Below are 72,089 nucleotides of genomic sequence, written 5' to 3'. Positions count from 1 at the left end.
ATCCTGCCTCTAATAATCTACATTAGAGGAATAATTCAAAGACTAATAAACTGTGGATAAGGATGTTCATTTTTGTGATATCTGTAATAGCAAAAACTGGAAACAACTTAAATCAAAAAATGATTATTTAAATAAATTATGGCTCAGCAATGCAATAGCATAACCTAGTTGTGGAATGACTTAGATCTCCGAGTACCAGCATGGAAGTGTGCCTATGATATATTGTTGAGTGAAAAAAGTAAGTACCAGAACCATATAAATAGTGCAAAGCAATATTTGGTTTAAAAAAATCTGTTTATGTATTCATAGAAAATGTCTAGAAGGAGAGACATGAAACTATTTATAGTGGTTACCTCTGGGGCATGGAATTGGAATGGATTTTAATATGAATTTCTTCAGTCTACCTTACACACCTTTGCATTGTTGCATTTTAACCACCAATAATATTTAAAAAATAATACAGAAAAATGATCACTAAATAACTTTTATACATGAAAATTTGATCACTAACCTTTAACTTCCCGCTTCTCTCATTATTTACCATATTCACTTAACAAACCTCACGTCTAGTTAAATACACTCCTTGCTCATTCCATACTTGTAACCATATAGATGAACATGGCTAGAAAAAAACAGCCAACCATGGTGAATGGCCTCACTTTAATTTAATAATCACTAACATCAAGTGTGCATTTTAGTAGTACCAAGAAATCAAAATGCATTTCCCTTAATCCAGTTAATACCCCAGAAAGCTATTTTTCCCTCTTTAGATCTTTAACTCTATTTCTCCAGTCCTCACTACCAGCTAAGAATCTTGTTTCCTATTTGACTGGGAAAAAAGCAATCAGGAAGGAATTTCCAGCAGCTGCAACTAATCTGTCCCATGTTCCTTCCCTTCTGTTGGATGAATTACGTACTAAGATCAATTATCTTCATACACATTGCACTCAATTCTTTCTCATCCATGAGAGGATATAACTTTAGGAATTCTCTTCCTGGTACATCATTATTTATCCATTTCTACTGAGTTATTTCCAGTAGCATACTAATGTTCTATAATCCTTCACATCTTTAAAAAAACAAAATAAAAATAAGAAGTTTCTGGCTCTATATCCCCTTCTAACAAGACCTCATTTCCCTGCTCTACTTTTACAGCAAATATTTCAATGTTTCATTCCCTGTACTCCTTCTCTATTTCCCTAGTTCCATTTTCTCTTGAATTCACTGCATTCAGACATTTACACCTACCACCTCACTCATGATTACTCTTATCAGGGTTGGCTATGAATGATGAATCCTCAGTTATCATCTGACTTGGCCTATAGTAACATACTCTTGATTTTGTTTCCAGATCATTCTCTGAGTTTCTTCCTACCTTACTGGCTATTTCTTCCCATTACCCTTCATGATTTCCTTCTCCATTATCTCATCTTGCCAATGTAGGGAGCCTTAGGGGTTAGTCCTTGCTCCTCTTCTCAGTCTTCACTGACACCCACGGTAATCTCCTTTAGTGCCATTGATTTAAAGTCCACTTCCATGTTGGTGACTTCCAGGTATTTAACACTAGCCAAGACCCTTTCCTGAGCTCCATATTAAACACGTCAATTAACAATTCAGTATTTCAATTTCTCAGTCCTCAAACTCACCATTACACCTTCTCCTTACCTATTTTTTTATTATTTTAATAAATGGCAACTAGACCTAAGTAATTAAGCTAAATACTTGTCATGTCGCATAGCCGGTCTGTCTACGTATGTGATTTTCTCTATTATGAAATGTTCAAAACTTACCATTTCACACTATCTCCACCATGAGCATTCTGGTTCACACCATCATTACTTATCTGGATCATTGCAGTAACTTCTAACTTATCTCTGCTCTTTCTCACCTACTGACTATTCTCAACACAGCTCACACTTTAAATATAAGTCAGATCATGTTATTTCTTTATAACCTTCAAATGGCTTCCCATCTTGCAGCAAAAGTGAAGGTTTTTACAGTGATCTAGAGGGCCCTATATGATATATTTTCCTTTTTATTACTTTTCTGACCACATCACCTACTATTCCCTCCCTCATTCGGTTCATGACCTGCTACTTATTGAACACACTAGACAAATTCCCTCCTGAGCTTGGTGCTTTCTTTTTTTTCTTCCTAGAACACTCTCCTATTGCACAGACATATAAATGGTTGTTTTCTTATTCATTCCAGTTCAATTTTATCTTCTTATTTCAAATTTGTTCTGATTGACAACTTTTTTGGCAACCATATTTAACATTATAAAATTGTCCCTCACCCTAGCACTTCCTAGTCCTCTTCTCTGCTCTTTCTCTAAAACACTTACCACCATTAGAAATACAAGATTAATTTTCATATTTCTATATGGACCATAATCCACAAAAGAAAAATCCCTCATAATATCAGGACTCTGTTTCATATATCATTCTATGCTAAGCATCTGGAACATGCTTGGGAAGTATATTTTCAATAACTACTTCTTGAATGAATGGATGAATGGAGCAGTTCTATCAGACTTAAGACAAATTTTTTTGAAATGCATTAAAGGACAAAGTAGGTGATATAGAAACCAACCTAAAGAAAAATATAACCCCACTTGCTGAAATATGCAATAAAATAATCTTAGTTATAAAAAGTTCTATTCACCTATTAAAATCAATCACTTAAAGCCCAAAAGCATTAATATTCTCAATGACAAGTAGACTAATTTTATTATTAAAACTAGATATTTTTCTGAGGATTTCGTATTTATTTTTAGGTCATTATTTGGTGGTTGCAACATGAATTTGTACAAATTTATAAAACCAAATATTTCAATATAATCAATTTTAATATAATTTTGTGTCATTGGCATGAACACAAAAATTTGTAGAAACATTGATGAAAATATACTTTTATAGTAAATATTCCTATCAAACTGCAATACTATAACTTAAAAAAATACTTTTTTTGATATCTAGATATATGAGCCTATAGAAAAACAAAGGGTTCCCTTTGTCAAAAACTTTTGTATGACTCTGCAGGTTACATAACCTACCAGAAAATCACAAAGAAAACTATTATGTGAAAGACATGGAGAAATTCAATATTGATATATTTAACTGAGTTTAACCCATGATTTCATAAAATAAATTTGATAAATACAATTTTATTTAAACATCAAATCCTTTTCTCAAAAAATACAAATTAACATACTACAGAATTCAAAGTCCATAAGGCACACATAGATATGTTGTTGATTTGTTGGTACATTGAGCATTTTGTAATCATTATTTTTCCTTAAATGGGTGTGGCTTTCAAGAAATAGATGGTTATACAGTGGCTAACTGAACAAAATAATTTAAAAAAAAGAAATAGATGGTAGAGGAAATTGTTTAAGATGTGAAAATATCAATATCATAGGGAATGATAATCTTTGTAATATTCAGCATTTTATCATGGAGACTGAATTTTTCAACATCACATTATTTAAATGCATAAATTCCTAAATAACTTCTAAAAACAATTTAATATATCATTTCTGAATGGATGTGTATCAAATTAAATTCATGCTCACATATATACATATCAATTTATTCTGTATCTGAATAAGATATAAGATCTAAATAAGCAAAATAAGTCAAAATAAGATCTACTAAAAACTAATTTCACAAGCATATTTTTATAAACAAATAATGTATATGTCAAATATAATCAGCTGATTAATATCACAGATGGTGGAGCAGATAACAGATGTTTAAGTACTAAGTGAGATATTTGGAAAAAAGAGCTACTACTAACTTGTTACATACAATTGTAGAAATGAAGAAAATTCAAATTATTGTTATAAAACTGTGTTAGCATAGAAGCAAACAATTGCTCCTCGTCATATAAATGGAAGTGAATATTGTGAAGATTGTTTTCTCAAAGAAGTACCCCCAGGCAGGCCAAGGACCCATTCAAACTTCACTGCTCTATTGATCCTGCTGGGCGATGGAGTGGTTTCATTTCTGAGGATAATTTTGCCATAAAAGTTTTGAAATTCTAAAGTAATGGTGTTGCTTTGCTTATGCAACTTTAAGCCATTTTTAAGGCAATTCCAAAAAAAGGAAGATATTTAAAAAATGGTCTGAACAATGATGTTTTAACCATGTTTAAGGATATTTAAATTCCATTAAGTTCCTCAACCAAAAATCTCATGATTTTAGAATCATACTTCTTACATATATGTAAAATATCTGTATATATTTGCAGCCACTTCTCTTTTTTAAAACCTAAAGCTGATTTTGTAAATCTCCAGGCACTTTAAATGATTCCCTATTACCTATCACAGAAATATTCCAATGTGTCAATAGAAACGATTCTCAAACAAAGGCATTGTAAGCTAAGTCACAGGAAATTCAGAGGTTCTCTATCATATTTAAAAATACAGTTTATCCTTGGATTTGAAATGCACTGGTCCACTTACAGATATTTTTACTGTACAGTACTGCAAATATATTTTCTCTTCCTTATGATTTTCTTAATAACATTTTCTTTTTCCAAGCTTACTTTATTGGAAGAATATAGTATATAATACTTATAACATTCAAAATATGTGTTAGTCAACTGTGTTAATTGTCAGACTTCTGGTTGACAAAAGGCTATGAGTAGTTACGTTTTGGGGGAGTTGAAAGTTATACACAGAATTTTGACTTTGTGGAGGGTCAGCACCCCCTAACCCCCACTTTGTTCAAGGGTCAGCTGTATTGTTTTCATTTTGATAGCATCTCACACACTCAATAATATGTGGATTATCTGAATGACCTGTCCTACAAATAAGAACTGACAAAGGAATTCATTGTTTGAGTTTGTTTTTAAAATCACATTGACACCACATTGAAATATTTTAATTTTCAGATTAACAGAGAGAATAATGGTGACTCGATATAAAAAAGATCCATTTATCTGAAAAAAACTAAAACACGTACTTAAAAAGATCTATGCATCTTCATATTCATTACAGCACTATTTACTATAGATATGGAAATAACCTAAGTTTCTATTGATGAATGAATGGCTAGAGAAAATCTCTTTCTCATATATCCACACACACATATACACAGACATATACACACAATGGAATATTATTCACTCATAAAAAGGAATGGAATCTTTCCATTTGTGATAACATGGATGGATCTTGAGGGCATTACACTAAGTGAAGTAATTCAGACAGAGAAAGACAAATACCACATGATTTAATTTATAAATATTGCCTAGAAAGAACAAACAGTTCCACCGGGTAGTGTATAGAAGCAAAGATTTTAAAGCGGTTTAAATCAGTAGGTGACATGATGAACTCAAAAGAACATTCTTAGAGAAACTGTATGTTTATTCATATTCCAAGCACTGACTAAATTTAAGCAACAGTATAATAAAATTAAACAAAAATAAAAGTGATGAATTCACAATGGGGTTCTCCTGAGAATGTCTTTTTAAAATGAATCTCTACATGACTTAAGAAACCACATCATGCACATTTACTACTTAACCTTACAGTGGCACCATCCAGTAAGTTAATCACTAACACCATGGGTCCAATGGGCACTGAAATGTGGCTAGTCTGCGTAAAGATGTGCTATAAGTATAGATAATAACCCACAATTTCAGGACACCTGGGTGGTTTAGTGAGTTAAGTGTCTGCCTTTGGCTCAGGTCATGATTCCAGGGTCCTGGGATTGAGTCCAGCATTAGGCTCCTTGCTCAGCAGGGAGCCTGCTTCTCCCTCTGCTTGCCCTTCCCCCTGCTTGTTCTTTCTCTCTGACAAATAAATAAAATCTTTAAAAAATATATTTAAAAAATCCCACAATTTAATGACAGATAAAAATTTAAATATTCATAAGTACACTTATCTTGATAAGCACTTAGTAATGTATAGAATTGTTGAACCATTATATTTTATACCTGAAACTAACACTGCATATTAATTATATTTCAATTAAAAAAAAGAAAATTATATTTAAAAACCTAAAAAAATGGTCAGAGGATCTGAATAGACATTTTTCCAAAGAAGACATACAGATCACCAACAGACACATGAAAAGATGCCAACATCACTCATCATCAGGGAAATGCAAATCAAAAACACAGCGAGAGATCATCTCACACCTGTCAAAGTGGCTATCAAAAAGAAATAACAAATGTTGGAGAGGTGGGGAAAGTGAAGTCTTGTACACTGTTGGTAGGAATGTAAATTGATGTGGCCACTATGGAAAACAGTGTGGAGATTCTTCAAGAAATTAAAAATATACCTATCATGTGATATAGCTCTTCCACTTCTGAATATTTATCTGAAGAAAACAAAAACACTAATTCACAAAGACACATGCACCTCTAGGTTTATTGTTACATTTTTTGTAATAACCAAGATACGGAAACAACCTAAGTGTCCATCAGTGGATGAATGGATAAAAATATATATACCCAAAGAAAAAATAGCCATAAAAGAGAAGAAAATCTTGCCATTTTCAACAACATGGATGAACCTAGAGGGTATTATGTTAAGGGAAATAAGTCAGAGAAAGACAAACACCTATGATTTCACTTACATGTGTAACCTAAAAAACAAAACAAATGAACAAACAAGCACCTCTAGCGCCTGTGCCTGTCTATAACATGGCACCTATCACATATTGCAACTCTTTTTCTAGATGGTTGTTTCCCTGTGAGATCTTGAGGCCAAGGATATTGGGTTTTTTTTTGTTTGTTTGTTTGTTTGTTTTTAAAGATTTTATTTATTTAACAGAGAGAGAGAGACAGCCAGCGAGAGAGGGAACACAAGCAGGGGGAATAGGAGAGGAAGAAGTAGGCTCCCAGCAGAGGAGCCTGATGTGGGGCTCGATCCCAGAACACTGGGATCACGCCCTGAGCTGAAGGCAGACGCATAATGACTGAGCCACCCAGGCGCCCCAGAGGATATTGTTTTAATTAGCTTTTCATTCAGTCTTTAGCCTACTATCTAGTGAATGTTCAGTATGTACACAGTGAATATTCAGTAAATATTTGTTGAATGATTTAATGAACGAACAAAGAATGAATGTCTATAGTTACAGCTGAAAGTACATACTTTATTTATAAGTCAGATGGCAACTGAGTTATCTTTGCCCACAAATCTATACAGAATCTCAGATTCTGCTTTGTATAATTTATCTCACCTATAGATTGCTTCTCCTTTCTAGGGATGCTCTTTCTATCCCTCACTTTATCCACCCATATGTGGAATTAGGCCATTTCCTAAATTTCCAAACACACAAAATCATACAAAGCACTTGTGTTTGTAATAGATCTTGTTTAGGGCTTGCTTTGGTGAAAGGAGTTTAGATTACAAAAATGAAACAACTTCAAAAGAAATATAAGATATAAGTGCTTAATTTTTTCCCCCCAGATATTCCAACACTGGAATTTTATCTTTTCATCCCACAAAGTCCCTGTCACACATCTTTTTTTTTTTTTTGCCTTTTCCTACTGCTTTCTCCTAAAACTCTTTTCCTCTCCCTTTCACTCTTGAATGTCCAGGGTGTCTTCTCCTTATACTTTATTGGACATTGACTAATTTCTGTAGGTCTTACTTTCAGACTATGTGTTCTATAGCTATCAAGACAATCAGAAGAATTAAAGGTCTTTTATTTACTGAATATTATCATTTATTATGGGTATTTGTGTTGGAAAATAACAAGTTCTGTACTCAATACATGGAGCATATGAGGACAAATACATTACTTTCTATTGGATTTAGAACCATTGAAGTAAATACAATATTTGTGAAAACAAACATCTGGAAAAATACTGTATGTTTCTTATATCATTTTCCTGGATCTCAAGCCTAAATTGGTATATTCAATTTAATATCTTTTGTGGGATAAATATGAATCAGTACAGATTGAGATTTCTGTATTAGTCTGCAATGTATTTAAAGTTTTTACCAACTGTCAAATGTACTTCTAAATAGTAAGCAAATTCTGGTAAGTGAATCAGCAACCGGGTAAAATAGTAGGTATTTTTACTAAGTAATTAGTATAAGAATTCCAGAACCACAATACCTAAGTAAGTCTGCAGGTTCACCATAAAATAATCAAGAACTTAAAAAAAATCTTTTAATTAAGTCCACTTAATGTTAACTATAGATTTAGAATAAATGCATTCAGTGCAAATTCAAAATTATCTATTTCAAAGTAATTGTGGTCTGAAAAAAACGCATTTTTAAATAGCAATTTGCCCTCCCACTTGATACATTCTGTTCAGATTGGCATCAGCTCAATTTTATTTTGAGGGATGTGTTTCACTAATGCCATCCAGTAGTGCTGTGGTCTAAACTAAGTCAAGAGCAGTAACCAAAGTGTTTAGGAGGAAAAAAAATGTTCAAGATATGTTTAGAATATAGAATCAATAAGGTATCAAAATGAATTGGGTGTGGTAGTTGAAGGAATACTATAGGATGAGTCATTTTTTCACGTTTATGCAAATAAAAGACCCTTTGATGATAGATATGAGAAACAAGAAACTAGAGATTCTTCTTGGTAATCACTAATTTATGCAAAAATTAGAAAGCAACTGAGAGATGAAAATATGAAAAAAAACTTCAAGAAAAGAATGTGAAATAAGAATTGATCTGCTAGATTGCAGAAAAAAATGAAGGGATAAAGGTTCATGATGTTTCTTATAATTAAAGAAGTCTGTGTTAAATTTTTATACCTATATTCATCCTGACAGAAAACAGAAGTTTTCCGGTCAGAGCACAGACTATTTATCTTCACAGCAAATTTAGCCTTGATTTCTTTTGTTCTAATTTCCGATGGCGCAACTCAGTGAGGGCCATATGTACCCTGCATGTACAGAGTTCCTACCACAGGAGATCGTCCTGGAGATCATGAATCTTGGAACTTATAGAGCACAGTTGGCATTTACCCCTCCTCCTCTCTGGAGAGAAAATGAACTTTGGTTTGAAATGTAAAGCACCCGATCTGGGAAAAGGAGGTAAAGGTCCCTAGATCTCTTTGCATTTGGAATATAAATACATGACTCCAGGAGAGTGTCTCAATCTCTCTGGAGGTCTTATAGGGGAGAAAAAAAATCTTAGTGTCTCTGGCTGGGCCTGGGAATTATGTTGACATAAAATAGATTAACAGGAGAAAACAGAAGTTTCATTTTTATATGTACATGGGAGCCTTCACAGGAAAATGAAGACCCCCCAAAGTGGTTGGGGTTACGTGCTTATATGAACAGAGTAGTATGTGTGAAAAAGTAAAATATAATGGGAAGCTAAAGGAAGGTAATGATTATTTAAACAAATTTCATTTGTTCAGAATCTTCTTGGCCTCAACTCTTCTTCTTTGATGGTAAGAATAATCTTTTCCACCAGGTGCCTTTGTAGTTAACATACCAAATTGGCTTATTTTGGGGTGATAGGTTCTGAACTTCTTCATTCTGTCTTCAACTTTCAAGGTTTGTTTTCCATTCTAATATCCTTTAAACATAGGGCCAGCAATCTTTGCTCCAAAAGCTGCTAAGGTGCAGACACATGAAAATATTCATGAAGTATTATTTCCTGACCAAGCAGTGGTAATACGGGTCCTATGTTAGGATGAGTGGTAGTTTATGGATCAGGTTGTTGAAGTAGAGTGCTGGTAGCTGTCACCTGAATCAAAGAGACTGAGAATGTGTAAAGTTAGGGAATTAGATTGGTTAGTCCCAGAGACTCTGTAATATCTTACAGGTCATAATCAAAGTGCTTCAAAGTCTTTAAAGTATGTGTTAGAATGCTCCAGTGTAAAGGGGAAAGCATATCTAGAGGGCATGAGTCACAAAGGAAGAAGGCATTTTATAAGCAGGCAAGAAATAATAGTTGAAAGCCAAAAGAATTTGTAGTCCCCCCACTCCCCGCACTTTTGAATCAATTTCACTAGAAAATAAATGGCCTTCCTCTATGAGGAGAACTGGGTTTGAGTTAAACCAAAAATGGGCTGCATGTGTTCTGTGACTGGGCTGAGTTAATGTTTACCACAGAACCAGCATTCCAGGGACTTCAGGGGGAAGAGAAGAATGTTTAGGACAAAATCAAAGAGGATAAACAGAAAAACTCTTGTTTTCTGTATTCTACTATAGTTCACTTCTGACACCAGATATGTGGGTTTTTCCACATCAAGCAATTCTCTAATTCTCAGTGGCCATGAACTGAGTGTCCTCAATTTTGACACCACCTACTTGGAATTATCAAAGATCACATAGGTTAAAGGCTCAGTACCACAAGACCGCACACCCTCCCACACTTCAGACATCAATCGCAAGTCCCACGTTGCCCACTGCATTTCTGATTAACCAGTTCTAAATTGGGGATGTAGGGTCCAAGGACATGCCACCTCACAATGGACCACTTTGGTATATTATTTTAAATAAAAGCTACTAAGATATAGTCAGTGCTCTGTCCCCCTGAAAGTAGGAAATAACAGTAACAAAAAATACTCTTAGGAAATTACACTTAGGAATCATTTGAGGATATTAGAAGAGTTTTAGGACCTCTGACCAGAAACCTGGACTAAGACTGAACTATATACATTTCTTATTTTATCATAATACTACAGTAGAGAATGTCCCAAGCAATTAGATGTGGAGTTTGAAGAATGGGCGATGAATTAAAGAGTCTATTTTCCTTGAAGAGACTAAGGATGTGAGATAAAATATTCCTATAATCTTCCATCTCTTCAAGGAAAATAATAAAGGCTCTTTAAATAAATAAATAAATAAATAAATAAATAAATAAATAAATAATAATATCACATTCTGAAATAAACAGAACATTTGAGTTAATGTTTGTTAAGTAGTCATTTGTAATGCCTATTATCTCTTCAACATTATAATTCATGTGTGATTAAGTTTATTATTCACAAAAGATAAAATAGACATTTGGTTTGAAGAGAATGTTGGAAGCAGCCCCACACAGTGGGTCTGTCTGCAGTAGAATGAGCATGAAGAAGGTTCTGAGGGAAGACAGCCCTGTATGGCAGGCACCTGGAGTGAGGAGCAGAGAGGCTTCTCTCCCATTAGACTTGTTTCTCAGCCTTAAACAGATACTAACACAAAACAAAGGAAACCAGAGAGACACCATTACCATTTATCCCTTCTTCCTAGCTCTTCCTCACATATTTTCACTTGCTTTTTCTTCTCTCTTATTTGCTCCTTACTCACTCTTCACCCTGCTTTTTTCTTTCTTCTATCATCACCTTTCTACCTGTTTCCTCTCTTTTCTTCTCCTCCTGTGTCCTCTGCATTTCTCTTCTTCCTTTTTCTCCCTTTTCCTCCCCAGATTCCCTCCTTTCTAAGACACTGATGGCCACTTCCTATAAAAAAGGAAGCCAGTATTCTAGTTTTTGATGACCGTCGTGTTCCAGTGAGTAATATGCCCCTTAGAGGTTCTCCACATTCTGATTTTTAAAAACAGCATTTTCAGTAACTGGTGACAGACTTTAATTCATGTGACTCTACTCTGAGATATTAGATAGTACATGGAACACAATACTGTTATGACCTACTTTATGACTTTTTACTGAGCTCCTGAAAAGAATGCAGTGCAAGTGACAGTGTTAGAACATGAATACTGGTGTCTGCATTTACTGAGCATGTAAGGACCTTTGAGAGTTCTAAGTCTTCTGGAGCGCTTATCTGTAACTCTTATATTAGTTCTACTTTTGACAACTCAATTTCTGACAATAATATGCATCCGTGAAACATTATTGTTCATTAATATTCTTACCTATACTTTAACCCTATTAAAAAGAAATAACAGAAGAGCCTGGGTGGGACAGTCAGTTAAGCATCTGACTCTGGTTTTGGCTCAGGTCATGATCTCAGGGTCATGGGATTGAGCCCCACGTTGGGCTCCACACTCAGCATGTTGTCTGCTTGAGGAGTCTCTCTCTACCTCTCTCCCTGCCCCTCCCCCCACTAGCACTCTCTCTCTAAATAAAATCTTTTTTTTTCTTCAGTTTTTAATTTTTTTAATTTGTAATTTTTATTTTGTTATATTAGTCACCATACAGTACATCCCCAGTTTTTGATGCAATGTTTCACGATTCATTATTTGCGTATAACACTCAGTGCACCATGCAATGTGCCCTCCTTAATACCCATCACCAGCCAATAAATAAAATCTTAAGAGAGAGAGAGAGAGAGAGAGAAAGAAAGAAAGAAAGAAAAAGAAAGAAAGAAAGAAAGAAAAGAAAGAAAGAGAAAGAGAAAGAAAATCCCCAGTGGAGTCACTTTTGCTAAGCCCCACTATCAGGAAACTAAAGGGACACCATTTTTTTCTCCCTTTCCTACTTCTGTTTTTGCTAGGACCTACACCGCTGCCTCACACACAGGCCTTATAGAACAGATAATAAAGGTCAAGGTGTTAATGATTCCTTTGGAGTCTTCAAGCACAATAGATAATATCTAAGGAGTTACTGGGCGGGGTCATCCTGAACTTTTTCCAAGACCACTGACTCACCAAGACCCTTGGTTCCAGGGCGTAAGTGACTTACAAAGGACACCTAAACGCTCATCTTTGCTCCTGGATGCTTGAGAAGACAAGTGCACTGGACCACAATCCTCAGTAAAAACCCCAGGCCCCAAGCAAAGAGGAGACTCGCTCCTTTCCTTTCCAAGTTTCCCAGACACCTCTGTATTTGCGCCCTGTGTCTTTAATAAACTCTGCTCTCACCTCCTCTCAGCTCGCATTTGATTTGTATCCTACCTGAAGCCTAAGACCTTCTTGGCTGATCCTGTGGGATCTTCCTCTGGGTCCCTGGACCCAGCCAGACTGTATCAGTAAGACCCCCTGGGTTTTCTCCCTGAGGGAAGGTGACCCCCTCTGAAAGAATCCTTTCTTTTCTTTTGCTAATAATCTCCTTGTCCCACGGCACTTCTGCCTCTAAAATCCTTCCACTTGTACAAATCCTAGGAGCTCCTTTCTACTTTCTAGATGAGAAGCTACCCCATTAATCACTGAATAAAGCTAATTAGATCTTTCCATTCACTCAGCTGAATTTTGTTTTTTAACAAGCCATATTGCCAAATGGTCAGCTATACATTTCCTCAGTCTTTTCAGAATGGGAGTGGTCAGAACAGAACTATAATAGTCATTGAAACATAAGACAATCCAAAATGTACACTGACATTCAATAGATATTCAATAATATTCCTCAAAAATCTTGTGGAAAATTAAAAATTCATTTTTGTATTCTAAGAACAACTCTTACAATGTTTACTAAAAAAAAAAGGACCCCAAGAAGAATTCACTTAAAATAAATAAAATTTCTCTCCACTCATTATGGGGTTTTAAATTTGGGTTATTAAAATTTGGCACAAGTTTTGTTCTATTCTTGTATATTTGGTTATTATTTTTAGAACTTCCTTATTTAACCTAATCAAGACTAGGATTTCCCCAATCTTTCATTATAAAAACAAAGCATGTGAAATTAGAGGGATAAAAACAAGTTTGGCAAAGTATTTTAACTTCTTTAGGGTCATTTCAGTTCAAGAGTTGGGCAAAGATTCAGGCCAGTTCTTATTTTATCCAAACTAGTGCATCCCTAATCATAATGCTAGCGACCAGCTGTGTTGATCCACTTGCATCTAGTACATGCTTTTATTGTGCTAGACAGGAAAAGAACTTCATTTCATTTTGTGCTCAGACAAGGGTATTTTTCATCAAAAACAACATAATACCATCTCTGATTTTTGCCACATTCCATACGACAGTTGTGAATGATCACAGCAAAAAATGTCTTAAGCTTCTCTATGACTAATTTAAATAAACATTTTGCCTTTCTTGGGTATGAAAGTAAAATTATTTAATCGAAGATTTACTGTATAATTATAATACAGAGTGTTATAATAATTTATAACACAAACTCTATATTAAGTCATTGGTTAATGGAATATGCTGAAAGATGCCCCCAACTGCATTCAATGTTGATATAAAGTTGTCTATCCTGTTGTTTTTACGCAGGTACATTTAAGAAAAAGGTAATATAAATGTGGGGATTGACAATGGCCATACATATATTTGTTCACATATATAAACATATACACTGTTCAGCATTAGTTTAATATCAATCTGTTTCCATATTATTACACAGGGAAGTCACTTTCAAATTCACTTAAAAATAAATTCAGCAGATTTTGATTCATTTAAAAATAAGACACATAGCAAGCCTAATAACTGACAACGTACCAGAATATTTTACCTCAGTATGTTAAGAGATGTTTAAAATATGTTTGACAATGGGCAAGTTACCTGCTCAATTAGGTGTTCCGATTAGGTGTATAATCTTCGTTCTAACTAAATTCTATTTGAATGCAATAAAATTAATTATATTGTATTCTTCAGGTGGTCCAAGATTAAAAATTAGGTAATATTTCTATTTTTAGAAATAAAAATAAATGTAAATATATTTATACACATCAGATTCCAATGTTCTGACCTATATAATCTGGAAAACCTATGAAATTAGAATGTAAAATTTGTAGCTAAAGTCTTCTATATTGTATTTGTAACAAAAGTCATTTTAAGTATCTTGATATGTAGGACTATACTGAACAAAATATTCCAGTGTTCCTCTAGAATTGTTTTGTTTGAATATATTTCTGAAACATCAGAGAATCTACCTTTCCATTTTTACTTTTATAATAAAAGCATGGGATTCTGATTCATAAGGAAAGGATACATTATTGTAATATGTACAGTGCAGTCTTTTAATATCAAAATAAGTTTTTATATGTGATGAGAACTCAAAAGCTGAGAACATAGAGTAAAACAATGTATCCTGTTACTGAACAGTCTCGACCTGTGCTCCCATAAAATTACTTGTCTCGTTTCAAATGATCAATTATTAAATAAATCAATATTAAGAAAACCATTTTGTCAATGCCTCTACTAAACTCCTTTTTCCTCCTTTCTTCAAGTTTCTGCCCTAGGAATTTGTGGTCAGTGAAGGGCAATTCCAGTAGATGGAGTAATGGTAAAGCAAATACTCTTACGTGACTCTCTAACTTTCTGCTTCTATTGTCATTTTGGGGGCAGAAATTAGCATAAATCAGATTATTACAGAAGATGAGGTTAATATAGAAGTAAAAAGCATAAGTATAGATAAATGCATTGCTTTAAGAGTAAATGTGTTGATGTAAAACCAAAACTTATTCCCTTTGGTTTTCAAATTTCTTTGTATTTTTCCTTTTCACTTTTAAAAGTTTCCTGGAGAACTTGCATTTAATACAAAAGCCTGAGAGACTGGCTTGTTATTAGCAGCAAGAAATATGACAGAGTGCTCCTGAGTGGTGTGTTGGGGGAAATCAGAGACGACAGACTTGGGCAAATTCAATGTGGATATTCTGGTCCTTTGAGATTTCAGGGAGAATTTTCTAATAAGGTCATGACCTTCCTACCCACATTTGTTTAGCCTGGTCAGAACCTTCACTGTCCTGAGCAGAAGCATGACAGAGAGATCTCTGCCAAGTAGGAAGGCTGAAAGAGTGCTCACACTGTGATAGGGATGGATGCTTTCAAGGCATCTGACACTATTTCTCCCGGGGATCACATAGAGCTTTCACCAGCAAAGTTTATCTACCAAATATGTATGTGAAGGAAGATAAATATTAATTTATTCTATTTAGTCTATCTCCATATTTATATCTATCATCTATCCATATGTATACCTGTAACCTATCTATATCTAGAACTAAAATGTTTGTACTTCATAACCATTTTTTATGATTCACAAGAGATTTCTCCCTCCCTCCAAGGGTCTGGTCAGAAAATCTTGTAAAAAGCTTCACTTGAACAAGTAAAAATATGCCAGGTGTCCAAAGGAAGGCCATGGAATTGCTCCCAAAATAGACAGCACTTTACAGACATCTCTTCTGAGTGTTTTCTATCTTTTGTGGGTTAATTTAGAAATTACTCCAGAGTGCTAGGATGTTCTAGTTGAGAACCATGATGATCTGAAGGCTGGCTTGTTTTAATGTTGTCCCTTTGGCTTGTCACAGAGTATGTTAGCCGATGCCTTGAAGTCTAGGTAACATACCCTACTGCAGTAATATAAAGAAATAGAGAATCCTCAATTTTCTTATTCTCACATACTACAAATAAAGAATCAATGAAAAACAAGTGAGAGGTGCCTGGGTGGCTCAATCATCAAGCTTGGGCCTGGGCTCATGTCATGATCCCAGCATCCTGGGAGAGAGCCCTGCATGAGGAAGCCTGCTTCTCCCTCTCCAGCTCCCTCCTGCTTGTGTTCCCTCTCCTGCTGTCTCTGTCAAATAAATAAATAAAATCTTAAAAAAAAAAAACTGAAACAACACACATTTCCTTAGTCTAAAATTTGTTTCCTTGTGTTTTATTTAACCTGTGTCTTATCAGCTGGGTAAATATAGATACTATTTTATCAAATATGCATGAATAAGAAAATATTAATATAAGCCATGGATTCCATATTCTACATAGCTTCCTATCAACCATTTCTCTTTAAGGTATTTAACATTATAATTATGTATCATACATTTTTTTAAATGCCTATAACTACTGAACTTATTCAAAATAAAACACAAATATTTAAATTCATCTCACTTATATCTTTCTATATTTAAACTCATTAAACAAATATATAGAATGTGATTTGTACACTTTTACACTCTTATGTTTACCTCAGTAAGAATCACTAGGTAATTGAGCATATAAATTCCAAACTCTGAAAGCACCTCACAATGGCAATTTTCATTAGCATAATTGAATAGCACAGAAGTTAATAAAAAATATTTTAAGATCTAAACAAAAGTGAATCTTTAATCAAGACTAATCTTGATTCTTTTTAATAAATGTTAGAGAGAAAAGTTAATGCTTTTGTGTAAATATTTCCTACCATATAATCAACTCAAATTTTGGTAATTTCTTTGTCCATATAATTCCATATCTCTCACAAGTAGATAACAAATTTTTAACAGCAGAGCTACAGAATCCCTGAGGACACATTGACATTTTTTCCTCATTTTGAGGGGATAAAAAATTAATGAGTTACTACCAGGAGGATAAAAGTATTTTATCAGGGAACAGTCAATAAATTAAGTGAAATACATTTTATTAGAATATGTTATATTGGTAAGAAGAACACTCCCTTTTTCTGATCTGTTTCATGTGGAGACACTTGGGTTAGAATATCCTTCCTTACTATATTCCTCATCTTTTATTTCTCTCTTGACTAGTTAACGGACTGGTGGGTTAAACTACAACAACAATAACAACAACACTGTCATTCACTGGTTTATAATTTCTTGACTTTGTAGAATTAAAGCATTGAAAGTTTCAATTTATGGGCATATAATTTTGTTTTTTGGTTTTGTTTTTTTTTCCCCCACCTCATCCAGTAAGAGGCAGAGGTCTTGAAAACTCAAACTGCTTTGTAGATACTGCCTTTTCCTGGGGTGGGAGGTTCCAAAACATTTATAAGTACAGGAAAAGGGGGTAGTATGGGAAAAGGAAAGGGTAATAGCCAATCCATTTTAGATACAAATTTACAGTGATTTTCTAGACATTTGTAATAACAATTTTTATATCCACCTGGCTGTCTCTTGTGTCTTATTTTTCAGTTTGTTTCTATTTTAGGAGAGAAAGAAAAAAGTGCTATATGTTGACAACCTTAATCCCCAAGATATGTTTAAGACATTCTAGAGAACCTCTCTGTTGAATATAATTATATGTTAAATACGGCATTAACTTGGAAATACCTTTCGTCTTACCTGAAAAGATCATATCAAATCAATTTTATATATTATCATAGTATTTTACATAATTAGTAGTGTCTTCTAAAATTATAGCCAGGAGATACTCAAAAAATAACAATACCATCTACTGAGGACTTGATCATTTATTCCCTGATAAAGCAGCTGTATAAATTTTAAGGCCTTCATATTAAGCCCTTAAAACATTAACACAATGTGTTAGATCTTTCCTAAGAAATTTTAGAGTCTAGATCATGAAATGAACCTTATTATAATGAAATGGAAGCTATTTAAATAGAAGAGTTAATTTCGTCAATACGTATTGTCTTGAAGCTTCTTGTACATGAAATTTCATTTTACTAAAACACATCAGTGAAAACATAGATAGCAAGATTATTTAAGACTATATCAACTGGTGATAAATTAGAATGAACATAATTAAAAGCATATTTTTTATAATTAGATCAAACTTCTATAATGTGTTTTTTCATTTCAAACTAATATAGCATATAGATTATTTTTTTTTAAGATTTTATTTATTTATTTGACAGAGAGACAGCCAGCGAGAAAGGGAACACAAGCAGGGGAGTGGGAGAGGAAGAAGCAGGCTCCCAGCGGAGGAGCCCGATGTGGGGCTCGATCCCAGGACTCCGAGATCACTCCCTGAGCTGACGGCAGATGCTTAACGACTGAGCCGCCCAGGTGCCCCTAACATATAGATTATTATATAACCTCCTTTTGAGAAAAAATATGTAGTTCCTATAATCTCCATTTAAAGACAACATCAGCAGTCTTAAATTTGAGGTAAAAATTAAAATAGGAAAAATAATTTAGTCACATGGACCTATTTATATATAGATATGTAGGCAAAAAACCCAGGAGAATCAGCTCAATGATAAGGTTTAAAAAAAAAAAGAAAAAGAAAAAGAAACCAACAACAAAAAATATAAATCTATATACAGGCTGGTGTTCAAGGATAGAAAACAGACTTTTTCCATAAAAATGTAAGAGATTAATGGATTTTTAGATAGGAATGAATTTTTAGAGACTCACCTCCTAATCTCTCTGACATATGGACACCCACTTGTACAGCTTTAAAGGCATAACATGATTTAAGGTAGAATATTGTATATGGCACATTGTGCCTTGAAAATGATGTTTCCAGTCTGAATGTAATATTAGCACAAAGAAAGTACATTCCAGAGAAGGAAAAAAATCATTATGTTGTAAGTTTCATCTTATCTAGATGGCAAAAGAGGTCATGTCAGTCATAAAGGACAATTCCAAACTATCACAGCTGAGCAAAATTCCATTATAAATCATCTCAATATAACATCTCAATATACATAGATTCAATTTTACAAAGTCATCAAATCATGACCTCATTTTGATAGTGATATATAATGTAACTGTGGATCTGGTTTCACTACTAACTGGTGTGCAAGCATGGATTGACACTTCCCCTTTTTGAATATTATTCTCTCCATCTAGAAAATACAAGGATTAGACTAGATGATCTCTAAAGGCCCCTGTAGAGTGAATATTCTGTGTTTGTTTCCTTAAAATCATAGAATATAACAAGAATGCTATTCTTACTTCTCAGTGTCAGCACTCTTGAATGAGACTATGTTGCATTTTAAATGATGAATAAAAGAATTTCAGTTAAGCTAAGTGCATCAATTTCCGAGAACGGTGAATGAATTCTTTGCCTGCTCAGGGATGAGAGGAGTCACTCATCATTAATTTATTATAAAAGCAATGTTTCTTGATGTTTGGGAGCCTTCAAATTTAGTTCTACATGATGATTAGTTCTCAACACACATACATTACATACTAAAAATATGGGTATATAATAAGGAGTCTAACATTCCAGATAATTGTAATTCAATGATAGTCTCAAATCATTAAACGTATTAAGTTATAAAAGTAAATTTTATACTCATGAAATAGTCTGTTTCAGGGTTTTCCAACCTCACCACTATTCACATTTTGGTCTAGATAATTCTTTGGTGTAGAGTGCTTTATCATGTATTGCAGAATGTTTAGCAATAGCAATATCCTTAGCTTCTAGAAGTTAGTATCAACCTCTCCCAACAGTTTTCAACAACAACAACAAAAAGGCCTTCTGGAGACTAATGTCTTCTAGAGGACAAAATGGCCCCTAATTGAGAACCACTGATCCACTGCAATGCTATCTATGTGTGTATGCTATCAATAAAGGTCTAATAGTTCTCCAAAAAAGTTCTCATCTTAATGATCCAGGATAAATTGCTTCATTTAGGTTTAAACATTAATTACATTTAATGTGGACTTCTAGAAGCACAAAAGTTATGAAACAAAGACTCTTCTAGCTTAGTTTCTCTTAAAACTTAAAATTATAGTAAATCTATATAAAAACACAAATAAAATTCACAATATCCAGGATATGGAAACAATCTGTCCTCTAATAGATGAATGGATAAAGGAAATGTGGCATACATATATAATCGGGTATTATTCAGCCAAAAAAGAAGGAAATCCTGCCATTTTCAACAACATGGATGAAACTGGAGAACATTATGCTAAGTGAAATAAGTCAGATAGAGACTAGATACTATATGGTATCACTTATATGTGCATTAAAAAAAAAGATGATTTAATAGAAACAGAATTGTTGCCAGGATGAGGGGACAAGGGGATAGGGAGATGTACATTTAAGAATATACTCTTTCAGTTATAAGAAGAGTGAGTTAGGAGGATATTACAGCAAAGTGACTGCAGTTGATATGGTATTGTATACTTGAAAGTCACTGAGAGTAAATATTAAGCATTTTCAACACACACACACACACACAAACTGCACGAGCTGACTGATGTGTTAATTATTTAATCTTGATAATCATTCTACAATGTATATATACATATGTAAAATCATCACACTGTACATTTTAAATACATACACCTCTATTTGTCAATTATTCTTCAATAAAGTTGGGGGGAGAAATACAAATAAGGCCTCTGCTGAGAAAACAGTTCTGCAGATGTGCTTCCCTTAGCACAGAATCTCCTCATTACTGGGCAAACATCCGTAAGTTCTTGTGTGCTATATGACAGAGGAGCAGCTGATTGAATGCTGTGCCCTTTTCTATGACCTCTATGTTCAAAACATTTTTTATGCTAGCAAAACCAAAAATCACTTTTTATTACTAGTTTTGAGCCAACAAGTTTGTTGGTTCCTAATGAAAATATCTTATCTACCAAGAATTTTGTTTTTCCCTTTCTGTGGATCTGTCACACTCCATTATTCATTTGGATATATTCAGGATTATTTCATATATTTAGTATTTTAAAACTAATTTTGAATAAAGCCACCATGTTTCTCTGCTCTGGGCCACTCCATTGAGGCAAATGCATAAGTAGCATTAAACCCAGAGAGAATTATGCATGTCCATAGAAATAGTGTTACTTAGATCATAGCTATATAGTGACCTTAATCAGGTTTAATTTTCAGTGTTTAATGATACACTGAATGCTTCTAAAGGTTTTTGGACCCTTTCCAAAATTGAAGTTGTGCAGTTTTTGTTGTAAGCTCAATTTTGGTGGTTAAACTGGAAAAAATTTAATATGAAGCAAATAGGTTAATTTCAAAAAATGCATTCAGGAAAATATGTTGTAATTTGTTGATATGTTAATTAATGAAACATGCTGCAAATCCGAGAGCAGCTATGGAGATTTTTTTCCCCCTAAGCTTAAAGAATACAACTAACATTATTTAAACTACAGTTACTGTAGTGTGAAAAAAGACACTCAGTAAAATAGGTCTGTTTTATCTAACTGTAATGATCCTCTTTTCATCATTATTTACTTACTACTAACCTACTAAAGTCTTTCAAATAATACATTTTGCTATCAAATGCATAAAAGTTACCTGCCATAGTCATTCTTGTCAGAAAAATCATCAAACAATAAAGAATATTAAAGAATATAATTGGAGATCTAAATTAACCTTATAAAAAGTGAACTGAAATGTTATTCTACAGATGTAATTCATTTTTCTCACTAATCACATAGTGAGTTGAAATCAGAATTGGCATTTTATCTCAGCCACCAATTATATTAAAATTCCAAATGAATTTTATAGCATATTTTCCATTTGCTATTCAGATATACATTTTTAAAAAATAAGGCAAAATAGTTTTTAAAAGGGTTTTTTTTTTAATTTAACATGAAAATTATCTATTTTGAAGGTTACTTCTATGTCCGTATAATTTAAGGTATACAAACAAAGGCTTAACCAGTCAGGATAATTAGGTAAAATAGTAATATAGACAATATAGGTTTAATTGTTAAAGTTTTTAGTATATGGAGAATCATTCACTTTTTTGCTACCAATATTTCTAGTAAAGGGTATCAATATTATCAAAGGCTATTGGATCTGCCGTTGACAACATACATTTGTCTTCTCACATCTATTTCCTAGCCCTCGATAGTGGGCAAACTAAGTTCTTTGGTCTCACTTTCTCCTTCTCTAAATCTATTTCTACACACAGGAGTTTCATTAGAATTAAAATAAACCATCTGTGCTTCACAGGCAAATTCTACCAAACATTTAGAGAAAAGTTAATACCTATTCTTCTCAAACTATTGTGAAAAATAGAAGAGGAAGGAAAGCTTCCAAATTCATTCTATGAGGCCAGCATTAGCCTGATACCAAAACAGGGATAAAGACACACACAAAAAAGAAAACTACAGGCCAAAATCTCTGATGAACATAGATACAAAAATCCTAAACAAAATACCAGCAAACCATATCCAACAATACATTAAAAAAAATCCTACACCTGATCAAGTGGAATTTATTCCCAGGATGCAAGCATGTTCAATATTCACAAATCAATCAATGTGATACATCAATAAGAGAAAAAATAAAAATCAATGATCGTTTCAAAAGAAGCAGAAAAAGAATCTGACAAAGTACAGCATCCATTCATGATAAAAACTCACAACAAAGTAGGTTTAGAGGGAACATATCTCAACATAGTGAAGATTTTATATGAAAAATCCACAGCTAACATTATCCTCAATGGGGAAAATAGAGCTTTTCCACTAAGGTCAGGAACAAGATAAGCATGTCCACACTCACCACTTTTATTCAATATAACACTAGAAGTCCTAGCCACAGCAATCAGACAACGAAAAGAAAAGGCATCCAAATCTGTAAGGAAGAAGTAAAATTTTCACTAATTGCAGATGACATAATACTATATATAAAAAAACAAGACTCCAACAAAAAAGCAGTAAAACTGATGAGTTCAATAAAGTCACAGGATACAAAAATCAGTGTATAGAAATCCATTTCATTCCTATACACTAATAATGAAACAGCAGAAAATGAAATTAAGAAAACAATCCCATTTACAATTGCATCAAAAACAATAAAAAATCTAGGAATAAACTTAACCAAAATAGTGAAAGACCTGTACTCTGAAAACTATAAAACACTGATAAAAGAAATTGAAGACCACACAAAGAAATGGAATACTTTACATTCATGGATTTGAAGAAAATTCTTCAAATGTCTATACTATTCAAAGCAATCTACAGGATTAATGAAATCCCTATCAAAATACCAACAGTATTTTTCACAGAGCAAGAACAAACAATCCTAAAATTTGTATGGAACCACAAAATACCCCAATAGCCAAAGCAATCTTGAAAAAGAAAAATAAAGCTGGAAGCATCATAATTCTAGACTTCAAGTTTTATTACAAAGCTATAGTGATCAAAACAGTATGGTACTGGCACCAAAACAGACACATAGATCAACAGAACAGAATAGAAAGCCCATAAATCCACAATTATATGGTCAATTAATCTTCAACAAAACAGGAAAGAATATACGGCATGAAAAAGACAGTCTCTTCAACAAATGGTATTGGAAAAACTGGACAGCAACATAAGAAAGAAACTGGACCACTTTGTTATACCATACACAAAAATAAACTCAAGATGGATTAAGGACCTAAATGTGAGACATGAAACTATAAAAATCCTAGAAGAGAACACAGGCAGTAATTTCTCTGACATTGTCTGTAGCAGCATCTTTCTAGATATGTCTTCTGAGGCAAGAGAAACAAAAGCAAAAATGAACCATTGGGACTACATCAAAATAAAAAGCTTTTGCACAGGACGAAAACAACCAACAAAACTAAAGGGCAACCTACAGAACGGGAGAAGATATTTACAAATGACATATCTGAAAAGGGTTGGTATTCAAAATATGTAAAGAACTGATACAATTCAACACCCAAAAAACAAACAATCCAATTGAAACATGGACAGAAGGCATGAACAGACATTTCTTCAAAGACAATGTACAGAAGCCAACATACAGATGAAAAGATGTTCATCATCACTTACCATCAGGGAAACCCAAACTACAATGAGATATCACCTCACACCTGTCAGAATGGCTAAAATCATTAACACAAGAATTAACAGGTGTTGGGGAGTATGTGGAGAAAAAGGAATTCTCATGCACTGTTGGTGGGAATGCAAACTGGTACAGCCACTCTGGAAGACAGTATGGAGATTCCTCAAAAAATTAAAAATAGAACACTTTACTATCCAGGAATCACACTACTGGGTATTTACTCAAAGAATACAAAAACAATAATTCAAAGGGATATATATATATATATATAACCCTATGTTTATTGCAACAACATTTACAATTGCCAAACTATAGAATATATATCCATAACATGCACTACACACACACACACACACACACACACACACACACACACACACACACACCCCGGAACATTATTCAGCCATAAAAAAATGAAATCTTGCCATTTTCAACAACATGGATGGATCTAAAGGTCTAAAGAGTATAATGTTAAGCAAAATAAGCCAGTCACAGAGAAAGACAAAAACCATATGATTTCAGTCATATGTGGAATTTAAGAAACAAAACAAATGAACAAAGGGGAAAAGAGAGAGAGAGAGAGAAACCAAAAAAACAGACTACGGAGAACAATTAGATGGTTACCAGAGGGGAGATGGGTGGGGGATGGATGAAATAGTTGAAGGAGGTTAAGAGCACACTTATCTTGATGAGCACTGAGCAATAAATGGAAACACTGAATCCCTGTATTATACACTCGCAACTAATATAACACTGTATATTAACTATCCTGGAATTAAAATTTAAAAACTTTTAAAAAATTTAAATAATAAAAAAACTGTATGTATATAACATTTTGAACAGGTAAACATAGTGAGCATTCAATAAGCATTAGCCTTTGTTACTAGGTAGTTCCCTGTTGTTGCCACTCATGAAACTATTAGTTCATCTTTAAACAGGGGTAGCGAAATAATGAAATGTATTTTGTAAGGAAGGATCATAGTGTTGTATATTTCATACATGAACTTTACATTTCTTTGTATATTTCTGCATAACTCTGATAATATTTTCCCTTAACAAAGAGTACAATATTCTTAACACAAAATTCAATGGTTTTTAATTTGGTTTTTAATTTTAGTTGTTAATAAAACATAAAAATAAATCTTTTAAGACCAGTTCCATACATAGGTAAACCTCTCTCTAGCCAACTCTAATTAATGTACACTAATGATTGTTAGCATCTCTTTCATTGTTTCTGATCGCCTGGAATATTCTATGTATTTTCTAACTTAATCTTCACAATGGTCTTGGTGATTTAGGTATTACTACCATAATTTACTATATGAAACAATAGATTCCACAGATTCTAGGAGATCGGTGATCCCAAATCAAGTCCATGTGACTCCTTACATATTACTGCCTAAATGGAATGATAGTCCTGAGCTTCTAGGAAGTGAGCTTTTCTCATTTGAATGCAAGTATTTGCTTAAAGACTTGAGTTTTAGAGAGAAGACAGAGAAAGATAAATTCTACTTGTTTTTAATGATAATTATCCCCAATTTTTTCTGCAGCATAGAAGTAAACTACTATTAGCCTAGGGTGACTTAGCCATATTTTTTCATCCATTTTTAACTCATTACTCCAAATTCTGCCTCTAAAATATTGCTGTCTTAAATGAAAATGGGGGGGTTGGTAGATGAAATCTTGGGAAGTAGCTGAGACATGTGCCCGCTGAGACATATCTGTCCTAGGGATGATATTATAACCATATATTACAAAACGAAAACCTTGAGGGCAGGGGGAAATTTGGGGGGAAAACTTAAAAAAAAAAGAAGAAGAAAGAAGAAGAAAGAAAGAAGAAGAAAGAAGGAAGGAAGGAAGGAAGGAAGGAAGGAAGGAAGGAAGGAAGGAAAGAAAGAAAGAAAGAAAGAAAGAAAGAAAGAAAGAAAGAAAGAAAGAAAGAAAGAAAGAAAATTAATTTGCCCAAATGCATTTTAAGTTGAGTTGTTATTTAAACCTGACTCTAACTCTAAAACCTATACTTGGAAGTGAGAATTTCTTCCTCTCAATAAACCAGTTCAAGAACTTTCTTCACTATTGAATACATTTTGTTTAATCTAATTTCGCTTTGTTTTGCTTATTTTTTCCTAGTCCAATTTTGCTTAATTTGTTATATGTATCTTAGATGGTAAACTTCAAGATGGTGTAGATTTCTTAAAAATTAATTTTCTGGCCTTGCACATTTAGATCTTTATTTTAAAACAAAAATTACCAATAAAAATAATTGTAGTTACTCTCTGTAACAGCCACATCTCTTCACTAACATTAATGGAATAGATATATTAATTTCTCTGGTATCCCGAATGAAAAGTAATAGGTATTAAATATTTTTACATTATCTGCCCAGTTACTTTATGTCATTAAATTTAACTTAAAAATATTAATACATAGGGTAATTATCTTCAACCATGATAGTTTATAATTTTTAATGGAAAAAAGTAGATTATGAATAATTGCTTTGCCTACTGCAATCCTTAGAAAATATCAAAGGTATCTAAAAATATGAAATATGTATCACTTTTAAAAAAGAGTAAGCTAAATTAATGAAACAGATTCTCAGTAAGAACAGCTGACAGTGGGAGATGGATTAAAATTGCTCTCATTATAAAGGATTTGCAGTAGAAAGTTGGGTTATTTCTAAACTCGGTGCAATAGAGATGCAGCAAGACCTTGACCTATAAGCAACACCCAACATGACTGCAGATAAGGGTTGACTTTGCTGTAATTTACAACTACAAGATCAATATTTCAAGGACAGCACTGAATTTTATTTAACCTACTTTTGTCTTCTAAAAAGGACCTAAGTATATGAGAGTTTAAAACTATAGGATACTGTTATATATGCATTTACAGGTATTTTCCCCATTATAATTTTTAAAAATAACTACTTAATATAGCCAGATGATAAACTTGTCATTCCCCCCCCCTTAAATTAAGGTGATTCTCTATTATATATCTGGCTCATCTCTTCAGCAGGTATCAAGACAAGTCCAAGAGAGGAGCCACAGATTAATAACCTATATTATTAGTTTATTATATATTTGCAGAATGAGTATATGAACTGGTTCCAGAATTTTAAGACAATAATTTTGAATGTCAATGTTATTTTCAAGGTTAAATTTGAGCTGCAAATCTGTGAATACGTTATTATTTAAAATACTTATTATTTATATAACATCAATATTACTTGCTTCTCACATATGGTGTTTTTTTGTTTTTTTTTTTTTTAGAAGAATCAAGTAAGAATAAGCCAGAAGTAATGTAACACCCTGTTTATGATCATTGGAAGAGAAGCCATCTCTATTTTTATTTTGTAACTTTTTTTTCCCTTTACCTCACTAAGTAAGATGGTCTAGCACAAACTTAACCTTGGGAGAAAGATAAGCAATTTTTAATTTAAGAGAATAAGAAGAAAAACATTCTTTTGAAAAAACCATCTTTGTTCTCTCCAAAATGATTTTTATTGTTTTATGTAAATGAATTTTCAAATGCCACATAGATTTGTTTTTACCTAAATCAGTAGGCCTCATAGTTTGTGAGGAGAAACCTTTCCCATTTGGGAAATTTGTGGTAATATTGAGATTTCAGTAATATTGACTAAAACTTACTGCCTTTAAAAATCTTTTCAAAAGGAATCCCAGAACTGATCAGAGATAGAATGATAGAAATAGGATCAATAATATGTGTGAGGAAATATAAACTATTTATAATAAAAGTGCAAGAGACTTTTTATAAAAATAAGAGCATAAAACCAGCAATAATAACGACATGATAGACCAATAGGTTAACTATAGACTTAACAATAAAAGCTAGAAGACAGTGGACTAGTATCTTTGAACAAAAAAAATAACCATCGATCTAAATGTGCTTGCATAAAAAGACTAATAATAATGAAAGAAAAATAATGATATTTTCCAATGAACTGGAGTAAACATTACCACAAATTGTTCTTCCCCAGAAAAACTTCCGAAGGATATATTTCAGGAAGGAAAAAAAAATTCCCAGAAGGATAGTCTAAGATGCAAGAAAGCATAATGGGGGTGGGGGGAGGATATGAGGAAGACAATGTGAAAATAGAGGAAAAAAGCCATGTTAACATCAAGATACCATGTACATACCAAGGACAAAGGCCTAGAAGAAATCCTTCTGTAACAGTCCTCAGAAAGAATCAACCTTAGGGATACCTTGATTTTGGATTTCTAGCTTCCAAAACATAGATTTCTGTTTTTTAAGAAAAAAAAATCTGTAAAATAGATCAGAATTCACAGAATAAAAGAGACCTAAGGTATTTAAATCACTCAGAGGGCCCACATGGAAGGTGCGTTAAAAAATGACATAAAAAACCTCAAGCTTCCCAATCTGACAAAGTGTAAAATCAATGAAAAATAAGGAAAAGAGGAACATTTTCAATTGATATGTAAAAGGACAGAAAGGAGGAAAAAAGGTCACAAGTGGGACAAGCATGAAACAATAAGTAAGATGAAGTCAAAATACATCAATCATCAAAAGGACTAAACTTGTCAGTTAAACAAAAACAAAATTTAAATGGAAAAATCAAATAATATACCATAATATTTTTATAAGAAACACAAAATATAAAGACCCCAAAAGTTTCAAAAATAAAGGTTAGAACAAGAAACAGGAGTAGGTGTTCTAGGATTAAAAAACTAACTTTAGGGCAATACATACACACACACACACACACACACACACACACACACATCTATAGGAAGGTGAGGGTCACTACATAATGATGAATGTTTAATTAACCAGGATAATATATAGCAATCGTGTATTTGTTTATACCTAATTAGACAGTTTTAAGATTAGACTGAACCACAGGTGTCATTAAATTTAATATAGAAATGCCTGAAGTAATTTATTTTCTTCTAGTAAAGTTCAGCAGCAAACTAGTGCTGGTATGAAAATTTTGCAATTCAAATTCTTCAAGGACCTTCTACCTCCTCTCTCAGTCACACTTACGTATAATCTTCATCCTTCTCATTTAAGAAGTAACATTTGTGTCCCATGCCAGGCTAGAGAAGGGATAAACAAGAGAGCACAAAGACACTGCCAAATACCAGTTAAAGATTTTCAAAAAATACATTACGCTGCTTATATCCCTCTAGTCATGAACCATATCTAGTGATAACGTTATGGGGAGATGCAAAGGAGGCTGACAATGGCAATATGCATAGGTGTCACGATTATTACAGAAGTACAGAACAGATTTTGGAAGATAACCGGCAGTTTCTGCTTCAATAGCCTCAAAATTCAAAAGGCAAAAGTTGATATGACTCCCCAAATAATAATGTACCTAGGAATAAACCTAACCAAAGAGGTGAAAGATCTATAACTCTGAAAACTATGAAACACTGATGAAAGAAATTGAAGACCACACATAGAAATGGAATATTTTACGTTCATGAATTTGAAGAACAAATATTCTTCAAATGTCTATACTATTCAAAACAATCTACAGGATTAATGAAATCCCTATCAAAATACCAACAGTATTTTTCACAGAGCAAGAACAAACAATCCTAAAATTTGTATGGAACCACAAAATACCCCCAATAGCCAAAGCAATCTTGAAAAAGAAAAATAAAGCTGGAAGCATCATCATTCTAGATTTCAAGTTTTATTACAAAGCTATAGTGATCAAAACAGTATGGTACTGGCACCAAAATAGACACATAGATCAACAGAACAGAATAGAAAGCCCATAAATCCACAATTATATGGTCAATTAATCTTCAACAAAACAGGAAAGAATATACGGCAGGAAAAAGAGTCTCTTCAACAAATAGTGTTGGGAAAACTGGATAGCAACATGCAAAAGAAAGAAACTGGACCACTTTGTTATACCATACACAAAAATAAACTCAAGATGGATTAAGGACCTAAATGTGAGACATGAAACTATAAAAATCCTAGAAGAGAACACAGGCAGTAATTTCTCTGACGTTGTCTGTAGCAGCATCTTTCTAGATATGTCTTCTGAGGCAAGAGAAACAAAAGCAAAAATGAACCATTGGGACTACATCAAAATAAAACGCTTCTGCACAGGAAGAAAACAACCAACAAAACTAAAGGGCAAACTATAGAACGGGAGAAGATATTTACAAATGACATATCTGAAAAGGGTTGGTATTCAAAAAACGTAAAGAACTGATACAACACCCAAAAAAACAAACAATCCAATTAAAAAAGGAAATGAACGTCTTCCCAAAGATGGCTAACAGACATATGAAAAGATGCTCAATATCACTCATCATCAGGGAAATGCAAATCAAAACTACAATGAGATATCACCTCACACCTGTCAGAATGGCTAAAATCAACAACACAGGAAACAACAGGTGTTGAGGAGGATGTGGAGAAAAAGGAACACTCGTGCACTGTTGGTGGGAATGCAAACTGGCACAGCCACTCTGGAATACAGTATGGAGGTTCCTCAAAACGTTAAAAATTTAACTACCTTATGATCCAGCAATCATACTGCTAGGTATTTACCCAAAGAATGCAAGATCACTAATTCAAAGGGATATATCATCCCTATGTTTATAGTAGTATTATTTAGAATAGCAAGACATGGAAGCAGTCCAAGTGTCCATCAATTGATGAATGGATAAAGAAATGTGTGTGTGATATTATTCAGACATAAAAAAGAATGAAATCTTGTCACTTGCAAGGTTATGGATGGAGCTAGAGAGTATAATGCTAAGTGGAATAAGTCATTCAGAGAAAGACAAATACCATGATTTCACTCATATGTGGAGTTTAAGAAACAAACAAGCTAAGGGAAAAAAATTAAGAGAGATCGAGAAATAAAGAAACAGACTCAATTTTATTTTATTTATTTATTTATTTATTTATTTATTTATTTATTTATTTATTTATTAAAGATTTTATTTATTTGACAGAGAGAGACAGCCAGCGAGAGAGGGAACACAAGCAGGGGGAGTGGGAGAGGAAGAAGCAGGCTCCCAGGAGAGGAGCCTGACGTGGGGCTCGATCCCGGGATTCCCGGATCACACCCTGAGCGGAAAGCAGACGCTTAACGACTGTGCCACCCAGGCGCCCCATGAAACAGACTCAATTTTAGAGAACAAACCAAGGGTTACCAGAGGGGAGGTGAGTAGGGGGATGGGTTAAATATTAAAAAGATGATGGGGATTAAGGAGTCCATTTGCTGTGATGAGCACAGGGTGATGCATGAAAGAGTTGAATTACTATATTGTACACCTGAAATTAATATAATACTGTATGTTAACTAACTGGAATTAAAATAAAAACTTTTAAAAAAGTTGACAGAACTGAAGGGAAATATTGACAACCACTATCATAGCGGGAGATTTCAACAATGCATTCTCAAAATCTGAGAAGACAACGAAAACAAAAAAAATCCTTAAAAATAAATTACCAAATTAGATTAAAGGACATCGATAGGCCAATATCCCTGATAAGCACAGATATAAAAATCTTCAACAAAATATTAGAAGACCACATTCAACAATACATTAAAAGTGTCATTTACAATGATCAAGTAGGATTTATTCTAGGGATCCAAGGATGATTCAATATTCACAAATCAATCATTGTCATATACCACATCAGCAAACTGAAGGATAAAAATCATATGATCACCTCAATAAATGCAGAAAAAGCATCTGACAAATTCAACATCTGTTCATGATAAGAACTCTCAACAATAGGTTTAGAGGAAACATACCTCAACATAATAAAGCCCATACATGAAAACCCCACAGCTAGCCTTATACTGAAGGTGAAAAACTGACAGCTTTTCCTCTAAGATCAGGAACAAAACAAATATGCCCACTCTCGCCACTTCTATTCAATAGTACTGGAAGTCCTAGGTACAGTAATCGGATAAGAAAAAGAGCTAAGAGAGGCATCCATACTGATAAAGGAGAAGAAAAATTTTCCCTATTTACAGATGACATAATACTATAGAAAACCCTAAAAACTCTACCAAAAAACTGAGATATAATAAATTTAGTAAAGTAGTGGGATACAAAATTAATACACAGAAATCAGTATTATTTCTACACACTAATAATGAAGTACCAGAAAAAGAAAATAAGAAAACAATCTTATTTACAATTGCACCAAAAGTAATAAAACACCTAGGAATAAACTTAACAAAGAAGGTGAAAGACCTGTACTCTAGAAGTACAAAACACTCATGGAAGAAATGGAGTATGATGCAAATGGAAAGATATTCCACACTCATGGATTGAAAGACTATTGTCAAAATGTCCCTACTGCCCAAAGCAATCTACAGATCCAATGCAATCCCTACCAAAATACCAATAGCATTTTTCACAGAACTAGAACGAATAATACTAAAATTTATATGGAGCCACAAAAGACCCAAATAGCCAAAGAAATCTTGAAAAAGAAGGACAAAGCTGGACGTATTACAAAGATATACTACACAGCTGTAGTAGTCAAAACAGCATGGTACTGGCACAAAAATAGACCCACAGATCATTGAAAAACAGAACAGAGAGCCCAAAAATAAACCCATGCTTATATGGTCAATTAATCTATCATAAAGGAGGAAAGAATATATAATGGGGGAAAAGACAGTCTTTTCAATAAATGGTGCTGGGGAAACTGGACAAATACATGCAAAATAATAAAACCAGACCACTTTTTTTTTTTAAAGATTTTATTTATTTATTTGACAGAGAGAGACAGCCAGCGAGAGAGGGAACACAGCAGGGGGAGTCGGAGAGGGAGAGGAAGAAGCAGGCTTCCAGCGGAGGAGCCTGATGTGGGGCTCGATCCTAGAACGCTGGGATCACACCCTGAGCCAAAGGCAGACGCTTAACGACTGTGCCACCCAGGCACCCCAAAACCAGACCGCTTTCTAATGCCATATACAAAAGGAAACTCAAAATGGGTTAAAGACCTCAATATGAGACATGAAACCATAAAAAATCCTAGAAGAGAACACAAGCAATAATTTCTGGCATCAGCCATTGTAACATCTTTCTAGGTATGTCTCCTAAGATAAGGAAAACAAAAGCAAAAACAAGCTATTGGGACTACATCAAAATAAAAATCTTCTTCACAGTAAAAGAAATCAACAAAACAAAAAGGCAACCTACTGAATAGGAGAAAGTATTTATAAATGATATATCTAATAAGGGGTTAATATCCAAATTCTATAAAGAATTTATACAAAAACACCAAAAAAAATTGATTAAAAAGGGCAGATGACCCGAATAGACACTTTTCCATAAAAGACCTATAGATGGTCAACAGACACATGAAATATGCTCAACATCCCTAGTCATCAGGGAAATGCAAATCAAAACCGCAATGAGATATTACTTGTAAGAATGGCTAAAATTAGAAAATAAGAAATAGCAAATTGGTGAGGAAGTAGAGAAAAAAGGAACCCTTGTGCACTGTTGGGAATATAAATTCGTGCAGCCACTGTGGAAAACAGTATGGAGATTTCTCAAAAAATTAAAAATAGAAATATCATATAATCCAATAATCCCACTACTATTTACCCAAAAGGAATGAAATACTAATTCCCAAAGGTATATTTGACCCTATGTTTACTGCAGCATTATTTACAATAGCCAAAATACGGAAGCAACCTAAGTGCCCATCGATAGATGAATGAATAAAGAAGACGTGGTATATATGCAATGAAATATTGCACAGCCATTAAAAAGGATGAGATTCTGCCACTTGCCACAACATGGATTGATTGACCTAGAGGGTATGATGCTCAGCAAAATAAGTCAGATAGAATAAGACAAATACCATATGACTTCACACTTACGTGGAATCTAAAAAACGAATAAACTAAAAGCAGAATCAGATCCATATATACAGGTAAGAAACTGATGGTTACCAGAGGGAATGGGTGTAGGGGGATGTACACAATAGATGAAGGGGAGTAACAGGTACAAGCTTCCAGCTATGGAATTGGTAAATCATGGGAATAAAAGTCACAGCATAGAAAATGTAGTCAATGTTACTGTAATAGCATTGTATGGTGAGACACGGTAGCTATACTTGTGGTGAGCACAGCATAATGTATACAGAAGTTGAATCACTATGCTATACACTGAAACTTAAGTAACATTGTTTGCCAATAATAAATAAATTTAAAAATGAAATAATTTAAGTCATCTCTGAGTAATCTATATTATAGTAAGATATTTTCACAGATAATTATAAACTTAATTGGAAGACATAAATTATTTTGCAGTTGTTTTGTAGGTTCTATGAATTGTTAGAACATTTTCAGCACATTTTTTGTCAAATTTACATGGAACTGTAAGACCCAGGAGTAACCAATGGGCTCCTGGAGAAGAGCAAGTTTGGAAGATCTTCCTCCATGAAATATCAAGATTTACTAAAAAACAAATATATTTAAGCTAACGCATAAAACAGATCAAAGATAAATCTATTGAAGAACATTTACTCTATAACAAAAGAATCACTGTAAACGATTTCATCATTAATAAAGGAGGAAAGAAAAATTTAATTGGCAGTATTGGGACAATTGATTATTCATACTAAAAAAAAAAAAAAGAAAGAAAATGAAATTAGGTCCCCAGTTCGTGAGATCCACAATAAGTAACTTCAGATACAGACTTAAGTATAATATAAGACAAAAACTATAAAAACTTTAGAAGACAAAAGAACCTCCTGTTGGCCTTGGTGTAGAAATACTATTCAAAGATAAGAAAAGTTGACTAATTGGACATTAAAAATGGAACTTTTAATCACAAGATGCATTTAAAAAATGTGAAAAGAGAAAACAAAAATCAGGAAAAGATATTTCCATCATATATAATTGAAAAGTTATTATTATCCAGAATATATGTTTGATTTAAAAACATGTTTCATATAATCCCTGTAAACAATGACCAAACAAGGAAAACAAATGAAAACTACATCCCATTAAAAATTAGGAATTTGTAAAATAAAACTATAATAGAAAACTTTTATATTCAAAAACTGGCAATGCCTGATAATACCAAAAGTGTTGGGAACACAGTACATAGGAAACTATATATACTGCTAGTGGAATAAATTGATATAATTATTTTGGAAACAAATTTGACATTATGTTGTAAAGTCATACATGTAAATGCTAAAAGCCAGCAACTGTCCTTCTAGACAAGTTACTGCAAATACACACTAGGAAACCTAGAATATTCAAATCAGCATTATCTGTATCAACAACAAAAAATGGGAACTGCCCCCAATATAGAATATATAAATAAATCATAACGTATTCATATAATAATGAAAAGGCAACAAATGAAAAAAATAGCAATAATGTGAGATTTAGAAACAATGTGAATAAATAAAAATATCAAAAACTTCATAAAGTATGAAAACACTTTTAAAACCTCAAGTAAAATTAATAATGCATTGTGCAAAAATGCATACATATAATAATTACATACATACAGCATACATGTAAAATTGCAAATTTTAAAAAATTCAAGCAATTTTTGCTATAATGAGAGGCAAGTCAGCAGAATGGGAAAAACTAATAGGTAGCAGTAATAGTTGTGGTTTCACTGATATGTTTTTGTTATGCTGCATAACTTATAAATTTGTGACATATTTTTATGCAAATAATACGTTTGTTCCACAATGCCCAAAAGCAAAACAAAACAAAACCTGTTGTCAATTAATTTTTTTGTTTTGTTCTTTTTTTTAATAAAAATCACAGAGCTCTCTCATTGAGGTATAGTCAGAAAACTATGGCTGTAAAAATAACATATTGTGACATCAATAATAGGTGAGGGTTCATTTATTTTATATGAATTAAAATAAAGATTTCAGTTAAAATTAATAAAATATACACATATACGGAGAGAAAGAGAGAAAGGGACTAAAAGAGGGTGTTTTGCAATTGAATTTCAGCTTCAAATTATATTCCCTAAGTTAATAACCCGTGTCACTTGGTCAACGTCACTGGTTCTGGCTCTCAAGTTAGAAGAAGAGTGCTCCTTTCCAAATAAAAATTTTCCCTGTCAGCAAAAATGTCCAAATCATCTATTTCACATTGATGTGCCTTTTTAAAACTTTTCTCTTCAAATCAAGGGCACTTCTTTGTTCCAGACTTAAGGAGCAGATGAAATATATTCTAATAGATTCATATCATAAATCTCTAGTGTCTAAGTAGACCAGAAGAAACATCTATCTGTCCTGATCGGTATCTCCAGAGGCTATTATATTCCCATTTAAAAAAAAAAAAAAAGTTGTCATCTGTGTAGAGCCCATCTCTGTCTCTAGCTTGTCAGTTCAAGAACATTAGAATACCTCTTTAGTTTTGCTCATTAAGATGTATTTCTTTTATGCCCCATGATAACCATTAATATTCAAAAAATACAGGAAAATGCCATAAGGCAGGTGCTTAAACTAGAGAATACTACTATGCCAAACACTTGGAGCTTCCCAATTACTACTGGACCCTATTTCCGTCTGGCAACTGACGGTTATATCACAACACAAGTGCCATTTTGAGGCTCAAGTAAGCAGCGTCAATATAACTGCTAGTTGCAGGATGACTTTGTAGTCCTAGAGGATTGCAAGATACGGATGATTGCTCCTCAGAGGAATAACTGTTGACAGGGCTGGGGAAACAATTCATGAATGATGAACTGAGAAAGCGTCCAACTGTTCATGCAGACCTGTAAATGTGCCACACCACAACCTTAGGAAGGATTACAGCAATTTCCCCATGTCCTATTGTTTGCCTCTGACCAAGAATGACAGACGTGCACAGTGGCACCAGGTATAGTCTAGATTCGCACATCCTGATCTTTTAACTTCATTAAGAGATATCATCATAAAGAGTTATCAAAATATTGAACTTCTGTTACATCTTGCAAAATAATGATTAAAAAACAACTCTAAAAATATTTAAATTGAAAGAACTTTCCAAGAGTTCATCATTGTACTCTGCTTAGCCATCTATTCCCAAGACTAATAGCATATACAATGACTTAAGACTCACAATATACACATTTTTTAAATCATTCTGCCCCATATATGAATTTACATAAATATAGGCATGTAACAGTCATGCCTTGAACTGCTTTAATTGTGGAAAACATTTACATAATAACCCTACAATAACATATTATAAAAAAGAACATAATTTATTCCTCTGATACTTTCCTCCCTGATAACCACAGCTATAGCATTTACAAAAGGGAAACTATGATGCTTCAAGAGAGAGGATTAAAATAAATGCAAGAATGGAATCATTTACTATTTAAAAGTAATCCCATTCTATAATGTCCTTGATATTTCTGCCACTATGAATCGTTCATCACATTTGCTCAAATAGCACAACATACAACTTAGTTTAAAATTTAGCAGTTAAAAATCAGTTATATGAGCACATTTTAGTTCCCTCCCTACCCTACATATTGTGTCATCTACCTCATTAGTTATTTGCTGGTGATCTTTGTTAGCCATTAATGGACTACTTTATTTACCCACCTGTATCATTCATTGCCTACTACTACTACTACTACTACTACTACTATTTTAAGAACACAGGATACCTAATTGTCTTAAATTTTTAAGTGCACAATACAGTATGTTAACTACAGACATAAACTGTATATCTCATCCGTAGAGCTTAATTCATTTTATATAACTGAAACTCCACACCTGTTGAAAAGCAACTTTCCATTTCCCTTCTACTTCCCACTTCTTCACTCTTTCCCAGATCACACTGCTGTCCTTGCATTTTACCATCTTCTTTGTCCCCTTTTCTGTTTTATCCACTGACTCCTCGTCAAATCCACTGGATTTTTTCTTACTTTAATTCTCAAATTCCAGATAATGATCCAATCCACGTGTGGATAATATTTAAATTGTCAAAAGAAGACTTATCCTCTAAAAAGAACATCATTCTCTAGTAAAGAGATTTTATTTTCTGCACATTAAACATTTTATAGTACCAATATTTTATGAAGACCTCTCTGCTGAGGAGGAAAGAACATGTTATGCTATCTAATATATTTCTTGTCATCCAGTCTGTTAAAGATGAGGTAATGAAACAAGAATTACCACAGCTCCTCCTAAACAGGGAGGAATTGAAATGCTCTGCCTTTGTTTCAATTCCTAACCAGAATTTAAAATGAAAGTGAAACCCAGTTCTGCTCTATTTGTTGGCTGATCATGATTTGGTAAATATGATTAATATTCATCCTAAATTTGTTTTAAAACTCAATTTTCCAGCAGGTTTTATGTGAGAAGACATATTCAGTTATATTTAAGTATATTTGAAAATAAATAGCACATAGCTTAAAAGTATGGAATCTCATTTAGGAATCTCATTTGGAAACCATTTTTACTTATTTTCAAAAGAAACCATAATCCCTATATACTACTTAATCCCTATTGAAAAGTTAAAATGTGCCACAAACACCCATCTGATTCACTTGCCAATTTGTGAAAATGATTGAATCATACACACTTGAAAATCAAAGGTCCTAGTAAGGATAGAAACATTTTCTTAAAAAATTAATATATATATGTGTGTATATATTTATAGAATTCTTAAGAAATATATATATCATCTTCTAGGCTACCTCTTAAGAATGTGCCTCTTTTCCCTGATAACCTATTTGAAATGGTCTTCTAAGAAAACAAAGTATTTGGATTAAGTAAGTCATTTAGAAAGTAATTTACAATGAAAATATATTCGTTACCATATATTTATATATGTGAATTATGCTCTAACATTTCAACTTAGAAATCCATGTTCATTAATGTTTATGAAATATTTATTTTTCAATGGATCATAACTATATGATATATTTAATAATTAATAGTGACACAACAGGCTTTGCTTAATCATTTTTAAGTATTCATTGATAAATTAAATATAGTACACATTTACAAAAATAATGCATTTATGAAAAAGGATTTCCTTTGTAACTTTGTATGCTTGGTGTTGTGGATGCTTCTAGCAGACAAAGTGCCAGATTATAGTAACTTAGCTACATTATTCTTTTATCTGTTATGATAACAATCATCTTTAAATATAGGTAATTAAATAAACATAAATGTGTATATTTTATCAGTTTAGGAAGTGACAAATTCTCTATAATTATAATTTTCTATGATCATAGGTATATACAACAGGAAATAAAAGTAATGATAACAAACTGTGATTATCTTTGCTCGTGAAAATTTAGTTGGTCATGATAGCACTAATTTATTATGACTATAACCCTTCTTATCTGCAAAATGAACAGAATTTAAGTAGAGAAAACTCTTTTAGTTTAAATGTAGGAAAATATATTCCTATAAGTTGTCAAAAGTGTGTTTGTAAGGATTATGAATTTGGGGTCTAGAGAAAATTTCATATCTACTACTTACACGTAATGTAACTTTGGGTTAAAGTGTGAGTTTCAACAACCTCCTCCTCCAAAAAAAATAGTCAGTCAAAATATGTAGATTGTTATAAGAATTATATGAAAAAAATTCTTCATATAGGATATAAACAGTACCTGGCTAACAGTGGTATCTCCAAAAACAGCAAATTTTCCTTATTCCTTTATTAGAATTGCAGATAAACAACAGTCTAAATAGACATTTTCTCACATACTTAAAAAAAAAGCTGTGGCAAATATACATAAAAATATTTAAATTGGTGAATTCTGTTAAGTGTACAATGCAGTGGCATTAGGTATGTTAGCAATGTACAACCACCATTACTATCAATCTTCCTAACTTTCATTATCTCAAACTAAAACTGTACCTGTTAAATAGTAACTCCCCATTCCCCTCTGTCTCTAGTTCCTGGTTATCAATATTCTGTTTTTTCTCTATGAATTTGATTATTCTATTTACTATTCTATTTGATTATTCTATTCATAAAACATTAGTCCTTTCGCATCTGTCCTATTTCATTCACCACCAGGTTTTGAAGGTTTTTCCATATTATAGCATGTATCAGAATTTCATTCTTTTTAAAGGCTGAATAATATTCCATTGCATGTGTATGCAACATTTTGTCTATCTATTCATCCTTCAGTGGACATTTGGGTCACTTTTACCTTCTGGGTATTGTCGAAAGTGCTGCTATAAATACTGTGTGCAAACATCTGTCTGACAACTTGCTTTCAGCTCTTTGGCATTTATACCAAGAAGTGGAATTGCTGGGTCGCCTGGGTGGCTCAGTCGTTAAGCATCTGCCTTTGGCTCAGGGCGTGATCCCGCCATTCTGGGATCGAGCCCCACATCAGGCTCCTCTGCTGGGAGCCTGCTTCTTCCTCTCCCACTCCCCTGCTTGTGTTCCCTCTCTCACTGGCTGTCTCTCTCTGTCAAATAAATAAATAAAATCTTAAAAAAAAAAGTGGAATTGCTGAATCATGTGGGTATTCTATGTTTATTTTTTGAAGAAACACCATACCATTTTCTACAGTAGTTACACCATTTTAACCCCACCAGTAATTTCATATCCTTGCCAACAGTGTTGTTTTATGGGTTGTGTTTGTTTTTTGGCTCTTGGTAATCAGCATCCTAATGAACGTGAAGTGATATCCTATTTTGGTTTTGATTTGCATTGCTATTGGTAGATCTTCAGGGAAATGTCTATTCAAGTCCTTTGCCCTTTTTAAAAATTGAATTGTTTTTGGCACTGAGTTTCAGGAGTTTTTTAAAATATATTCTGGACGTTAATCTCATCTGATATAGTATTTGCAAATAATTTATTTTGTTGATTGCCTTTTCACTCTGTTGATGGTGTCTTTTGATAGAAAAAAAAAGATTTTCACTTTGATATAGTCCATTTTATCTCTTTTTTGTTTTGTAGCCTATGCTTTTAACATTATATCCAAAATATAACTGCCACATCTAATGAATCCTATACCCTGAATTTTCTCATTTAGTGTGTGGCTTTAGTTCTTAAGTTTAGATCTCTGACCCATTTTGTATTAATTTCTGCATATGGTGTGAGGTGAGGATCCAACTTTATTCTTTTGTATATGGATATCCAGTTTTCTCAGTACTGTTTGTTTTCCCTGTTGAATGATCTTGGCCATACTATTGTAGATCTTTTGATCATATATGTGAGATATTTATTTCTGGGATTTCTATTTTATTCTATTAATGTATAGGCCTACCATATAAATGCCAGTACCATACTCTTGATTATGGTGAATTTTAGGTAAGTTTTAAAGTCAGATCATGTTAGTCTTTCAACTCTGTTCTTTCTCAAGATTGTCTTATTTACTTGCAATCACTTGAGATACAAATTTTAGAATAAGTTTTTCTATTTCAGCAAAAAAGATATTATTGGGACTTAAAAAGGGATTACATTGAATCTACAGATCACTTTGGGTAGTAGTGACATCTTAACGATATCATGTCTTCCAATCCATGAATACAGATATCTTTCCATTTATTTTTGTCTTTAATTTCTTTTACCAATATTTTTTAAATTTTCAGCATACCATTTTTACTTCCTTGGCTAAGCTCGTTCCTAAGTGTTTTATTCTTTTTGATGCTCTTGTCAAATAGCTTTTTAAAATATTTCCTTTTTGTATTGTCCATTGTTAGTGTATAGAAACATAACTGATCGTGTTGAACTTGTGTTCTCAAATGTTGAATTAATTTATTAGCTTTAACAACTATTTTGTGGAATCTTTAGAGTTTTCTACATTTAAGTTCGGGTCATCTGCATAGAGATAATTGTACTTCTTCCTTTCCAATGTGGATGCCTTTTACTTTTAGTCATTCATTGCCTAATTGCTCTGGCTAGAACTCCTAATTCTATATTGTATATAAGTGGCAAAGAGAGGAATCTTTGTCTTGTTCCTGATCATCAAAAAAAAAAATTTCAGTATTTCACCCTTGAGTATGACATTATTGCAGGATTTTCATATATTCTTTTTAATATGTTAAAGATATCTTTCCTTCTATTCGTCTTTTGTTGAGTGTTTTTATCATAAAAAAAAGGGTACTGAATTTGGTCATATGCTTTTTCTGCATCAATTGAGATGATCATTTTTTTTTTCTTCATTCTGTTAATGTGGTACATTATTTTGACTATTGAATTTATTTTTAATTGAACCATTCTTGGATTCCAGAAATAAATTCTATTTAGTCATGATATGTAATCCTTTTAATATTCTGCCAAATTCAGTTTGCTAATTCAAAACAAAGTATATTGAAGATTTTTTGCATCAATATTCATAAGGGATATTGTCTGTTTTGGGTTTTTGTTTTTGTTTTATGTTTTTTGTAGTGTCTTCATTTGGCTTTGGTACTAGGGTGATATTGGCCTCATAAAATGAGTTAGGAGATGTTCCTTCATCTTCAATATTTTGAAAGAGTTTGAAAGTCATTGGTATTTTTTCTTTAAATGTTTGGTAGAATTCACCAGTGAAGCTATATGGTACCGGGCTCTTCTCTGTTAGAAAGGTTTTGATCACTGATTCAATCTTCTTACTAATTATAGGTCATTCAAATTTTTTATTTCTGTGGCTAGATTTTTATGAATAAATTTTGTTCACCTAATGAACATAAGGAGCTATGGATCCAGGGAGGACAAGATTTGATTCTACAAAATTTATCCTCTAATTTTTGTACTCTTCTATTAAAGAACCAGAGAAAGGGAAGATAGGAAGATGATATTTTTAAGTGTCTCTGATAGGGACTATTAGATATTTTACATTATTCCATTTAGAATATATTTTGTATTCTTATATCATACATTATATATATCCTGTATCATTATGTCTTATAGACTCTTCTAAATCCATCATACTAGGTATGTGTCTTTGAAGTCGTGTAACTCTTCCAGTCTGTTTTCAAATAGGGAAAACTGTCTTCATTACACTTGATAATTTTACATATTTAAAGACATGGATACTTCCAAAGCCTCCAGCAAGTCCCTAACATATAGTAACACGCACCCAACAAATTACAGTTCCTTCTCCTTGTTTTCTTTCTATCTTGAAGAATAAAATAAGGATTACCAATAGCTTTAAGTAAGAGCTACATGGCAATTTTATCTTTTTTTCCTTTTATTTGAATAGTCTGTTTCCTTATCTAATAAGTAATTTTATAAAAGAAGGATCATATATTCACTTAAATGTAAGGACTGATTAAAAATATTTCACTAATTTCTACCCTTCAATATATTTTTTCATAGACATTAGAGCACATGCATTTAAGGTCTCATGTTTTACACACATTTCTTTATGAGAGGAAACTTTACAAATAAACATTTAAAAATATTTCCATGAAGTTCATTTAGAAATGCTCAGTCATATGAATCCTGCTGAAATCCTTTCATCATGACCCTCATGGCTTTTCTAATTCACAATAAATTCAGAATGCTGAATAATAAGTTAATTATATCTATTTGGTCTTTTAATCCACTCTGCAATTAGGTTTTAAAAAATCTTAGAACAGAGGACAGCTTATGAGAGCACTTTCTTCAGGACAAAAGGGAACAAAGTTGTATTTAAAGAACATATAGAATATAACCATGTTATGAAACTGTGTTGGAGACTAAATGAAAATAAACATATATAAATTATAAATAAATATAATGACAAGAAAAGGATACATTTACTATATATAAAATAATATTAACTTGGAAAACGAAAGAAATAGAAGTTACCTTAAGAGGCTCAAATTAGATTTTTAGGTGAATTTAATATTTTTAAATGCTAATGACAAGAATAAAGGTGTCAACGGGACATTTGAAATGTTATTCCAGACAATGAATAGAATTTACTGTCACAACGTATCCTGAAATTAAGTAGGGCAATGCCTTTGCATCTCCCTTACCTGTTTTAGTTTCTTCCTGTGTTCTAAACAGACTCTTGTACATACATTTGTCCTCAAAATAGAGTCTATTCAGATACTTATTGGTTATCAATACAAATGAAACCCATATATAAGATTGATTTCCAGATCATGCAAGCACCCCATTCTTATCAAGATTATCAAGCTCCATTATCAAAATATTTGGTCCTCACAAGCGAAATTCATAGCTTATGGTAAAGGTGCTTTTAGAATAAAGGAGAGGGTGAATTTAAAGTCCTCAGTTGCAGAATATTGGTCTTATTGTATATTTGTTAAATGCTTGTTATAATTTATCTATATGTTATAAATGCTTATGGAAATCTATTGTAAAATAATTTGTAAATTTTATTTATATATGACAAAATAACTTATTTCAATTCTGCATAGCTAAGATTGTTAAATAGCAAAGTTATGAATTTTGATAGTTAAATAGTGAGGTTATGAACATTTTTGATAGCTGATGCCATCCTTTCCACATTCAATGTCCTTACTAATATTTGAAAATTCCAAGGATCACATATATTTCTTCCATTTACTTATGGCCTAATTTCCACCTTTGGTTAGACTTTCATTTATCACTTCATATTTTGTACCTGCTTTAGATTTTTTTTTTTTTGCTTCACACTTGCATGAAAGATTTCATACTCTGTTCATTAGAAATCTATTTATGTTAAAAAAGTTATTTTATTCATATATTACAGAAGTAGTATTCTGTATAGAATACACTACTCTAAGTAGAACAACAAAGGCTAAAATAATGGCTTGATCTCCATTCTTTCTGTTAAAAAGCTCCCACAATATGGTAAACCTATAATAAGAGAAATATTTATCCTAAATAAATTTAGTATGAGGAACCAAATTCCTCTACTTTAGAATTTAACAATCTAGACAATCTAGACAATAAAACCTTGACTATGGTTTTTAATGGCTTAAAAATATAGTAAAATGTCATTTTTTTTTATTTGGGCTATAACAATCATGTTTCACTTAGCTTTTTTGATTTTTGTTTCCAGAAACTTATAGAATACTAATAACATTGGGTCACCTCAGTGGGGTTCTAGGACTATTCTTAGAGTATATCCAAACTTGAATTCTCACAAATATGCCATGATTTGCATGCATAATTGTCTACATACATGCTATTGCCCTCACTGGAATGTACTACATGACTGTCTTTTCCCGGTTTCTATTTGAATTTTGGATTTTACCTGAAATGTCTCTTCTTCCACAATGTGTCCCCTTATACTCCCCTCATATACTGTTCTTTACTTTCATTAGATGGTGACCACAGTAGCAAGGATTGTATCTTTTATTTGTTTACCCCAATACTTAATACCTGGTACATAGTAGACACTTAATAAAGTTAGAGAATAAAATAAGTTTTTGAATTTCATGCATTTCCTTTTATCTTCAATTACATATTAATAAATGTAATTAATGCTGAAGCTGATTAAAACTATGTCTTAGATATAGTTCTTGCTATTTACAAATTATAAAGGGACGTAAGGAAAACAAAAATCAGGTGGAAGATTTGGCTGGAAAAAAGATGATGGATGGCTTTTCTTAGTCTTTGACATGATAAACATTATGTGCTTATTCTTGGTTCAGATATGAAAAACTTGCTTTAAGTTTCCTACAAAGTTAGATTCTGAGGCAGAACCCATATTACATGGTTTCTTTTCCTCTCTCTCTCTCTTTTCTTTTTTTTTCCCAAAACTACCTCGTTAATGGAATTCAGTGTTTGGGCTGTAAATATTTCAAGTTGAGCATTTGAGGGCTTTCAAGAAATAAGTATATACATTTAGAGTTTGTCCTCCTACTTTGCTTGTCCTCATACTTTGTATTTGATTTAGCTATGACCACAGTCACATCCTCAGAATAATCCTTCCTGACATTCTGAAAATCCTATGTAGTTAAGATAAACCATATATTCAGCCACCTCTATCTTATAATGTCTATAAAAACATATGCATTTAATAATGTCAAATTAATGAGACTAAGTCCCATTCCCCATAGCCCTATGTGAACAAATAAGGCATTAATTTCCCTAGGAGAAAGCTAAACTCCCAGGACATATTTCAAAGCCACTTTCAATTATCATAATTTGTGCTATTCCTTCAGTCATGAGTGAATAATAATGCCCTTCCATTTTCAATGCTGCATTTAGATGTTTTTTTAATTCCATGACACCACCTTTCAAAAATGTCTGCAGAATATTTAAGCAAGAAAATCTGTAAAATTTAAAACCCTGAACTTTACCACAAACTTTGTTTTGTCTAAGAAGGATAAGTTTTTTATACATATTTAAGTTTTCTTGTGAGATTCAATATTTTGATACTTTTTTACCAAGCAAATATCTACTGATCTTTAAAATCTGTGATTTAACAATGCTTCCTATTCTTAGTGATACTACTTGTAATATCTAGAATTACTTTATCAGTGAAATCTTAATGCAACCTTATTATGCCAGGCTTACACAACATACAATATTCAGTTCCCCACTGAATGAATTAAGATATATTTACCTTAAAATAAGAATCTCCTTGTCACAAGACCTATTGAACATCAGCATACATTGAGTGATATCTATATAGCTAGTTGGGACTTGAATTACTATCTTGCTACAGAAGGCTAGGAAGACTAAACACATACTTCTTTGCTAATTTTACTTCTATACAGATCCTTAAAAAGAAAAAAATAAATATATATACATATATGTGTCTGTCTGTCTCTCTCTCTCTATATATATATATATTTATATAATTCCAATGGTCATTCTCTTCTCATTTATTCTTCTGTGTGTAAAGCTTCTAGAATTCTTGGACCCACAGGTTGTCAAAATATAGTATCCATTAAAATCACTATTGGCTCTACATCCAGAGATGCCAAAGCAGTAGGCCAATGGTGAGACCCAGGACACCACACTCTCACCAAGTTTACTGGATAATTCTGGTGCTTGGATCACATGCTGAGAATCGCTATTCTAGGGTCTGAAATTCTAGGTTCAGAATCCATGGAAAATTATGAGAAATACCTGAGAGACATATGTTGACATTCCCCCCCACACTGTGTTTCAGTCTTTTATAACATTTTGTATGAAGGCAGTTAAGGTTAAATTGATTGTGATCCTTAATTTAAGCTAAATAAAATTCATATATTCCAAATAGGAGTTACATGACAGAATGGCTGGCAAAAAGTTGGATATGCATTTTAATAATGAAGATGCTTTTAAGTGATAAAGAAAAAGGGAGAGGAAAAGGAGAATCATTGGATGTAAACATAGCCATAGAAATCACCATTATGGACAATGACCTCAAACAGATCTCAGAATTAAATAACAAAAGGAGGGGCAATGGAAAGTCAGCAGGATAAAAAATTAAAATAGTAAATTAGGGTATGATATGACCATCATTAACTCAAATGCTGTGCAAATTATGATTAAAAGTTCATCTTAGAGTAAAAAAAAGTTAAAGAAAATTTCTTAGCCCTGTATCCTAGGTTGACTAAGCTTATAAAATTACATGCATTATAATTAACTACATTGTTCTCAAACCTAAACTGAACACATACATCCATCAGAAAAAACACTAGACACTAGTAACATGTCTGTGACAAGATAATGTATTTTCAGTGGGTATAGTTTAGAAGATCAGGACAAAACAATAGATAGTGGCAAGTTCTGTGACAGAGGTGAAAGGCCTCACGGCATCCTGACCATTTTGTATTCTACAGAGTTTTGACAGTATGGACACAGATCATAATAATTTATACAATGAATGTTTGTTCCTCTTGGTATTCTGATATGCTTTAATGTTCTTGCTTCCTGCTATAGATTATAATGTCCTAATAGGAAAAGATCTTGGTTATTTAAATTTTGAAATTTTCTTGTTGAATGATACCATTTTGAGTATCTTCACATACTGCTTTAATCTATTCCTAAGCTGAGGTTGGTGGACCTCTACCCAGATATGTGCTTAATAATTTCAGAAGTGAATTCCATCAATAGGTGAACTGTATTCAAAACTGGGTATCACATACAGGTATATATGTTCTGCCTTTAACAAGGCGTGATGTGATTTTGGATATTAGGGTGTGGTTTTTTTTTTTTTTTAACTCAGCAAAAGTTTCTCACATGCTTCTTTCGACTATTCTCAGCTCTCAGTGTGAAACTGGAATTCATACTTGGTAGGTAATAACTGAAAATGGCCAGTAAAAAGCCAATATCATTTTTATTTTATGTAATTGCCCAGTTTCTTTCTCTGCCTATTCTCCATATTTGCCACTTTCTGATTATCAAATAATACAAAATAAGTTATATGTAGGAAAACACAGAAAGCTACAAGTTTTCAGTATTCTTTGATTCAGATTAATCCAATACTCATGCTTAAATTGGACAACATCTGTCATATTTATTGTCTAATTATGCTTAAACTTTCATTCAGTAATTTAAGCAAATATTTACTTAGTGCACACTGGATACCAGGCCTAGTTTCTGGGCTCTGAATATGTAGCAACATACAAAACCAGCAACAACACTGATGTATACAGCTTATATTCTAATGAAGGAAGAGAGATTAAAAAAAAATGTGAGGTGGAGATAAGTAATGAACACAAAAATAACACACGTGAAAGATAAGAGCATGATGTTGCATTGTGTTGTTATATGGAACAGCCAGAAAAGCTCACATGTTTTCTGAGCAGACACAATTCTTACTCTACTCAGTGTGGGACCCTGTTATTATATCTTGAGTAATACTCTTTTCTACAATAGTCTCTTCACATTGTTTATCAGTGTCATTTTGGTTAAAATAAAGACAAAAATAAAAACAAAAATGAAGTTTAAGTGGTGCCTGGGTGACTCAGTCGGTTAAGCCTCTACCTTCAGCTCAGGTCCTGATCCCAGGGTCCTGGGATCAAGCCCTGCGTTGGGCTCCTTGCTCAGCAGGGAGTCTGCTTCTCCCTCTGCCGCACCCCCTGCTTGTGCTTGCTCGCTCGCTCTCTCTGTCAAATGAATAAATGTTTTTTTTTTTCCTTAAACGGAGCTTAAAACAAAACCCAACCCTCCTTCCACATGCATGACTTAGGAAACCTTTCCTTCTGACCAAAAGAATCTCAAGTATTGTGAAACTGGGACTCACTCCCTCAAATGGCCATAGCTCAGGTCCAATTATTCTTATAGGTACAATTTAACAAGTTGGAAGTTACAGTGAGTATGCACTGCTTTCTAAGCAACTGGCTTTATTAGGCGAAACCACATACAGCTCTGCCATACGAGGGTTTAAAATTACAACTCTGGATCCCTCAAGTACATTAATATCCCAGGTTCTCAAGTCTGCACCAGCCCCAGTACCTCCATGAGTCATATACAGCTTCAGCTTCCACTTTACTGCCACAGCTAGGAAGTCCCTTTTAGTCACTGAAGATTTCTCTTTCTTTTCTCTTTTCCTCTTCTCAGCTATGTCTTTTCATTAACAATAATTCATTTTTTGAGCTTTTTGTTGCTGTGTTTGAAACTTAAGGTTATGAAGGTTGGTAGAAGTGGGAATGCATTCAAGAATTTACTCAGTCCCCTATCAGAAGTCCCCTCAACTAGCAGTTGAAGAGTTTGCAGTGTTATCTATGTGCTAAATTTCAATCTTAAAACCACTCATAAGAAAGAAGTATGGATAATATACTTGATGTATTTTAAGGATTCATGCCAACCATTTAATCTACCTTACTAACTGGAATTTACCTAACTCCACATCAAGTAAGACAATAGCCAAGTTTGTATTTTTGCAGAGAATGAAAAAAAGTAAGCTTGAAGGATCAAAGTTTGGAAAGGTCAATGTTCATATTTAGCCTTTCCCTTCCCTGTTCACTCTAGGAATCTTGAGAGGAGTGATATACAACACCATCTTATTGTCCATCAGGGACACATCGGACCATTAAAAATGTACTTTGAATGACTGAGGAAAACAAAGTTATAGTGTTTGGCTTTAGAGAAATACCTCAAGAGATTTAAGTTATGCTTCAAGTTATATGACCCTCAATTACAAACATCTGTAGATGACAGTTATAGAATCTTCTCCCACTAATGGTATAATGGAGCCTGTGGAAATGCTTCTTCAAGAGATATAAAAGATACACTGACTTATAAAATGTCCTTTCTTTCACAGATTATGTGGCAAGAAATGTTCTTCTCTGAAGGGGATAAACAGACTTTCATTTTTAAAGATAAAGGAAGACTTTAAATGCTACATTTAAAATTCCACATCCAACCGATATTAATATGGTTAAGATGCAAGACCGTGGACTTAGTTCAAATGGAGAGTTATTATTATTCCATAAGAATTTCACACCACATATTTCTTTACATTTCCCAAATGAGGTAGAAATCTCCTCAAAATCATATCAAATTTATTGATATTAAAATATGTTAGAAATAAATTCTATGGAGCCTTGAAAGGGATTTACGGTGCCGCTTTAATTCTTTTTTAAAGCCATATATCATAATATGTAAACATTTGTGTTTTGCATTTTTGTGAGTGATCTGTGTTGTGTATGTGTGATCATTTTGTTTTTATACCTACAAGAAAAACTTCAATAGAGTAGCTTTTGTTTTTGTTTTGTTTTCTTCGTGGAATTATCATGTGGCTTGTAGAGGAAATCTCTCTTTAAATAAATCTCTCTTTAAACTTCTTTAAGAAGTTTAGGTCAGGGGTGCCTGGGGGCCTCAGTTGGTTAAGCGTCCAACTCTTCATGTCGGCTCAGATCATGATCCCAGGGTCTTGAGATCAAGCCCCACCACCTTGGGCTCTCCCCACTGAACTTGCTTAAGAGTCTCTCTCCCTCTTCCTCTTCTCCCTACTCCCCCCCCCCCCCCGATAGAGATTACCTCTCTCTCAAAAAAAAAAAAAAAAAAAAAAAGAAGGAAAGGAAGAAGGAAGGAAGGAAGGAAGGAAGGGAGAAAGGGAGGAAGGAAGAGGAAGAGGAGGAGGAGGAGGAGGAGGAGGTGGCTAATACAACTATGAATAATAGAAGGAAGCCATCAGAAACTATCTCCGTGGAAGTAAGTGAGGTATAAGTGGTTGAGATCATGTTAAAATCTCACCCTCACTCACTGAGTTAGAATTTCCAGTTAACAATTCTTGTAAGCTTAAATATCAGCTCAAAAACCTTTTGGCTAATTCATATGCTACCAAGCTACCTCCTAATTGCAGAAAGTCAGTCTCCTAAATGTCTTGGATATGGTTAGGGAATTTAAAACAGCAAACCCCAGAGCCAAGCTAAACGTTAAATAATAAACACAATAAGAGAAAAGAAAAACAGTAAGACAAAAAGTGTGAATAAAAGAATTAAAATTTATATTGTACCATTTTGAGAAAAAAAATTAAACCAACTAGAAACTATATTCCTAAAAGTACAAACCAAGGTATTTGATTTACCTAGAGTATCCGGATAAGCAAAAATAGAACATAAACAAGTTATTGTATCGGACTTTGACTTGACAGCCAGATGAACATTAAAATTATCCCTTTGAAATAGACTCAGAAAAATAGGATATTCATGTTCCTTCTCAAAGTCCATCAGAAAACTCTCTGTATATCAGAGGTTCTTAACAATCAAGCAAATTGGATGATCCTCTCTAGACGAAAAATCAGTACCCTTGCCTTCCAGTCCAGGGCATGGATGATCTTCAGACATTTTATGGACTCATAAAGAGACGAAGGCTGTTCCAGAACTTCTACTCATTAGGACAGACTTGACTACTCTAGACTATCTAGAATGCATGTTTCTAGCAATGGAAACAAACAATAAAAAACAAACAAGTAACACTTATGGTCTAGATACCATGTCTTCAAGAGACAAACCTAGAGACAAGTTATTATACTAAGCTCCTTTATGTTATAAGTTGAAGTTAGTTTACTTCTCTGGAATAGACTATTTTGGAGATGGGTGAACTTCCTCTTTTTCCAAATAACTCTGCCAACACTTCTAAAAAATATGATTTTTGCAAGCATCATACACCGTCCTGTTCTTTTGCATAATACTGAGTCACACATAGAGCTCATTCAACATTCAGGATTCTCTAGTTTATCATCCAGAAACAGTATTACTGAATGGTGCACTGACCACTGACTTGTCGGATGTGATTAGAATCAGATGGCAGTTAATGGTGCAGTTTTTCCTGTAGATAGAATACATGGGTCCCAGAACCAATAGTTGAAGTTGAAGGTGACTTCATATTTATAACCAAATATACACCTTTATAATATTTTAAACTTTTCCCCCTCATGACTTCAGGTTTTATAGAACTTAAGATTTTATTACCCTAGAGATAAATGCTTTCTACTACAGCACCAAACAATAGTTCCAGTGATTTGTAATCTAAGAGCTGGTCATTAGGATTGTTCATGTCCCTTAACAAAAACTGGGGGTTGGGGGGTGCAGAAGGGTTTTTCAGTGTTGGATGGAGTATTTCACAGTAATAAAAGAGTGATAAGGAACAATAAAATAACCACTATAAAATAGAAGCCTAGAAAAGTACAGTTGAGACATTTTTTTTCTGTACTATGTCCAAAGTTATGGTTAGATTACTACAAAGCAAGACAGAAAGGATTGTCAAGGCTTCAAATCACTTAAAGAAATTCTGGATCACTCACCAGTGAAAGAGCAAAAATACTACTACAGACCTGGTTTAGAAAGCTGTTCTCTCTGCCACAATCACTAAGGTGAGGAAGCCAAGAAAGAACATTTGGGATGGATACCTACAGGAACACAAGTGCCTTTACGTCAGTTTAGAGAAACAGAAATTTTACCACCCCTGCAACTCTGGGTCCTACAGTCATGACTACTACTTAATCTACATGGGCAGTCAAGGAACACATAAATCATAACCCTCACTCTTGTAGGTTGGCACCAAAAATGACTGGGGTGAGCCCTATATACAGGAGAAGCTGCAGAGTCATTCTCCACCTCAACTGCACCTTCCAAACTTCACACAAGCTTGGCAATTCACACAAATGTAGCAGTCAATGAAAACTAAGTCATATCTAAAAACCTAGTTATGAGGCCATCTGGGAAGTGAAGTGTGCTAGTGTACCAGCTTCTGGAGGAAGAGTGTGGTTCAATGGATGTACTGATTGATGATCTATACCATATGAAGAAAATCAACTACAGCTTGGGGTCCAGTTACAGAAAAAGAATCATACTCTTACTTCATAATCCAAATATGTTTTTAATCATATGTCTTGCGAATCTTCCCTTCCACTGATCTTTTCCCTAATATATATAAAGTATATTTGTTGTAGATCAATTTACCTCTACATTCATAGTTTGCAGACCACCACATCATATTATAACATTCTACAGGAAATAGGAACATCACCCAAAGCCAGGGATTCAGGCCATCACCCTGTATAGACGGGATATACAGTGGGTACACGTACATGCACGCACACACACTACAATTATGTGAAGTGGAGACAGTTTAAAAATAGAAAGAAATGGGTGCAAATGTGTTTTTATATTTTAAACACACAAGGAATAAATAGATACCTGTTGTCTAACCATTCTCTCTCATAACTTTTCTTTAAAAGTCAGTATCCCTCTTTTCCTTTATAGAACAATTCTCACATTCCCCGTATTCTTCATGGAAATATCAAAGATCTACCTACTACACTGCACACTCCTACCCTGATACCTTGCAAAATACATGTGGCCCAAGTGCACACATGTGATCTATGTGGACCAAGGGGCTGTTTTTAAACTTCTGGAAAATACTAAGAAGGTTCATGGATCCCATGATTCTTATGCTTTTCTCTCCATCTTTTTCTTTACTTCTGTGAATATTCCAGTATTATTCTAATATTTCTGTCTTAATCAGTTTGGGCTACTATAACAGAATTCAGTAGACTGGGTGGCATAAACAACAGAATTTTTCCACAGTTCTTACTTTGTCTTCAGATGGCAGAAAAAGAGATCATTCCTCTGTATCTCTTATCATAAGAGCACTAATTACTCTTAGTAATTAGTGGAGCCCTCATGACCTAATTACCTCCTAAAGGCCTCACCTCCAAATATAGTCATATTGTGTATTAGAGCTTCAACGTATGAATCTTGGGGGGACACACTCAGTCCATAGCAATAATCATGCTATGAATACTATATTCATTTTTCATTTATATTGATTCATGCAATGATAAAATTTTTTTGATCAATTTATGGTCATAACCAGACTTATATGTCCTGGGTATTATGATAACTATTTCACATGCTTTCTCATATTTAATGCTATAATAATGTACAAAATAAATGTTATTCTAATTTTACAGATTAGGAAATGAAGTCTTTAGAGGGAGGTGGGTGGGAGATGGACCAAATGGTTGATGGGTATTAAGGAGGGCACTTGTTATGATGAGCACTGGGTGTTATTGTTTTGTTTTTTTTTTTAAGATTTTATTTATTTATTTGAAGGAGAGAGAGCATGAGCAGGAGCAGGGGGAGGAGCAGAGGGAGAGAGAGAAGCAGACTCCCTTGCTGAGCAGGGAGCCCAATAGGGGCCAATCCCAGGACCCTGGGATCATAGCTGAGCTGAAGGCAGATGCTTAACCAGCTGATCCACCCAGGCACCACAGCACCGGGTGTTATATGTAAGTGATGAATCACTAACTTCTACTCCTGAAATAAACAAGCAAAATACATAAAAAATAAGAATTGTTACACTGTGGCATAAAAGGAATTAAAGTAATATAATTTAGGTCTCAAAGGAAAAAAATGAGGGAATTTGGAGACAGAGACATAGGGTGACTTAGGGACAATATTATGTGACAAGAGAGGTAGAGGATGGACTGAAGCAGCCACAAGCCAAGGAACGCCAAGGAATGCCAGCAATCCTGGAAGACGTGAGGAAGAGGTCTTCAGAAGAGAGAACAGACCTGTTGATGCCTGATTTGAGACTTCTGGCCTCCAGAACTGTGAGAGAATCAGTTTCTGCTGTAAGCCACCCAGCGTGTGGCAATGCTGTGGCAGCTCTAGGAAACTGATACGTGTGCAATTCCTAAAGAAAGAAAACACTAAACTTAAAAAAATAAGTAAATAAGGAAATGAGGACTTTAGAGACTCTAAGTAACTTGACTAAATATCAAACTAGAAACCACTGAAGGCAGGATCCAAGCCTATTCTTTTTGACATAAACGCTGTGTTCTTAAATAACAATATTTTACCTATATGTAATTTTCAGTCAAAAAAACTACTAACAATTTTGTAGAACCAATGCTATATTTTTATGCCTGATATTTTTTCCACCCAGAATCCGGGAGAATAAAAAATATTGGACCAGAAGTACTATTCAATCATAACAAACTGGGGGGAAAAAGGAAAAAGGAAATTTACACCTTCTAGTTTGTATAGACAAAGGCCTGTAGTTCACATCTGTAGTTCTGACTGATAGGAAAAGATAAGCCTGACATATCAAATGTTTCCCTCAGTAGAAAACTGGTATTCAGAAAGAGATAAACACACACACACACATATAAAATGTATCTTATGACACACACAGAGTTTCTATTGAGGTTTTGTCTCCTTAGCAACATGTGTGCTAGTAAAAGCTATAAAAACAGAAAAGTATTGATTCTCAAGTGATGATATGAGCATTCCATGCCATGTATAACATGGCCTAAGCATGCTACCGATCCCAATGTGGATACAACACTTCTAAAAAGTCATCCATTCCGCCAAGCAAGATTAACATTTTGTGACCTCTAGTGACAAGTTTTGAGTATTAAAATAGTCATTCCCCAAGTTCTGTATACACGATCAGACAGGATTTTGTCACTCCCTAGACCTAGTGAATTAAATTGCAGGTGACTGGTGTCATGACATTTATATTTTTAAGAATAACATGAATTTCTAATGGAAAATTGGTATTGATATTATTGTATATGACATGGCCAAGTGAAGAGTCAGATTTTGTGCTAGTCCTGGATGTGCTCCATGAAAATTGTGTTCCTAGGAAAGTTATTAAAATTATGTAAGCTTTACTTCTACATTGGTGAAGTTAGGGAGTATGACTGGATATTCAAAGACACATTTCACCTCTCTCATAATAAATTATTGAACTCTAATAAGCCAGCTATGGCACTAGTATATAAAAAATTATTTTCTAAAGTTGCCATAAAGATAACATTATCCACTTTTTACTCTGGAAGCAAGATTTTGGTTTATGATGCACCTAAATATTTCCTTCAAAATTTATAGAAGCAAATTTCTATGTGTGTTCATAAATGTAGTAAAAATACTTGATTCTAAAGTATACCACCAACATAGCATCATTGAGTCCAGAGGAGGAGCTATGGAGTTGGGTGCCAATATATTAATGTGGACATGTTTCAGTCTTATTTTGGTCATTTTGAAGTTACAGATAATATCTTGGAACTGCAACTTATCCAAACCTTACTTTTATTTCATTTCTTTGCTATAGCAAAGCATAAGTGCCAAAATCATGATTTGGAAAACATAACAAGCATCATGAAGAGTGGGCAGCTGCATTGTCTTTCTTCTTTCATACGGACAAACTTAATTTTGAAATGGGGTCCCCTACTACTCCGCCATCTTGTTTTCTAATACTGGGAGAGGCTGGTAGGTGGTGATTATTTCTTGGTCAAGTACTGGTTGTGTGTGTGGGGGCAGTGAGGGTCCTCTCCTTATCACTGATGTTCAGGGACTCTGATGGCAAATTCAAATTGCAGTCTGCCAAAAAAAAAAAAATTCTCAAAAGTCTTTGTCTCTATTCCTTACAGGAGAAAATCATTTTTTGTTATGAAACTCATAATTAGGGATAAATTCCTTAGTTGAACATAAGGACAACTTTGAGATTTTACTTTTATGTATGTACGTGGTTTTACTTTTATGTGGAAACTAAAATGGTAGTTCTTTTATAGTGTTCTAGATGTAGGAAGTGAGAGTCTTACATTAAAATAAAATATTAACTATATATTATTTATTTACAAAGAGAGTACATTCTCATCCGGTTTTATTTGAATAATCCATTTGCCTGTGATGTTTACCTAGATAGAATGTCAACTTATTTGCAGAAAATTAAAATCTATGTGGAAAATATAACATCTGTTAATTATTTTTCTGTTGAAGACAAATAATAAGTGAGTAGCTTTCTAATAATTAAATTAAAAAGCTCCCTAGAAGGTTGGATAATTGTTTATCTGTGCCCATATTTCACAACTAAAAATGCAAATTACTCACAGTGGCTGTAAGTGAAATGTGGGTCTTCAAATATTCATATGGAATTGAGGGAATTGAAGGATGCTACGAGAGTTTGTAAAACCTGCTTATCTTACAGGTAAGTATCTTCTTCAAAGGGAAACATTTAGATCATATTAAAGCTGAATTTGGAGTCTCACTTCCAGGTTTATTTCAATTCAGTGTCAGTTCCTGGATGAATTCCATTATTCTCAGTATATTATTAAAGAATAAAGAAGAGAAAACAGATGTTGGGAAACAAACACCAATGAATGCAACCCAAGAAAAGAATTCAGATAAAAATATATATCAAAGGCTGCATTTGCTTTCACTATATGGAGATTAAATAAAATGACCTAATTTCTCCTGAAGGAAGGATATAGAAGGTTCAAGATTATTGAATCATGTCAGTAACATTGTCACCACCAACAAATTGCTGTTTTTCTCAGTTTTTCTTCAGACATAAAATTTTAGTTCCAACTTTTCCATCATCATCATTTCACTTCAGTCTGGCTTTAGCTCCCATTTCACAGAAATTTCTTTATTCAGGTTACCGTGACCTTTATGACTTTTAAGTGAATGGCCAATTTCTTCTTACCTTATCTGACATCTTAACTTTGGAAACATGTTGTTGCAACTTTCTTCTTGAAATGTATCCCCCAGCTTCTATTTATGATTTTTCTCTAATATCTCTGAACTCTCCTCAGTCTTCTTTGCTGAATGCTTTCCTTCCTCCAGCCCTTTAATAATGGAGCACATCAAAGTCTGGCTCTAGTCTATTTTTGCTTTCCCTACACGCTCCCTAGGAGAGCTCATCCATTCCATAGCTTCAGTTTCATTCTGTACACAAAAACACACAAATGTCTACCATAATCCTGAACCAGTCTTCTGTGTATGAGAAACATAATATCCAATATTCATTTGTCATATATAAGATGTCTTCAAGACCTTTTGAAACTAAGATGCCCGAAAGGAAAATCACAATATCTTCCTTGAAAATGAATTGCAAAATGATGTTCAAGTTGGCATTTCTTTACCATTAACTGTACCCAACACAAAAATAATTCCTTCTATTCCATAGAAGATCTATTTCAGACAATATTCTTCTCTATCAAATTCCCTTTTACAAACCTCCATGACAGGGCACTGCCAATCTTATACTGACTTCTCAAATAGCCTCTTATTCTATAAAAAACAAATCATGCTCTGAGTTGTGAGTATAAGTCCAATATTCTTAAAATTAGTCCATTTACTCATTGTTTGTTTACAAATCTTGAACTTATAGCAACAAAATACAGAAGACTATGCCCCTGATCTCAAGGAACTTACAGTCTATAAGAGGAAAACATAATAAATATGTATATAAATAAGGTGATTTCAGCTAGCACTTAAATGTTATCTAGAAAGTTAAACAAGAATATGTGTACAGGTTTTCTTAGAGTTGGATGGTAATTTAGCTTGAATGTGAAGACAACTCTTTAAGCAGGAAATATTTTTGGTAAGACCAGGAGAATGGATAGATCCAGGAGAACAAAGATCAGGAATAACAATTGAGGCAAGGGTGTCATTTAGATGGCCTAGTGGGGTGGGAGAAGGCCGAGTGAGTGTGCATGATTGAGGGGAAAAGGACAAGAGTAAACAGGAAATGGTCAGTGCAGAGTTCATAGTGTGTGTGTGGTGGGGGGTGAAGGGGGGCAGAAGGGGGCAGATAAAAGAAGACGAAGTTGGGGTGGGGAGTGAGAGAAACAATAACCCACTCACGTAAGGTTTTTGCCTATGGAAAATCTGGTTTTATTCTAAGTATAATGGGAAGCCACTGTGAGTGCGAGGTTTAAGGGGGTCAATGATACCACTTGGTTTATATATCTAAATGCTTATCCTTATTAGTCAGGGAGAAAGCATCAGTCGTTCTGTGGTGGCAAAACTTAGGAGATATAAAACTCAAAAGTAGTTCTAGGCCCTGTTCCCTTGTGGAGGAAGCCAAACCACAATACAAATTAAACCAAAAATCAGAGAGAGGCAAAAATAAAGAGAAGATGGTAAAGGTTCTACATTAGTTGTCTCTTGATGAGTAACAAATTACCTCAAATCCTAGAAGCTTAGAACATTTAGTATCTCCTGGTTTCTGTGAGGCAGCAATCTGGTACAACTTATCCTGGACCTCTACTTTAGGGTCTCTCACAAGCTACAAACAAGATGACAGCTGGGCTTTAGGCATCCCAAATCTCAACTGCGTAAAGATTTGCTTCTAAGATTATGTGACTGATGGCAAGATTCCATTACTAGAAGGTTGTCAAAATGACAGCCTTAGTTACTCACTGACTATTGGCCATAGGTTTCCCTTAGTTCCTTGCCACGTGGGCTTCTCCAACAAGGCAGCTTGCTTCGTGAAAACATACATGCTGAGGGGCACCTGGCTGGCTCACTTAGGTGTCCAACTCTTGATTTTGGCTCATGTCATGAACTCAGGGTTGTGAGGTGGAACCCCGGGTCAGGCTTTGTATTGAGTGTGGATCCTGCTTAAGATTCTTTCTCTCCCCCTCTGTCCCTCTCACCCTCCCCTCCCCACCAATAAAAACAACATACATGCTGAGAAAGCAACAGAGAGAGAGTATGATAGGAAGAAAAAAGTCATAGTCTTTTAAATCTAATCATGGAAGTAGCATTATATAAATTTTGGCATATTCTACTTGCTAGAAACAAACCATTAGACGCAGCCATGTTCAAAAGAAGATTTACACATGGGCAGAAATACCAAGAGGTAGATATCACTGGAAGGAACAGTAAATGACTCCTTACCACACTCTAGTTCCTCTGGCCTCCACTAATTTATGTCCATCCCAAATGCAAAATATCTCCTTTCAAGTTCCCCAGAAATCTCATTTCATCATAATATCAGCTCAAACTCCTGACTCTTCCTTATTAAAATCAGTTCTAACTCCTTGTTCAGAACCTGTGACCTGTGATACCCATTGATGTCGTGTAGAGCAAAAGAATCATTTAGCCAAGTCTTCCCAAATTCCTCAACTACATATTCACAGGATTTAATGAAATCGTTATTATTTTAAGCAGCTAGATTTTGTGGCATTTTGTTATACAGCAAAAGAAAAACTAGGAATCCCAGTTCCCAAAACAACAGAAATGCAGGACCACAAAATGTACTCTGCTATAGGAATGTGTCAAAAGTCTTGAAGCAAAACATTCTTATGTCTCATGGTCAGATGCTCAGAGCACTATCCTCTGGGAGAGTAGACATTGGAGGCCAAACAGCTACAGTACAGGACACAGGGTAAGTGTTAGCACTGACCCTGATGCTCACAGAAGGCTCTTCTGTATGGGGTACATAGAGTAAGCCATTCAAAGGTTATAAATAAGGGGGTAACTCTGGTAACCATTAAAGGGTTGTAGGATTGGTATGCCAAAATACATTGTGCTGGTATATTACTTTAAGGTGTAGGCACTTGAAAAAAAGCGAATTTTGGAAGAGGTTTTCTCGAAATTCCCCTTATCTGACTAAAGACAGATCCTACAAAAGGAACTCAATTGTCATAAATGCCCTTCCTGGGAATTTGATCAGCCAGGGAAGATTGAGGGTTATCAAGGGAGAGGAAACTAGAAGTTGATAACCACACCCGCAGAAACCATTGCAAACTGATACACCACACATCTATTCTTCTGAGAGCCCATTCATCTTTCCTAAAAATCACATTCTCCTTAGATACCCATATCCCCATCACTTTCCCTATTAAGATGGATTTATTTAATCCTGAATTCTAAACTACTCCAGAGAGTTACTCCCTTTTCTCTGGGTATTTTCATGTTCATATGATCTATACATGTTCAGAAACTTTTGTTCATTTTTTCTCTTATTAATCTTTTATTAGAGGGGTCTCAGCCAAGAACTGAAAAGGGAAGAAAATTACTGTTTCTCCTCTATACCACTCAAAAGAAACACATTATTTCTACGCACATCAAGAAGTGGTGGAATACCCATTGTTTCTTATTGCACATTCCCCCACAAGCTCCTCAGATAGAGTGGGAACAAGCAAATAACATCAGGAAGCTCTTGCTCAGAAGGTCAATGCCAGGCGCCTCAATGTTACTGAAATCCGTATCTCATTTCATAGATATCTCATTTCATAGTTTAGAAGAAACACTGACTGCCTGGACGTCTGAAGGTGGGTGAATATGTCCGACATGGTTGTGTGTCAAAAAGTACAAGGCCAGGCTTCCAAGTATTTAAATCAACAAAAGGTTGACTACTTCTTATGATACTTTACCTGAGCAAAAGCTGGCTGATATTTAAAGAAAGCTTTGGACTTCCTCTTGAGTAAAATTTTAATCAGTTAAGGAAAACACAATGCATCACTAAAGTTTAGAAAATAGGAGTGGTAGGATTATCCGTCTGGTACTGGGGAAACATAGCAGTGCTAATGGCTGTGGCAGAAATTTTCATGGCAGTTTTTGGACTCACAGGATATTCTTCACCACAAACTTTCTCTTTCCCAGAAGACTTAGTCCTGGAATCCCCATCACAATCTACACTGACTCCTGTTGTCATCCAGTCTGATGACTCTAGATATCTTTCTGCTGATGACACTCAAACAGCTCTGTTCTCCAACTATCACCCAAATACCAAATTCACACTTCCACCTGCTCACATCTCCTCTTGGATGTCTAATTGGCATCTCAAACTTGACATGTCTGAGGCTAATCAGTGGAGTTTTTCTTTCTCCCAAAATCTACTCTTCCCATGGTCTGCAATTCCTCAATTCACCTACTCAATGAGAAAATTTGGAATCATTTTTGACCCCCTCTTTCTGGGACATCACACATTGATCCAGCAGACAATCACGTTAAGCATACCTTCAAACTCATCCTAAATCTATTCATGTGACTCCCTCTCCACAGCAACCCGTCCGATTCGTGCCATCACAGTTTTTTAAAAGAATATTGCAGTAGCCTCCTGATCACCCTGCTTTGAATCTTACACTTTAGTCTAAAGCCATTTTGATCCTTTAAATGTAAATCTGATCATGTTAAATCTTGTAATTAAAAAAAATGTTCTGTATTCCTAATAAACCAGGCCAAGAACCTGTCACCTCTGGTATCCTGCTTGAGCTGTATTGCTGGAATCCATTAGCAGCGAAAATACTTCATTAAGTTTTATCTTCACCATAATGATAGTAAGCATCATTTGAATGCAGATATGTTATGAAAAATGCTTTCTAGCCATTCCTAAAGTTATCAATAGTTGAAGGGCTAGAGTATCTCTGGAAATGACCTCCTTCCCAATCCTAATATTTGTCTGCTACCTCCAGAAATAGATCTGTGTATGCCTATACCCATTATTCCTCTTAACCCCAAAAAGAAATGGGAAAGCTTCCTTAAATATCAATGGCAGAAAACAATCATAAGAATGGTACTTATGTTGGGCCAGTTACCCTGATACGTCCTGTTAGACCTGTAATTTGCTCATGTGGGCAATATTAAATTATGAACGAGATGTCATGGTCTTGGTCAGAGCTTTCATTTAGTGCCCACGTAATTCCTTTATTCCCATTCTCGTGCCTCCGACCCCATAAACCTTTGCACTTGGGCTTGAGGTTTCTTGAAAAGTTTTTTGCTAATAACAGAAGATTTACACAGATCAATAAACGGTCACGAAAATTGGTGCTATATTTTATTAACAATATATTCAGACTGAGAATGTTTGGCTGCTTTGAAGAGAAATATGAAAAGTAACGTGATGAACTGAAGTCCCACTGTAGAGTTTACAAAGCTCCTTTTGTTTGTACCTTATTGTTACTTTCAGTCTTTATGTTTCAAAGGTTTCGGATTGCTCCTTAGAGTTTGGAATTTATCTGTCCAGAACATTACAATGTCATAGACAAGGGGAAAATATCCCCAAGTTCAAACTACTGTTTTTTATAATAAAAGCAAAAAAATCCCACAGAACTCATTCTTCATGGCAGAACTGTGTGCCCTACAAGCTGAGATGCAGGACAAAAAACTGCACACATCTACTCTCTGTCAGTTCCCAGCAGTTTTCATTTTCAAGCAATCACTACAAAGTTCTTTTTCTAGTTATCAAGATGAATACAAAAAAAAAAAAAAAAGATTTCATGCTCCAGGGCACTTCTGTGTTTTAAAAAAAAAAAAAATCACCCAAATAACTAATGCATACCTTAATGTGATTGATATTCAACTTTATGATTCCAGTTTAGGCAGAAAGAAAACAGACGAATTACACTTGACTACATATCAAAATATACCTGTAAAGTAATCTTCCAAATGAAACAATAAAGGTAGATACTTTCTCATATGCCAAGGGCAACCGCACTCATGACCATGCCTGCGTTTCTCAACACCAAAATAACACCAATGCAACATAGTACAAAATGTAGAGCCATCAACTTTTCTCACATGAGAAAGCTACCGCCAGTACATTTTGACATGTATTTTTTTATATGATTATGCTGGTCACTAATTAGAAAACAACTATCAAGTATCAGTTTCTGTAGTGTGGGGATCTAAAGTATTTGAGAGTGTTTGAATGCATATTTTCCATGTGGGAATTTGACTAATGCACAGACACTTTACAGAGTCATTATTACCAGTAAATTCCCTTTGTAGAGGAATACCCATCTTTCCAAAGGACTTTCTATAATTATTTCAAAACAAAAGAATAGAAACTATAACCAATTACACTGAAAAACAAGCAGTAATTACTTTTACTTTTATAAACTTCTAGGATGTTAAAATCCAGTGATCCTTATGGACAAGGAAAAAATATAAAAATAGGTGTAGTCATTTCATTTTAAGCTTCTCATCATAAAATTAGAGGGTTTTTCTTTTTAATTGAAAAAGATAAAATAATCCATAGATACATGTTTAAACTTCCCTGTGTCAATGATAACCATAGTCTAATGGAAAGACTCCTAATTGGAAAAACTGAGATTTGAATTCTGTTTTACAGCTCACTGGTCAAAGAATGGTAGGCAATTCAGTTAGTTTCTTTTGGAAGCTAGTTGGAATACAAAAAAAGTTTCTTAAGAAATTGTCCCATGGAAGGATAATCAAACATGTTTTTCTGTGTCTCAGTAGTTATAATAGGACTATTATGTACAAGCATATAATTTAAGACCTAAGTTTCTACAAGTCAGAGGTACCTAAAATTGGCATGGGAAGAAGGCACAGTATATATTCAAGCTTAAGCTTATACTGGATTATTACATGGCAAGAATCTGTAGAGAATCTGGGAGATGAATCTGGGAGAAGAAAACCAAGCACTGAAAGAATCTGGGAGAGGAAAACCAAGCACTGAAAAGACTACAGGACTAGAATTTCTACTAACCTTGAGATTTTTTTACTTTCTGGTGTCCATATTTCCAATCTTTCTTAAATATTTTCCTCAGGTACTTGCTTTTGCAAAAGCTCATTAATTTAAACCATAATGAATCAAGTACCTTTGAATGATTCTTTTTTTTTTTTCTAAGTTGAAAACTTCTGGAAAGCATAGAGAAATTTTTTAAATGTTTTTATATTATATTATTATATTATATTATATTATATTATATTATATTATATTATTTATTATATATATTATGTTAGTCACCATACAGTACATCCCTGGTTTCTGATGTAAAGTTTGATGATTCATCTTTGAATGATTCTTATGACTTATGATCTCTATTTAAATGTATATCTCCTTCGAAAGGATCTTCCATCCTAGCCAGGGCGGCTATCACCTTGTGCCACAGAACACCATGGTCATTACCACCTCCATTTTCCCCCACCCCACCAACTCAGAATGCCTTCTTAATTTTCTGTTTAGGATAATGCCTGCATTCTTCAAGATCTGCCTTACTGGTTTAAACACTTTCTACTTAGCCCATTGGTGAAGGGGGGATTCTTGTCCTAAGGTTATGGGAATGGCAGAACACATAACACCCAACTCTAGACAAGTGATATGGACAGTTTATCAGCCACATATACTCAACTCAGGGGAGGAGAGCACCCTGTGACCCAGGGTCACACAGGGGATGTACTTAGGAACAGAGTAAACAACCATTTGCTGTGGAAGAGGGTTTTGTAGTGTCAAGAAGGTAAAGTTCTCTCTGGTTCCAAAAGAAAGACATGGTTGGCTTATTTGACTTAGTTCCATATTCTAACAGGGAAATGAAACCTGCAACTCAGGAATAAGCAAGAAATTACCTGTCCCTTTAATGAGGAGGACTGTTTGGCTAGGGAACCATATTTGTGCAGGAGCAGAGTGGTGAAGGGAACTTGTGGAAAGTCTGTCTGAGGCCTACCACATGTCAAAGCAGGACGTAATACTGGACCTTAATTTTAGGCCTTCCACCAAAATTATGTATGTTTCTTATGAAATCTTCTGATAAAATGAGATAAAGTACACAGATATGATCTTTAAGTTACTATACTAATCTGCTATTTTTCTGTCAACTATAACATTTATTGATGTCCCTATCCAATTAAATAGCAAGAATGTAACATTTTATACATGCATTATTACTAATTTGTTATTTATGTCTTAATATATAGATTTTATATCCCTTAAAGGTACTGACTTACAAAAGCCGTATCTTACTTCACATTCTCCATTGCATATCATTGAATACAGAGTAGTCATTTGACTGGTTTAATCACCCTGTGAAGGGAGGAAAAAAACCCTAGCGCATTACCCACTGCATTCTAGTAAATTTGTTCATTCATCCTCACTTACCAGGATAGATGCATTTCAGGAAAACTAATTATAATATATACTCCCTTTCCTAGAGGACTTTCATTATAAAATTGGAGATTTCTTGCCATGCTTCTTTCCAAACTAGGCCTTACTAGACTATGTTAAACATCTCTAATGTGAAAGTGATTAAAATAATCACATGAAATTCTGGGATAGAAAAAAATTATTAGCAGGAGGTTTGTGGGCACCTACTGAATAAAATTACAATAACTGGAAATCAGCAAGGTTTATTAAAGAAAGAGTTACATGAAAATTAACTTGCTTTTTAGCAGTTTTGCAAGTATTATCGATTTAAAGCTACCACATAGCATATTCAAATTTTGTTGAGATATGTGACATGACTTTAGTATTTCTGAGGATTAGAAATAAATGTATAACTGGTAGAGAAATACATAGAGCATATCGATTAATGTCAACCTGACTAGAAGTTTCTTCTCCTTTGATGAAAGACTCCATCTTTGGTCTTATTTTCTACAAAAAATTTAATGACTAGGATAGGACACAAAATATGCTTATCAAATTTTAAATGGCATACAGTTGAAAGAGAGAACGAAAGAATCAGATACAAAAGTATCTCAACAAGCTGGAAAGCTTAGTTCAAAGAAATAAGATTAAATTTAACAGCAATATTGCAAATAAAGTCTTACATTTCATTTAAAAATCCATTGTGAAAGTTACAGGATGGCTAAATCTGGAAATCCAGTTGGCCACAAGGTTAATAATGAAATGTCCATGTTATAAAGATAAGGTCCAGGGTCTAGACTGATGGGGCAGGTTGACCAGGCACACCTGCACAGCGCTGCTCCGCATACATCCAGAGTCCTTCTGTTCTGAATGTGCAGGGGAGACCATGCTAAAGGCACAAGACGACCAGGGAAAAGATCCAATTTAAGGTGAGAAAAGATAGAGGATAGACACAGTATAATTTTTGAGGAAAACACTTGGTTGTGATTTGAAAATACTAGTTTAAGGTTTCTGTGCTTTGATTTTGTACTTAATACTAAATTGAAGAATGGAGACATCATTCTCCATTATATGGAATGCACATATACTTGCATATACATCAAAAGTGAGTCTGACAAAAATTACTACCAACCCAAAGTTGATCAATATTCACTTACCAAGCTTTCAAGCCCTCTTCCCAGATCACCAGGCTAAAAAAACAAAAGTGTATCCCAGAAGCCAAAAACCACTCAGAGGTCAGCCACAAACACAACTTCCTCTGTATATCTAACAAAAAGGTAATAGAAAGAAGCTGCAGGAAAGGAAAGATAAGAGACAAGATAATAATAGTGCATTTCAAAGGGGTGAACTTCAAAGGGAGAAGGTTTGGAGAAAGGAAAGCAAAGGGTTGATATGGTTGGGGGGGAGGCATAGCAAAAAGAACTTAGTAAAGTAACTTTGAATTAACTGCCCCCCCCCCCCCGCTTTTTTTAATTCCAATTGATAATGCAACTCTGGTAAAGAAGATTTTCAAATTTGCATATTTAAGATATTCCAAAGTACAGGGCAAATTGGATATTTCGCAAACTAATCATTTTCTCTGAGAAACAGAAAGCTCTGATGTTCTGAGACTTCTTTTTCAACCATTAAATAAGCTGATATTCTCTCAGAGTCCCCCCAAGCTGTTGGAAAACTGAAAATTGACACAAAAATAATTGTTACACCAAAGAGCCTGACAGGTGGGTAAAGTATTTGAGGGGAATTTCAGTGACTTTCAATTATCTATCCTTAGACACTTATCTGTTCCTCATGGTGCCCTACCTAATGAATAACTCTTCTGCAGATGGTGAGAAAACCAGGATTCTTAATTGCCACTGGGCTAAAATTAACAACAGTCATGAGCAATGCTAGAGGAAGAACCAGGGATAACATAGTTCACCTATCAAGAAAAGGAAGCTCAATATAAACTTTGATGATGTGTACTATAAAATGGGTGGTAAGGATCATTTTAGCATTATGAAGCCCAATCAAATTCTATTACTTCTGAAGGGTTCAGAACAAGTCTCCCTAAATTGTGCCACTCTGGCATGTGGGCTATTTTGAGCTGAAGGCAACTGAGGCTCCGAGGGCTCAAGAGAAACTTTTGCCTCTCCCTTAACTGCCTAGAGGAATCTAAATTGGGGATCTTTCCCAGAATAAGTGTTATTACCAGAGATAAAATTTGATCTGAGTGACCCTTCTATATGGCAGGGCAAATATCTAATTATCAAACATCTGCTCTTTTTCTTATTGCCTTCTTATCACCCTCCTCCTCTTTGAAGTCTCAGGGTCTGATCCCATTCCTTAGCTCAGAATGACATATGTACCTCATTGTTCCTGTCTTTGAACCCCTCATGTATGCGGGGCTCCTGTGTGTACAAAATTTTATTTCTCCTGTTAATTTGTCTTATGTTGATTTAATTCTTGGACCAGCCAAGAGAACCTTTGGAGGGTAGAGAAAAAAATTGTGTAACACTCCAAGAGCAAGTTTTAATAAAAAGTTATAATTTTATATTAGCTTTTTTGAGTTGATATTTCTTAAATATGCTTTTATATTTATATTGATTAGCTAATCCTCAAAACTACCTTGGAAGAGAATATGATATTGCTTATCTATATCTCACCATTAACATCTATAACATGAATTTAAGTAACTCAAGTTGACATTAGCAATTTAAACATTATATACCTTCTTCTCCCAAGATTAGAGTTTAGTTTTATAAGTACTACCATTATTTCTCATATGAGCTTGCAGTGCCTGAAGTAATGATACATATGCAAATAAATGTCCAAAAAATTGGTGATGGAGTACATACAGCGTGGTTTCTGGACACATTTAACATTATCTTATCGAAAGTTATTCTGAGTAAATGATTTAAAATTTAAGGTAGTAACACACATTTGTAAGGAAGGAAAAAAAAGTTTGAGTAAACAAAGGCATTTTGTTTTAGAAATTGATTTTAGATAATTGTCTAGATTTCAAATAATTTGTTTTAGCTGCTAGATTCTTGCAACCGAATACTGATTAGTTCAAAATCTTGCGTATTGCCTCTTTCAAACTCATTTCTTTATCACAACTTGAAAGTGAGGCTATGGGACAAAAACAAGCCAGCAATAGCACACACAGCTTCGTAACCATAGCTCTGTGTTTAACTTCGGTTTCAGTGTTCCAACTTCTAGGTCACACGCATAGAGTCAAACGATCTAATGGTTCGGAAAACAAGAAGGGTCTGTGATGTTTCTCCTTTCCTAATCTTTCCTTTTCCTGGTGAGTTAAGCAAGGTCTATGAGATTAGAAACTTGGCTCTAGGTTTCTGGTATAAGTACAGACTTGAATCTATGCCAAGGCAAGTTACAAGCTGGAATCTTTGATATCATTTAAGTTCCACCCTAAAGCATCACTAAGCAGGAAGCAGTACGAACATAAACCTCGATAAGTCTTGCTGGACCATGTCCAACCTGGGGTCTTCTAGGTGGAATTATTCTGTAGGGGATTTCCATACCAGCTGCAGAACCATATTACAAAATTGGCCCAGAGTTGGGTGCCTCAAACATAAAGGAGGAACTCACAATTTTCATCATAAAGTTCTCTTTAGTGATGGAATTTCAAATATTAAGTATTTTTTCTCTTCTGTCAAAAGATCTCATTCCTGTGACTACTTAAGAATAATTAGATCAACAAACCTGTGTCTCATGGTTGTATTTTAACTATGGCTGTATGGAATCTTCAAAATGGCTTTAAACTGACTTTCCAATTCTCAGGTTGAATTTGAAGGTGGGCAAATTTCACAATATTGAAAACCTTTATATGAGGAAAATCACAGATACAGACTGATTTTTTCATCCTGCAACCATGTTTCTTGATTATCTTTCTTTATGTTACTGGATATTTTTGGAAAGCTGTTACAGTAAAAATACAAAAAGTAAAATTGAATGGTTCTTTTCCAAGCCTTCTTGGGTCTTTCAGGGCAAATAAACAAGAAGCTGTTAAGTTCTGTGACAGCCTCCAACTTAAGCCCTCTCTATGAACTGCAGACTAAAGAACTGCATGAAAAGGATAAGAAATTAGAAGCTCTTTGATATCAGCCTCTGGGATGGAATTGTCATGCTTCCTTATACCATGCAATATTTAGGTCACCGAACAAATATTGACTAGCTCTTGAGGAAAAATATTTATTTCCTTATAGGAGGAGCATGTAAGAGATTTCACTGTTTTTTTTTTGTTGTTGTTTGTTTGTTTGTTTTTGCCTCTCATATTGTCCAGGGGATTTAAATAAAGCAACTTTGGAAATTATTTATAGAGAGTTGGCTAAGTGACATGATGCTTTAGCAAAAATCTCTGTGTGGCTTTTTAAAATTTAATTATGTCTTCAAGCATCTGGCTACTATTCAATTACTGCCCTTGGTGTCATCCATATCTATACTTACTAGAAAGAGACAGTACTTGAGTTGTCTGCAGTTTAATGTTCCAGATTTTACTTATTTATTCTTGCAAATGCCAGTATGCCCAAATCAAAAGCTTTACCCCAAAACACAAATACAATTTCCCAGGGCTTATATTTTTGTTCTGCACATTCCATTATCTTAGATAAGTTGTCTATTCCATCACAATGGAGAAATGTTTTCTTTCCTACTTGGCATTAGATACGTACATTTTACTTTGTAATACGTTTATCATCAATCAATTTTCAGGAGCTGAGTCTGTTACTAACATAAAACAGTGGAATGCTGCCTTGATGATAGAAAACAGAGAATGTCAGAGCCACAAAGACAGTAACTCGGGCAGACAGAAAGGCTAACACTTAAATGCAATTTCCTATTTTTTGGAAAGGAATTATTGGACCTTCTTTAGTCCTCTTCACTTATTCTGTTGCCCCTCAGGTCTTTCCTTTTTCGCTTTTAATATTAGATTTGGGGAGATTCAATTGACTGCTGTGCTCTACTGCCTAATCAGTCAGTAAAAGAGCACCAAAGTCAAGAAAAATATTTTAAGAGATGTCAGTTCCATAAAAGTCAACAGAGATAAAGAGATTTATTGCTTCTATCCTCACTGCTGACCTGATTCTATTGGAGTCGGAAATCAAGAAAATCCGATTGTTTGTGTGTGGGTATGAAAGCAAGCAAGCAAGCAAGCAAGCATGAGAAATAGATTTAGTTTGCAGGGGAAAGGAATAATATTTATAAGTTGTCAGAAATCCCCAGAAGTTGATATTTTACTGTGCTACCTAAATTTCTGGAAGTTCTTTTTTTTTTTTCTCCTGTTGACAGAGAAGAAAACAAAATAAACTAAAAGGCAAAATATTCTGTCATATTTATTTGTACATTAACTTAACGTCCTTATTTTATCAATGTTTATTATGCTCCTACTGGATGTTAGAAATTGTGCTAGTCACTAGAGTTATAACAGTGGACCATCCTAATTGGGCTCTATTTTCATATTAACAGCCCAAGGGGAAAGACTCACATTATTCAGTCATTTCATATAAAGAAAGATTAAAGGATTGGGGATAGAGCAATAATGAGAGAAGAAACTGCTCAAGTTGTAGACCAACTCCAGCAATTTCTGTAATTATTAGGTACCTTCCGGGTCAGATCTAAGTTAGAAGAGAATGTGGTCAAGATTGAATCCCTGGATGGTCCTGGGGTCATCTAAGATATTAATATAGAGATCTTCTGGGGTAGAAGGGAATTCAGAGATCATAATACTGTCCTTCATTTTACAGATGACAAAAAAAAATATGTGGCTCAGAAGGGCTAATTTGTTCACACAGCTCATTACTGAACTGTGAAAAGTAAAAATGTAGTTTCCTTGCTCTCTTCATTTCATAAATTCTGCCTAAACGTTTTAATGGTCCCTTAAACAAACAGCTTCTTTCAAAAGCCATTCTCGTTGTAAGGCCAATAGGAGTGAGTAAAATATACTACATAAAGTAGGTTATGTTTTAGTTTCTATAAGAGACTGTTAAACATTGCTATTTACATGTATCTCAAGTTTTATATTTT

Source organism: Ursus maritimus, unplaced genomic scaffold (assembly GCF_017311325.1).
Source record: "Ursus maritimus isolate PB19 unplaced genomic scaffold, ASM1731132v1 scaffold_4, whole genome shotgun sequence".
Taxonomy (NCBI): Eukaryota; Metazoa; Chordata; class Mammalia; order Carnivora; family Ursidae; genus Ursus; species Ursus maritimus.
Note: the sequence above shows the minus strand (reverse complement) of the source record.